General features: G+C 42.0%; 4 protein-coding genes across 4 annotated transcripts; 2 read left to right on the top strand and 2 right to left on the bottom strand.

Annotated features, from left to right (window-relative positions):
• Nucleotides 1-29,075: 29,075 nt before the first annotated feature.
• TMSB15B (thymosin beta 15B) lies at nt 29,076-31,757 on the bottom strand. Its single transcript, XM_044235231.1, has 3 exons — nt 31,701-31,757; nt 30,197-30,313; nt 29,076-29,229 (listed from the first exon to the last, which is right to left on the bottom strand). The coding sequence occupies exons 2-3, from the start codon at nt 30,294-30,296 to the stop codon at nt 29,192-29,194; spliced, it is 138 nt and encodes a 45-aa protein (XP_044091166.1). The 5' UTR covers nt 30,297-30,313; nt 31,701-31,757; the 3' UTR covers nt 29,076-29,191.
• A 2,860-nt stretch (nt 31,758-34,617) lies between these two features.
• On the top strand, nt 34,618-35,119 carry LOC122896736 (40S ribosomal protein S17-like). The gene has a single exon (XM_044234791.1). The coding sequence runs from the start codon at nt 34,646-34,648 to the stop codon at nt 35,051-35,053; it is 408 nt and encodes a 135-aa protein (XP_044090726.1). The 5' UTR covers nt 34,618-34,645; the 3' UTR covers nt 35,054-35,119.
• Nucleotides 35,120-56,211: 21,092 nt separating this feature from the next.
• Nucleotides 56,212-64,054, bottom strand: SLC25A53 (solute carrier family 25 member 53). The gene is made up of 2 exons (XM_044235606.1): nt 63,970-64,054; nt 56,212-57,166 (listed from the first exon to the last, which is right to left on the bottom strand). Exon 2 carries the CDS (start codon nt 57,133-57,135, stop codon nt 56,212-56,214), a length of 924 nt encoding a protein of 307 aa, XP_044091541.1. The 5' UTR covers nt 57,136-57,166; nt 63,970-64,054.
• A 1,815-nt stretch (nt 64,055-65,869) lies between these two features.
• On the top strand, nt 65,870-67,441 carry ZCCHC18 (zinc finger CCHC-type containing 18). The gene is given in 5 exon segments (XM_044235052.1): nt 65,870-65,900; nt 65,903-66,121; nt 66,124-66,358; nt 66,360-66,754; nt 66,757-67,441. Coding segments are annotated over 5 exon segments (1,206 nt in total). The 3' UTR covers nt 67,083-67,441.
• The last annotated feature ends 4,648 nt before the right edge of the window (nt 67,442-72,089 follow it).

Genomic DNA, 72,089 nt, shown 5'->3' with positions numbered 1-72,089 from the left:
ATTCATTATTGCAATGTAACACCCAGTGCTCGTCACAACACGTGGCCTCATTAATACCCATCACTGAGTACCCACATCCCCATAACCTCCTCCCCTGCAAAACCTTCAGATTGTTTCCCGGAGGCCACAGTCTCTCATGGTTCGTTGCCCCCTCTGAATCCCCCCACCTTCAGTTTTCCCTTCCTTCCTCTAATGTCCTCCGTGCTATTCCTTATGTTCCACATATGACTGAAACCGTTAAGGTCTAGTTTGTCCGATACAACTATTGCTACTCTGGCTTTAGTTTGACATCCACGCGCATGATAGGTGTTGCTCCATCCTCTCACTTTCTTTCCAACCGTTGGTGTCTTTAGGCCTAAAACGAGTCTCTTGTACGCAGCATATAGATGGGTCTTTTTTTTTTTTTTTTGATCCATTCTGTCACCCTATGTTTTTTGATTGGAGCATTTAGTCCATTCACATTCAAAGTAATTATCGATAGATATGTATTTATCACCATTTTATTACCTGTTCCGTGGTTGCTTCTGAAGATTTTCTCCGATCTTTTCTTGTCTTTCTCTCTTTCATGTTTTGCTGATTTTCTTTAATGACATATTTGGGTCCCATTCTCTTTATTCTTTGCCTATTTATTAGTGGTTTTTGATTTGTGGGTGCCATTAAGTCTGTGTATAACCTCTTCTGCACATAGCAGTGTATATTAAGTTGATGGTCACTTAAGATTGAACCCATTCTTGGCTCCTCTCCTCCTCATGTTTTAGGTACATGTTGTTACATTTTAGTGTTTATTTATTTTTATTTTCATTTTTCGTAGTGAGGGAGAGAGTGGGGTGGGGAAGAGGGAGGTGGAGCGAGAGAGTCTGAAGTGGGTTCCATGTTGGCCGTGGAGCCCAATGTGGGGCTGCATCCCACAACACCAAATCATGACCTGAGACGAAATCAAGAGTCAAACACTCAACCGACTGAGCCACCCAGGCACCCCCATGTTGTTTCATTTTAAATCCTTGTATTTTGTGAATTCCTTGACTGGCTTTTTACCAAAGTAGTCAATTTTTAGTGCTTTTGTGGGGTTTTTTTTCCTACCTTAATACCGTCGCTTTGGGTATCTCGACTTTCCACACAGAGTCCCCTTTACTACTTCCTGCAGGGCCGGTTTAGTGGTCACAAACTCCTTTAGTTTTCGTTGGTCTGAGAAAATCTCTATCTCTCCTTCAAGTCTGAATGGCAGCCTTGCTGGAGAGACTCTTCCTGGCAGCAGATTCTTGACTTTCAGCTCTCTGCATGTATCATGCCACTGCCCTCCAGCTTGCAAAGTTTCTCTTGGAAAGTCTCCCGCTAGCCTTACGGGGTTTGGCTTTCCCTTGTAAATTACTGTCTTCTTTTGTCTTTCTGCTTTGCAAATTTTCCTTTTCGCCCTATTTCGCTGATTTAATTAGAGTATGTCTTGGCGTGGTCTGTTGATTTTTGTGGCAGTTCTCTGTGCCACCTGGATCTGGATGATTGTTTCCGTCCCCAGTTTAGGGAAGTTTTCAGCTATTATTTCTCCAAATAAGCTTTCTGCCTCCTTTTCTCTCTTCTTCTTCTTCTTCTGGGACTCCAAAAATGTGAATGTTATTACATCTGATGAACTCACTGGGTTCCCTAAGTCTAATCTCGTTTTGGGCAATTCTTTCTTTTATCTCTATTGTTCAGCTTGATTCCTTTCCATTACTCTGTCTTCTAGGTCACCAGTTCATTCCTCTGCTTCTTCCATCCTGCTGTTCATTCCGTGAAACGTGTTTCTCATTTCGTTTACAGAGTCCTTTATCTCCGTTATGTTACCCCTTATCTCTGTGTTAAGGGTCTCACTCGTGTCTTCCACTCTTTTCTTAAGGTCAGTGAGTATCGTCACCGATCATTGCTTTAAATTCTCTAGCAGAGATGTTACTTGCATCTCTTTTGCTTAGATCTCTGGCCGTGGCCTGCTCCCGTTCTTTTGTGTGGGATAAAGTTCTCTGTCTCCTCATTTTGTCTGCTTCTCTGTGTCTGTTCCTGCATGTTACGGAAGCCAGCTACGTCTTCTGCTCTTGAAAGTCGTGACTTTGTGAAGAGGTAGTCCCAGAGTGCCCTGCAGTGCTGTGTCCCCTGTTGACCATGACTTGTCACTTCAGGAGAGTATCCTATGTGTGTCGCTTATGCCCTGCTCTTGTGTCTGAGTCGGTTTCCTTTCAGGGCAGTCATGTGCAGTGACTCTCTCTGCCTCTTGTGGGCTGTGCTTGTTCTCTGTGGTTTTACGGGGACCCAGGGAAGATAGCTCTGGGGACAGGGTGGGGGGCCGTGCCCACCAGGGAACTTGGGAGCAAAATTTACATTGGGCCACTGGTCCTCTGCCGTAAATACCAAAGTGCTGTGGTGGCTGGGCCTGTGTGTGGGGTTGGCCAGGGGCATGAAGCTGGATGTGGCTAGAGGAAATGGCTGGGTACAGCTGGGCCCCACCCACAACAGTGGATGTGGGTGCACGGCTGGGAGAGGCACTGCTGCTGGGCATGGTTCAGTGGCTGGGCAGGGAGGCAGCTGCACACCCAGTAGCTGGGTGGGGCATGCACAGCTATAACAAATTCTGCCTTGAAACCCCCACTCCCAGGGCTGAGGCCTACAGGCTTGGAGTGGACAAGTCCTCAGGAGAACTGGGGGGCATGGCACACTGCTAGTGGGTTAGGTAGCAAGTGTCTGTGCAGTGCACAGACGGCCTTATGTTTATGCTGCAGGGCACGGGAGGAAAATGGCACCTGAAGCTCCTTCCTGCTCAGAGAAGTCCCCCACCACCCTCCAAAATCAGTATGAACAGTTCTGTCTCCCGTTTGCCCCGGGCATCGTGTTAAGTGCCATTTTGATGTTGCTTCTCCACACGGGCTGCTCTCTCTTTAAGGGTGGCGACCCAGCTGTCAGTCTCCCTCCTGGCTTGCTCAGCTTGCTGAAACAGCTGACTTTCAGAGCTCCCGGCTGCGAGTCCCACTGGTTATACAAACTCATGGTATTCAGACCCTCTAGTTCCCACAGCCAAAAGGTATGGGTATTAGTCTCCTCCGTGTGAACTCTCTGGTTTGAGCGCCCATTTCTCTGCCCTCCCCACACATGTTCCTGCAGGCAGCCTCTCTCCACATTTCTGACCTTCCTAAGCTTTCAGATGCAGCTTCCTCCCTATAGTTAGCTGTGGGGTTCATTCTTCCAGTGGTTGGGTTGCTCTCTGGTTTATTGACTTGTTGTGGATGATAACTAATTGTAAATGTTGGACAGGGTGAGCTCGGTCTCCTCCTACTCTGCCACCTTCCCAAGCTCCTCTGGATTCCCATTCTTAAAACGACTTTTTAAGTAAAACGATATGTATGAGACCAATGTGTATGAATAACTGAAATACCACTGTAAGTCATGTGGACAGAAAGGGCATTTTGAACCGACAGCAATTAGCATGACGGAAATTAAGAGACTTTGTGAAACAGAATGTAATTTTTCTAAATGGTCCACAGGCCTTTCACTGAAAAAGCCTATGGTTCTGAAAAGAGCCTGTGGCTTCAAAAATTTAGTTCCCCATGTAAATGGCAATTTCTAGGGACCACCTACAGGGATTTACTGGCCCTTCATTTTATGGTAGCTTTCCTTGAGTATTCATTCAGCAGGCCCTCCATCCCTTTTCATATCCCTTTGGATTTATCTCTCTTCTGATGGCCTCAAGAAAAAGTTGGAGTGCTGTCCATTGACTACCATATGTCTCACCCTTTGGCTCATAGTGACACCTTTCACAGGCTTCTACATTCAAGTCACAGGTTATTTAGAGTTTATTTTAAATGTCCACATGGGATACATAGCAAACATGATGAAATAGTGGGTTTTAGTGCAACTCATAACAAATTTCAAAGCACCGAACCCCCCCAACACCCCTACCCCGTCAGTGTGTTCTCTCTTGACAGATATATAGGAAGCTAGAACTCAGTTAAATGCAAAGCACTCGCATAGTCACCAACTACCTTGAAATTCAGCATGTACCTATAGGAAAAGGAAACAAGAAAGGGAGGAAGAAAGAAGAAGGCAGGCAGGAAGGAAGAAAAGGAAAGGAAAAAGAAAAAGAAAAAGAAAAAAGGAAACCCATGCCTAGCCCACATACCAAGAAGAAAAAACACAATGGGTATTAAAGGGCATTACCATTATCTTACGTCCCGCTACCCATCCAATCACCTGACATCGAGGAAGGAGTCCACTTAGTGCTCTTAATTGCCAAAAAGCCTCCTCTTATTTTGATGCAAAGCAATAGGGGCATGTCCCACTGTGACATAGGCATGTTTGCCCTTCAACCACCCCGGTTCAAAGCAAGAGCTTCAATAGAAACCCACATCCAGAAGGGCAACCAAAACCAACACCTTCCCGCTCAAACGCCAGGCTGCGCCCCATGTCACAGGAAGGCAGTTATTGCCTCTGCTCTGTTCACCCCAACACCCTTTGGGCCCTGGATCCCGTCCTTCCAGTTGATCATTGGCTGCTGTTAGGGGAGGTTGGGGAGCACAGCATCTCTCATTGGAAGACCCCATCATCCATTCACAATTGCTGTTCTGGAAGACTTTTGTGTCAAAAGGGAAAGATGATACGCTACCAAGGCACAGAATCAGATACATTTGAATGAAGTAGAGTGGGCCTATCAGAAGGTTGGGAGCTTGAGTAGGGCACGACTCTAGATAGTTTGAGTTTTCTGCACAGCGTTTGTGTCCACCTTTATGTATTTATTTGAATTCGAGTGCTGGGATATGTTAAAGGAGTGTGAATGGGTTAAGTGTGATTGCTATAGCTGCCATTGTACTTTAATTGTTGCTACACCGCATGTTTTGAAAAAAAAAATCTCTGGATGATACTACTGTACACAGGTGGGAGAATGAGAATACGTGAGGTAAATAAAACTATTATGGAAGTAGTTTTGACCACAAAGATCCCTGTAGAGACTGACCTATGCATATACCTAATAGAAATGACCACTTAGGAAAGTGATAAAATGCAGTATGGTTAAGAAAAGTCATAACAAACTGCACTAAAGACACATATGAAGTTGAGATGATGACGTTTTTTTTGTTGTTGTTGTTAACCTTTCTTTCACAATAAGAATTTTAAAAAATTGGCCAAATGGCACAGGTCCAAACACTAGAGTGGAACGCACTTTGGAGAGCTATAGGTTTTTCCCGCCGAGTGAGGGGGCTTGCAAAAGAGCCCTTGGCTTGCGGTGTGGTCAGGCACTCCTGGGGCAGCTTATTGGCGTCTGGTGTACCTGACAGCAGCGTCGGTGGCCTCAGACACGGCAGGCTTGCCAACCTCCCTGGTGACGGCAGCAGGTGCTTGGCTATCTGGCTGGATCTCTCCAGAGGTGATGGTGGAATGCTCCCTGTAGTGGTATCAGGTGTTCCCCTTGGACACAACGCCTTGTCCAACAGATGCATAATCCTGTCTTTAGTTCTATCCTGTTAACTTTTTCCTTCCAGTTGCCATAATCACTATAATTATATTATGCCATCAATGTATCATTTACCTCTATTTGCCAGTTCATTCTATTATCATTCCTTCTTACATCCCACATCATTTTCTATCTTCCTAAATTACTTTTGTTACCATTTCCGTTCATATGGTGTCAGTTGGTATAAATACAATGAGTTGCCATTTTTCTTAAATGGCTTTCCTTCTAAGTTAAAGTCTTAAGGTATCCAGAAGTGAGATGGGGTAAGGTCCATATGGAGGGCATTAGATAGGTATTTAATCTTCTGAAATACTGAAAGCTGTCAATTAGGTACCTACTTCTTCTTGCATGAAATTCCTACAGAGGCAACAGTGAACAACGTTAACTCACGGCAGATATAGCTAGACAGGGTCTGTATCACTTTGGGTGGTTTTGATGCTTACCGGGGTGTATTGTCACACACCCCTGGGAGTTTCGGTTAAGGAAAAATCATGTGCATAGTTACTGTGCTGATTAAAATAATTGGACGGGCATAGTGAATATTCTTTCCCTTTTAGGAACTCCATGTTCTTTCCCACATGAGGTAATCTCTGACTTTGGAGAAAAACAGGGCTTTGGGGACCTCAGCTTCCCCGTTCCTTGACAGCATCGCCGATTAGATGGTGGTTCACGGGCAAAACCAGTCTGGGAGACCTCTCCATTCCACTATGGGGGCTCTGGCCATAGTGTCAAGCAAGCAAACAAGTAGAGCTTCATTGAAAAGGCAACCCACCGAAGGGAAGAAAATATTAGCAAATCATGTATCTGATATACGGTTACTATCCAAAATAGAAAATGAATTCCCAAAACTCAAAAACGGTGAAAAAAAGAAATCAAACAACTTGATTGAAGACCAGACAGAAGACCTGAATAGACATTTTCCCGCAGAAGACCTACAGATGCCCAACAGGTACGTGAAAAGGTCTTCCGGATCACTAAGCAGGGAAAGACAAATCAACACCACAAGGAGGTAAGACTTCACAACTGGCTATAATGAATGGCTGTAGTCAAAAAGACAAGGGATAATAAATGCTTGCAAGGATGGAGAGAAAAAGGAAGTCTCATGCGCTGTTGCTAATATAATGAATGGGACGTAAATTGGTACAACCACTTTGGAAAACAGCATGGAGGTTCCTCAAAAAATTGGAAGTACCCCATGATGCAACAATTCCACTTTGGGGTATTTATCTGTAGAAAGCGGGTATGATGAATGGGCACTACCATGGTCTTTGCAGCATTATTTACTATAGCCAAGAAATGGAAACATCCTAAGGATCCATTTCTGTTGGCAGGATAAGGCCTGGTTTTACATGCTTTGAAGCCACACCGACCTGGGTGCGAATGCCAGCTTTATCATTTACCAGTTGTGTGCCATCAGGGAAGTTCCCTGAGCCTGTGTTTCCTCATCTGTAAAAAGGGAATAATAGCGGTACCCACGTCATAGGGTTGTTGTGAGCATTAAATGAGATGATGGAAGTAAAATGCTTACCACAAGAGGCATAATGAGCACTCAGTAAATTTGGGGCCGATCACTTCTTCCCACATGGCCCAGGACGTCAGCCCATTCGCCCATCCCTGGCCTTCCTCTCCACAGTCTGCTTGATGTTCTTCAACCATGTACCTGTGAAGTGGTTATAGCAAGGGCTCTGTTGGCTGCTAAGCACCCTCACACACTCCTTTCTTCAGTGAGGTTTTAGCCTTGGCAGAAAAGCTGTACCGTGGCTTGCTTTTACACTCCTCGCCACACATGTTTCACTGACAACTGTGGTGGGTTGAGATCTCTCACATGTCTTTCAAGCAAGCCCAAGGCTATGCTGCCAACTCCGGCAGGCCCGTAAGCCGTTGCAACCTCACGTTCTTCAGCACATGTTTTAGTGGAGAGCCCACTCTGCTACTCTTCTCCTTTCTAAGGCAGCACTGTGTTGCAGCAAAACTAAATCATTCTGAAAGAGTTAATCAGTGTTTTCGTCAGCTCTGCTGCGTATGACGAATGATTCCCTGGCACTGCCCCTCCCCCTCCACCCACCAAACATCACTGGAACCCAAGTGCTGTTCTGACCACTGGGTTGTGAGCAGTCCGGGAACTCCACACTTGTGCATCTCTCTGAGTCCAGGAAGGAAACCAAATTCCCCTGTGGTTTTGTAGAAAGAGGGTTTGAACAGAACTTTGGAGGTGAAGGGTGGGCTATGGGTTAAAAGTGTTATATAATGTAATACCTCCCCAAGTGTGCCTCTGCCAGCACACGAGCTGGGTTTAAGTGGTACACAAGTTTTTTTTTTACAGTTACGCAGTTTAGTTAGTGTGAATTTAAAATATACAAATACCATGTCACCTGTGATGTCGCAGATTTATGGCTTAGGAAAATGTTTTTTTATTCAATAAACAACTGTGTAGGTGATGTGCACATATAGCAAGTAGCACGGAACTGTTAGAGGAAGGACTTTACAAGCCATCAAAGTCGGTGTAAGTTTAAGAGTCAGACAAACCTCATTCAAACCTGATCTACCACTTACTCTCTGTGGGACTTTAGGAAAGAAACCTAATCCCTCTGAGCCTCAGGGGGAAATGAGGAGAATAAGAGTACCAGCTTCACCGGATTGTTTTTCAAGCTTAAGCGAGGAGCCTTACAGTGTAGTGGTGTGAGGGCCCAGAACCTAGAGCCAGGTGGTCTAGTTTCCAATCCCAGCTCTACTGCTTACTAGCTCATTGACACTGAGCAACTTACTTCATCTTTCTGTGCCTTAGTCTCCTCCATCTGGAACATGGGACTGTTAGGAGGGTTAACTGTGTTACTACGTTTGAAGTTCTTAGAAATAGTTCTAGTATATACTTAGCATTATGTGCTTCTTAGACTAAAACTCCATGTATATAAAGCTCCTGACACCTGACACCCAGTAAGTCCTCATGAAATGTTACCCATCGGTGGTGTGTTGTATTCCCAATGCCTGGAACAAACAACTCTTCAGTCAAGAGTTTGATTAAGAATCAGCATTGAATTGCCCGGGGCCCCATGGAGAATTGACAGAGCTGAGCACCTCTCTGTCGTGAAAATAAAAAACACAGGCCCCATGGAGGCTGGGCCTTCTTAAAGGCCTGCCAGGAGGGGCTTGGAGAGAGGGGTCACGCTAGCTTCCTTTATCCTGTTAAAATAGGTGTGGGTCAGTGCAATTAAGAGAAAAGGACATTAAGTTTCAGAGAAATTAAGCAAGCAGCCTGATGCCACGCAGCCTATAAAGGACAGAGCTCAGGAGAATGCTTTCTTGATGGAGAGCTTACATCCCAAGTGGAGGAATAGAGAACTGGTCCACTGGGGTGGTGAAGGGGGTATGTTATGGAAATTCTTGCGGTGGAGGTATGGTGATGATGATGGTACTATAACAGCCATACCATTAACTGAGATTCAGCCACTATTACCGAGTACCTCTAGACATTGTCGTATCTCTACCAATCCTAAAAACAAAACACACACACACGCGCGCGTGTGCACACACACACACACACACAGAACTACTGTGATCCATAACACTCTCTTCCTACTCACAGACCAGTATCCCCTTTCCTTGAAAGAGTACCCTATTTCTATCTCCATTCCTCATCTACCACTCACTCCTCAACCCACCGCAGTCTGGCTTTTCTTTCCCAACCCATCACTGCCTCTTCTGGGACTCTAGAGCCTCTGCTCTCATCCATCTTCACATATTTATTCAGCAAATCTGAGTTCCTACCAGTGCCATACATGGTTCTCACTCCTGATATACGACAGCAAATGAGACAAGGTCTCTCTTCTCAGGAAGTTCCCATTCCTGGCGTGATTCAAAGATAATAAGTAAGGAAAAAAGGGAACAGGTTGTAAACAATATAATTCCATGGAGAATGAAATAAGTAAATATAATATGTATGTATATTACATTAATATGTAGATAACTATTACAATTTTTCTATTATAATAATATGTTTATTATATATGTATATTTATACATATATATATATATTTATATACATGATGAGGGAGAGAGAAATATTTGAGACTAGGTAGTTAGGAACACCTCAAAGCAAAGGTAACAAGCAAGGGAAAATAAAACCCCCAAATGACTGTCTTAACCAGTTCTAATAAGAATTGAGCATGAAGGGCCACCTGGGTGGCTCAGTGGGTTAAAGCCTCTCCCTTTGGCTCAGGTCATGATCCCAGGGTCCTGGGATTGAGCCCCACATCGGGCTCTCTGCTCAGCAGAAAGCCTGCTTTCCCCCAGCCCCCGTTCCCCGGCCTGCCTCTCTGCCTTCTTGTTCTCTCTGTCTTTCAAATAAATAAATAAATAAATACATCTTAAAAAAAATAAAAAAGAAGTGAACATGAAGATCGGTTAAAGAGTTTATAAAGTAATTTTTGTGTATTTTAAAATATATCAAGAATGCAACATGCGAAAACAATCCAAAAGCAAACAACTTTTGATATCAAGTGGAGCCTAATTCCGATACAGTTCATTTGGGCATAAATGAAAATTCTAGAGCATGCATGTAATGAGAGGGAGAAGGGAAGGAACATCCTTGTAGGTTGACCTTGATTTAACATCAGTTGACTGCCAATAAAAAGGGGTACTTCAGTCAAGCATACTCTTATTTCATAAACTCGAGGGATTTGGGAAAAGCAAAAATTGGATCTGCTGACTGAGTGCTCTCCAACGCACTTTAGTCCCATGAGGGAGAATATCACTAACAGCGGGGCACATGATGGACATACCCTCAGAATAGATCCCGTTATCAGGGTGAACCTATTTGAGCACCTTCTAAAGGTAGGCAGAGCACAAAGCTCCAGGCAACACACACATTGACATTTTTAATATTAGTCAGGGCATCTTGGAGCCCTTCTTGTGACAAGATGCAAAATCACTCAATCAGGGACTGTGACAACAACTCCTTCTTAAGAGAGAGGAATGAGTTGGAGAATGAAGTAGGGTGATTAGCGCAAGGCTTGCATTTCCACGAGGTTAAGAAATAGATGTGAATGCTGATGAAACTGGGAGTCATGAAAGAGCTCAGATGAACTTGCAGCTTTCAGATCACTTCTGATTGGGGAAGGTAGGCCTAAATGACATCAGCAAACAAACCACACAATACGTATCTCCAGGCTACAGACTTTTCTGAAGAGCCTCCAGTGAAGGGGTTCCCTTCCACAAATTTAAGGGAATTTTAATATTGAAAAACAAATCTATAATTTACTTAAATAAACCAAGAGAAAATAGTGTTCTCACTGGCTGCTGAAGCTACTTGGAAAGGGCATCTCTGATATCTAATAAGTTACCTGAAATGGCTTAGAAAACCAAAACTGTTATTCTGAGCACATGGATCTCAAACAAAATCTTAATACCATCTTTGCTGATGAAATGCTACTATCATTCATATTAGAGCCAGAAAGAGACCAGAAAGCTTCTTATCAACATTACAGTCGAAAAGTGTTTGCGAATATGTGGAAATTAAATTATAAAAAGATTTAAACACTACAAAAAGAGCCTATATAGGTTTAGTTGATCTGATTGACCTGCAAAAGAGTAAATATCTAGAACAGCTTTGTCTTGGAAAACATTACACTCTTAAAAATAAACAGCACCCCCCCCCCGAAATAAATAAATAAAATAAACAGGAACCTTCGCAGACTCTAAGCAAATGCAAACTGAAGTCAAGCATGGCTTTTATTTTTTTTCTTAAACTCACAGACACATTTGCAGTGTGTATTCCAGACATACAGTTGATACCAAGACTTTTATTGAGTGAATGAATGAGCCATATTTTCAATCTCTAAGTAGTAAGAATCGTGGGGTGTGGGGGACGAGACTAAGAAGATGACTAATTTAAGTGGGAGGTGGTAAGAAGTAACCTAATACAGTTTCCTTAATCACCTGGAAAATTATTTCAATTGTATGGCTTTTCTCCCCATTTTCTTACGGGCCTTGGTGGAGAGTGTGGATCTCCTGCTTTCAAGCACTGATCTTGCCCTTACAAGGTTTGTGACTCCGTGCCCTCTGGACCCGAGTTTCTTCTGTGATAAACTAGGTATAATAGCATTGTTGTAAACGCCGGATAACATAGTAACTGTAAAAGTCCTCTGTAAACAAAAAACTAGTGTACAGGGCTAGGGTGATAGTATCACAGATATGACAGTACTGCTTTCTCTGCTACTGAAATAAAAAACCTGATAAACAAAACAAAACAAAAGAAAAGAAACAAAAAGTAAACAAGGGGAACTGCCAAAGCTCTTATGTCAGTAATATCTGCCAATAATCACTGCACAAAGCATTAAGACAGAAGTTTTCATAAATTTATTGCAGAATGCATTTAAAAACTGGAGTAAGAACCCATGATATCATGTTAACAGCATAAATTTCAAGTGCACATGAAAAATATTTTTCTCTATAAAGGCATCGAGGAGATTGACCTTGCCTCAGATATTTAAAAATCTCTTTAATAACCCACCTAAGAGAGTCAGATGGATTCTTATATCAGCTTCTGCACTTTATTTGTTGCCATATCACCCATAAGGAAACTCTGGAAAATTCCCCACGTGCTCATGAGAGAATGAGAAAGAAAAGGGTAACATCACTATAACAAAAATACCCCCCCCCCCACTGAGGCAGCCCTGCAGAAATAACTAACAGAAATGAGTGCTGGGGAAACCCACGAAATGCCGCATGGTTAAGGAGAGCCCACAGCTGTCCAAGGAATAAAGTGCACTCCAATACAGATTAAAGTAGTGCTGATCCTGTTTTGGTCAAAGTAAAAATGCTGTAAATATCCACAGAATGCCGCATCAAGAACAAAAGCTATAGAGTTTATCCCACTTTTTAAAGCTACAGGTCTGTCCTGCCAAGTAAGGTGGCTCTGTTGGTGTCTTTAGGCCTAAAACGAGTCTCTTATAGGCAGCATATAGATGGGTCTTTTTTTTTTTTTGATCCATTCTGTCACCCTATGTCTTTTGATTGGAGCATTTAGTCCATTCACATTCAAAGTAATTGTCGATAGATGTGTATTTATCACCATTTTATTACCTGTTCCGTGGTTGCTTCTGAAGATTTTCTCCGATCTTTTCTTCTCTTTCTCTCTTTCATGCTTTGCTGATTTTCTTTAATTTGGGTCCCGTTCTCTTTATTCTTTGCCTATTTATTAGTGGTTTTTGATTTGTGGGTGCCATTAAGTCTGTGTATAACCTCTTCTGCACATAGCAGTGTATATTAAGTTGATGGTCACTTAAGATTGAACCCATTCTTGGCTCCTCTCCTCCTCATGTTTTAGGTACATGTTGTTACATTTTAGTGTTTATTTATTTTTATTTTCATTTTTCGTAGTGAGGGAGAGAGTGGGGTGGGGAAGCAGGAGGAGGAGCGAGAGAGTGTGAAGTGGGTTCCACGCTGGCCATGGAGCCCAACGTGGGGCTGCATCCCACAACGCCAAATCATGACCTGAGCCGAAATCTAGAGTCAGACACTCAACCAACTGAGCCACCCAGGCGCCCCACGTTGTTACATTTTAAATCCTTGTATTTTGTGAATTCCTTGACTGGCTTTTTACCAAAATAGTCAATTTTTAGTGCTTTTGTGGGGTTTTTTTTCCTACCTTAATACCGTCACTTTGGGTCTCTTGACTTTCCACACAGAGTCCCCTTTTCTGCTTCCTGCAGGGCCGGTTTAGTGGTCACAAACTCCTTTAGTTTTCGTTGGTCTGGGAAACTCTCTATCTCTCCTTCAAGTCTGAATGGCAGCCTTGCTGGAGAGACTCTCACTGGCAGCAGATCCTTGCCTTCAGCTCTCTGCATGTATCATGCCACTGCCCTCCAGCTTGCAAAGTTTCTCTTGGAAAGTCTCCCGCTAGCCTTACGGGGTTTGGCTTTCCCTTGTAAATTACTGTCTTCTTTTGTCTTTCTGCTTTGCAAATTTTCCTTTTCGCCCTATTTCGCTGATTTAATTAGAGTATGTCTTGGCGTGGTCTGTTGATTTTTGTGGCAGTTCTCTGTGCCACCTGGATCTGGATGTTTGTTTCCGTCTCCAGTTTAGGGAAGTTTTCAGCTATTATTTCTCCAAATAAGCTTTCTGCCTCCTTTTCTCTCTTCTTCTTCTTCTTCTTCTGGGACTCCTAAATGTGAATGTTATTACATCTGATGAACTCACTGGGTTCCCTAAGTCTATTCTCGTTTTGGGCAATTCTTTCTTTTATCTCTATTGTTCGGCTTGATTCCTTTCCATTACTCTGTCTTCTAGGTCACCAGTTCATTCCTCTGCTTCTTCCATCCTGCTGTTCAATCCGTGGAACGTGTTTCTCATTTCGTTTACAGAGTCCTTTATCTCCGTTATGTTACCCCTTATCTCTGTGTTAAGGGTCTCACTCGTGTCTTCCACTCTTTTCTTAAGGTCAGTGAGTATCGCCACCGATCATTGCTTTAAATTCTCTAGCAGAGATGTTACTTGCATCTCTTTTGCTTAGATCTCTGGCCGTGGCCTGCTCCCGTTCTTTTGTGTGGGATAAAGTTCTCTGTCTCCTCATTTTGTCTGCTTCTCTGTGTCTGTTCCTGCATGTTACGGAAGCCAGCTACGTCTTCTGCTCTTGAAAGTCGTGACTTTGTGAAGAGGTAGTCCCAGAGTGCCCTGCAGTGCTGTGTCCCCTGTTGACCATGACTTGTCACTTCAGGAGAGTATCCTATGTGTATCGCTTGTGCCCTGCTCTTGTGTCTGAGTCGGTTTCCTTTCAAGGCAGTCATCTGCACCGACTCTCTGCGTGTCGTGGGCTGTGCTTGTTCTCTGTGGTATTACCGGGACCCAGGGAGGCCAGCTCTGGGGACGGGTTGGGAGGGGGGTGCCCACCAGGGAACTTGGGAGCAAAATTTCGTTGGGCCACTGGTCCTCTGCCGGATTCCCCCAAGTGCTGTGGTGGCTGGGCCTGTGTGTGGGGTTGGCCAGGGGCATGAAGCTGGATGTGGCTAGAGGCAATGGCTGGGTACAGTTGGGCCCCACCCACAACAGTGGCTGTGGGTGCACGGCGGGGAGAGGCACCGCTGCTGGGCATGGTTCAGTGGCTGGGCAGGGAGGCAGCTGCACACCCGGTGGCTGGTTGGGGCATGCACAGCTATAACAAATTCTGCCTTGAAACCCCTGCCCCCAGGGCTGAGGCCAACAGGCTTGAGTGGACAAGTCCTCAGGAGAACTGGGGGGCATGGCACACTGCTAGCGGGTTAGGTAAGCAAGTGTCTGTGCAGTTCACAGACGGCCTTATGTTTATGCTGCAGGGCATGGGAGGAAAATGGCACCTGAAGCTCCTTCCTGCTCAGAGAAGTCCCCCACCACCCTCCAAAATCAGTATGAACAGTTCTGTCTCCCGTTTGCCCCGGGCATCGTGTAAACTGCCATTTTGATGTTGCTTCTCCACACGGGCTGCTCTCTCTTTAAGGGTGGCGACCCAGCTGTCAGTCTCCCTCCTGGCTTGCTCAGCCTGCTGAGACAGCTGACTTTCAGAGCTCCAGGCTCCGAGTCCCACTGGTTATACAAACTCAAGGTATTCAGACCCTCTAGTTCCCACAGCCAAACGGTATGAGTATTAGTCTCCGATTGAGTGCCCTGGTGTGAGTGCTCATTTCTCTGCCCTCCCCACACATGTTCCTGCATGCAGCCTCTCTCCACATTTCTGACCTTCCTAAGCTTTCAGATGCAGCTTCCTCCCTATATTTAGCTGAGGTATTCGTTCTTCCAGTCATTGGGTTGCTCTCTGGTTTATTAACTTGTTTAATAAATAAACAATGATAACTAATTGTAAACGTGGGACAGGGTGAGCTCAGTCTTCTCCTACTCCGCCATCTTCCCAAGCTCCTCTGGATTCCCATACTTAAAACGACTTTTTAAGTAAAACGATATGTATGAGACCAATGTGCATGAATAACTGAAAAACCTCTGTAAGTCATGTGGACAGAAAGGGCATTTTTAACCGGCAGCAATTAGCATGACGGAAATTAAGAGACTCTGTGAAACAGAATGCAATTTTTCTAAATGGTCCACAGGCCTTTCTCTGAAAAAGCAAATGGTTCTAAAAAGACCTGTGGCTTCAAAAATTTAGTTCCCCATGTAAATGGAAATTTCTGGGGACCACCCACAGGGATTTAATGGCCCTTCATTTTATGGTAGCTTTCCTTGAGTATTCATTCAGCAGGCCCTCCATCCCTTTTCATATCCCTTTGGATTTATCTCTCTTCTGATGGACTCAAGAAAAGGTTGGAGTGCTGTCCATTGGCTAGCTTTTGTCTCACCCTTTGGCTCATAGTGACACCTTTCACAGGCTTCTACATTCAAGTCACAGGTTATTTAGAGTTTATTTTAAATGTCCACATGGGATACATAGCAAACATGATGAAAAAGTGGGTTTTAGTGCAACACATAACAAATATCAAAACACTGAACCCCCCCAAAACCCCTACCCCGTCAGTGTGTTCTCTCTTGACAGATATATAGGAAGCTAGAACTCAGTTAAATGCAAAGCACTCGCATAGTCACCAACTACCTTGAAATTCAGCATGTACCTATAGGAAAAGGAAACAAGAAAGGAAGGAAGAAAGAAGAAGGCAGGCAGGAAGGAAGGAAGAAAAGGAAAGGAAAAAGAAAAAGAAAAAGAAAAAAGCAAACCCAAGCCTAGCCCATGTACCAAGAAGAAAAAACACAACGGGTATTAAAGGGCATTACCATTATCTTAAGTCCCACTACCCATCCAATCACCTGATGTAGAGGAAGGAGTCCACTTAGGGCTCTTAATCGCCAAACAGCCTCCTCTTATTTTGATGCAAAGCAATAGGGACATGTCCCACTGTGACATAGGCATGTTTGCCCTTCAACCACCCTGATTCAAAGCAAGAGCTTCAATAGAAACCCACATCCAGAAAGGCAACCAACACCAACACCTTCCCCCTCAAACTCCAGGCTGTGCCCCATGTCAAAGGAAGGATGTTATTGCTTCAGCTCTGGTCACCCCACCACCCTTTTGGCTCTGGATCCCGTGCTTGCCAGTTGCTCATTGTGCTCCCCAGCCTCTCTCATTGGAGGCCCCCATCATCCATGCACAATTGCTGTTTTGGAAGACTTTTGTGTCAAAAGTGAAAGATGATAGGCTACCAAGGCACAGAATCAGATACATTTGAATGAAGTAGAGTGGGCCTACCGAAGGTCAGGAGCTTGAGTAGGGCATGAGTCTAGATAGTTTGAGTTTTGTACACAGCGTTTGGGTCCACCTTTATGTATTTGGATTTATTTGAATTTGGATGATGGGATATGCTAAAGGAGTGTGAATGGGTTAAGTGTGATTGCTATAGCTGCTATTGCACTTTAATTGTTGCTACACCACAAGTTTTGAAAAAAAAAATCTCTGATGATACTACTGTACACAGGTGGGAGAATGAGAATACGTGAGGTAAATAAAAGTATTATGGAAGTAGTTTTGACCACAAAGATCCCTGAAGAGACTGACCTAGGCGAATACCTAATAGAAATGACCACTTAGGAAAGTGATAAAATGCATTATGGTTAAGAAAAATCATAAGAAACTGCACTAAAGACATATATGAAGTTGAGCTGATGATTTGTTTTGTTTTTTAACCTTTCTTTCACAATAAGAATTTTTAAAAATTGGCCGAATGGCACAGATCCAAACACTAGAGTGGATCGCACTTTGGAGAGCTATAGGTCTTTTCCCGCCAAGTGAGGGGGCTTGCAAAAGAGTCCTTGGCTTGCGGTGTGGTCAGGCACTCCTGGGGCAGCTTATTGGCGTCTGGTGTACCTGACAGCAGTGTCGGGGCCTCAGACATGGCAGGCTTGCCAACCTCCCTGGTGGCAGCAGCAGGTGTTCGGCTATCTGGATCTTTCCCGAGGTGATGGTGGAATGCTTCCTGTAATGGTATCAGGTGTTCCCCTTGGACACAACGCCTTGTCCAACAGATGCATAATCCTGTCTTTAGTTCTATCCTGTTAACTTTTTCTTCCAGTTGCCATAATCACTATAATTATATTATGCCATCAATGTATCATTTACCTCTATTTGCCAGTTCATTCTATTATCATTCCTTCTTACATCCCACATCATTTTCTATCTTCCTAAATTACTTTTGTTACCATTTCCTTTCATATGGTGTCAGTTGGTATAAATACTCTGAGTTGCCATTTTTCTTAAATGGCTTTCCTTCTGAGTTAAAGTCTTAAGGTATCCAGAATTGAGATGGGGTAAGGTCCATATGGAGGGCATTAGATAGGTGTTTAATCTTCTGAAATCCTGAAAGCTGTCAATTAGGTACCTACTTCTTCTTTTTTTTTTTTTAAAGATTTTATTTATTTGTTTGACAGACAGAGATCACAAGCAGGCAGAGAGGCAGGCAGAGAGAGAGGGGAGGAAGTAGGCTCCCTGCGGAGCAGAGAGCCCAATGTGGGGCTCCATCCCAGGACCCTGGGATCATGACCTGAGCCGAAGGCAGAGGCTTTAACTCACTGAGCCACCCAGACGCCCCAGTACCTACTTCTTCTTGCATGAAATACCTACAGAGGCAACGGTGAACAACGTTAACTCACGGCAGATATAGCTAGACAGGGTCCGTATCGCTTTGGGTGGCTTTGATGTTTACCGGGGTGTATTGTCACACACCCCTGGGAGTTTTGGTTAAGGAAAAATCATGTGCATAGTTACTGTGCTGATTAAAATAATTGGATGGGCATAGTGAATATTCTTTCACTTTTAGGAACTCCGTGTTCTTTCCCACATGGGGTAATCTCAGACTTTGTAGAAAACAGGGCTTTGGGGACCTCAGCTTCCCCATTCCTTGACAGCATCGCCGATTAGATGGTGGTTCATGGGCAAAACCAGTCTGGGAGACCACTCCATTCAACTATGGGGGCTCTGGCCATTGTGTCAAGCAAGCAAACAAGTAGAGCTTCATTGAAAAGGCAACCCACCGAAGGGAAGAAAATATTAGCAAATAATGTATCTGATAAAGTGTTACTATCCAAAATAGATAATGAATTCCCAAAACTCAAAAGCGGAAAAAAAGAGAAATCAAACAGCTTGACTGAAGACCGGGCAAAAGATCTGAATAGACATTTTCCCACAGAAGACCTACAGATGCCCAACAGGTACATGAAAAGCTCTTCTGGATCACTAAGCAGGAAAAGACAAATCAACACCACAAGGAGGTAAGACTTCACACCTGGCTCTAATGAATGGCTGTAATCAAAAAGACAAGGGGTAATAAATGCTTGCGAGGATGGAGAGAAAAAGGAAGTCTCATGCGCTGTTGTTAATGTAATGTATGGAACGTAAATTGGTGCAACAACTTTGGAAAACAGCATGGAGGTTCCTCAAAAAATTGGAAGTACCCCATGACGCAACAATTCCACTTTGGGGTATTTATCTGTAGAAAGCGGGTATGATGAATGGACACTACCATGTTCTTTGCAGCATTATTTACTATAGCCAAGAAATGGAAACATCCTAAGGATCCATTTCTGTCGGCAGGTTATGGCCTGGTTTTACATGCTTTGAAGCCACACCGACCTGGGTGCGAATCCCAGCTTTATTCTTTACCAGTTGTGTGCCATCAGGGAAGTTCCCTGAGCCTGTGTTTCCTCATCAGCAAAAAGGTAATGATACCTCAAAGGGTTGTTGTGAGCATTAAATGAGATGATGGAAGTAAAATGCTTAGCACAAGAGACATAATGAGCACTCAATAAATTTGGGGCTGCATCACTTCTTCCCACATGGCCCAGGACGTCAGCCCATTCGCCCATCCCTGGCCTTCCTCTCCACAGTCTGCTTGATATTCTTCAACCACGTACCTGTGAAGTGGTTATAGCAAGGGCTCCGTTGGCTGCTAAGCACCCTCACACATTCCTTTCTTCAGTGAGGTTTTAGCCTTGGCAGAAAAGCTGTACCATGGCTTGCTTTTACACTCCTCGCCATACATGTTTTACTGACAACTGTGGTGGGTTGAGATCTCTCACATGTCTTTCAAGCACCGCCCAAGGCTATCCTGCCAACTCCGGCAGGCCCGTAAGCCGTTGCAACCTCACGTTCTTCAGCACATGTTTTAGTGGAGAGCCCACTCTGCTACTCTTCTCCTTTCTAAGGCAGCACTGTGTTGCAGCAAAACTAAAACATTCTGGAAGAGTTAATCAGTGTTTTCGTCAGCTCTGCTGCGTATGACGAATGATTCCCTGACACTGCCCCTCAACCTCCACCCACCAAACATCACTGGAACCCAAGTGCTGTTCTGACCACTGGGTTGTGAGCTGTCCGGGAACTCCACTCAATGTGCATCTCTCTGAGTCCAGGAAGGAAACCAAATTCCCCTGTGGTTTTTTAGGAAAGAGGGTTTGAACAGAGCTTTGGAGGTGAAGGGTGGGCTGTGGGTTAAAAGTGTTATATAATGTAATACCTCCCCAAGTGTGCCTCTGCCAGCACACGAGCTGGGTTTCAGTGGTACCAAATCTTTTTTTTTTTTTTATTTACGCAGTTTAGTTAGTGTGAATTTAAAATATACAAATACCATGTCACCTGTGACGTTGCAGATTTATGGCTTAGGAAAATGTTTTTTTTATTCAATAAACAACTGGTAGGTGATGGGCACATATAGCAAGTAGCACGGAACTGTTAGAGAAAGGACTTTACAAGCCATCAAAGTCGGTGTAAGTTTAAGAGTCAGACAAACCTCATTCAAACCTGATCTACCACTTACTCTCTGTGGGACTTTAGGAAAGAAACCTAATCCCTCTGAGCCTCAGGGGGAAATGAGGAGAATAAGAGTACCAGCTTCACCGGATTGTTTTTCAAGCTTAAGCGAGGAGGCTTACAGTGTAGTGGTGTGAGGGCCCACAACCTAGAGCCAGGTGGTCTAGTTTCCAATCCCAGCTCTGCTGCTTACTAGCTCATTGACACTGAGCAACTTACTTCATCTTTCTGTGCCTTAGTCTCCTCCATCTGGAACATGGGACTGTTAGGAGTGTTAACTGAGTTACTACGTTTGAAGTGCTTAGAAATAGTTCTAGTATATACTTAGCATTATGTGCTTCTTAGACTAAAACTCCATGTATATAAAGCTCCTGACACCTGACACCCAGTAAGTCCTCATGAAATGTTACCCATCGGTGGTGCATTGTATTCCCAATGCCTGTAACAAACAACTCTACAGTCAAGAGTTTGATTAAGAAGCAGCATTGAATTGCCAGGGACCCATGGAGAATTGACAGAACCGAGCACCTCTCTGCCTTAAAAACACAGGCCCCATGGAGCCTGGGCCTCCTGCCAGGAGTGGGGTTGGAGAGAGCGGTCACGCTAGCTTCCTTTATCCTGTTAAAATAGGTGTGGGTCAGTGCAATTAAGAGAAAAGGACATTAAGTTTCAGAGAAATTAAGCAAGCAGCCTGATGCCATGCAGCCTATAAATGACGGAGCTCAGGAGAATGCTTTCTTGATGGAGAGCTTACATCCCAAGTGGAGGAATAGAGAACTGGTCCACTGGGGTGGTGAAGGGGGTATGTTATGGAAATTCTTGCGGTGGAGGTATGGTGATGATGATGGTACTATAACAGCCATACCATTAACTGAGATTCAGCCACTATTACTGAGTACCTCTAGACATTGTCATATCTCTCCCAGTCCTAAAAACAAAACACACACACACGCGCGCGCGCACACACACACACACACACACACACACAGAACTACTGTGATCCATAACACTCTCTTCCTACTCACAGACCAGTATCCCCTTTCCTTGAAAGAGTACCCTATTTCTATCTCCATTCCTCATCTACCGCTCACTCCTCAACCCACCGCAGTCTGGCTTTTCTTTCCCAACCCATCACTGCCTCTTCTGGGACTCTAGAACCTCTGCTCTCATCCATCTTCACATATTTATTCAGCAAATACTGAGTCCCTACCAGTGCCATACATGGTTCTTACTCCTGATATACGACAGCAAATGAGACAAGGTCTCTCTTCTCAGGAAGTTCCCATTCCTGGTGTGATTCAAAGATAATAAGTAAGGAAAAAAGGGAACAGGTTGTGAACAAATAATTCCACAGAGAATGAAGTAAGTAAATATGTCTGATATATATGTATATCACATATAATATGTATATAACAATCCTAATTTTTTTATATATATATACACACACAGACACACACACACACACACACACATGATGAGGGAGAGAGCAATACTTTAGATTAGGTGGTCAGGAAGACCTCAATGCAGAAGTATCAACTGACGGAAAATAAAACCCAAAAATAACTGTATTAAACAGTTCTAATAAGAATAATATGAAGATAAGTTAAAGAGTTTATAAAGTAGTTTTTAATGATTTTATTTATTAATTGGACAGAGGGAGATCACAAGTAGAGCAGCAGGCGGAGGGCGGGAAGCAGGCTCCCCACTGAGCAGAGCCCTATTCCGGGCTTGATCCCAGGACCCTGGGATCATGACCTGAGCTGATGGCAGAGGCTTAACCCACTGAGACACCCAGGTGCCCCTGTAAAGTAATTTTTGTGTTAATTTTAAAATATGACGAGAATGTAAAGTGAGAAAAAAATCTAAAAGCAAACAACTTTTGAAATGAAGTGGAGCCTGTATTCCTTCAACTTCAGGACATTTGGCACAAATGAAAATTCTAGAGCATGCATAATGAGAGGGAGAAAGAAAGGAAGGTAGGGTGACCTTGATTTAACATCAGTAGACTGCCAATAAAAGGAACTTCAATCGAGCATACTCGTATTTCATAAACTCACAGGATTTTGAAAAAACAAAAAAGGATCTCCAGGTACACACTTCTTTCAAGTGCTTCCAATGAAGGGGTTCGCTTCCACAAATTTAAGGAAATTTTAATATTGAAAAATCTATAATTTACTTAAATAAACCAAGAAAATAGTGTTCTCAATGGCCCCTAAAGCTACTGAAAGGACATGTTTGATATCTAATAAGTTACCTGAGATGGCTTAGAAAACCAAAATTGGGGGCACCTGTGTGGCTCAGTGGGTTGGGCCTCTGCCTTTGACTCAGGTCATGATATCAGGGTCCTGGGATCAAGCCCTGTATTGTGCTCTCTGCTCGGAGGGGAGCCTGCTTTCTCCTCTCTCTCTGCCTGCCTCTGCCTACAGGTACTATCTTATTTGGTTTTTAGGACAATGGTATTATAACTAATTTATTACAGAAGAAATTCAGGTCCAGAGAGCACAGAGTCACATTAAATTAGCCATATTCCTAATCTTGTCCCACCAAACCCCAACATTCCTACTACCTAAACATTGAAAATATGGCTCATTCATTCACTCAACAAAATTCTTGGTATCTACTGTATGTCGATTCCATCGACACTATAAATATGTCTATGAGTAAGAAACTATGCCTGACTTCAGGTTGCATTTGCTTAGAGTCTACTAAGGTTTATGTTTATTTTTTAGTTTTTAGATTTAAAAAAAAATTATGTTCACTTAGCCAACATATAGTACACCATTAGCTTTTAATATAGTGTTCAATGATTTATTAGTTGTGTCATGCTTATTTTTCAGAGTGCAAATTTTCCCAAGATAAAGCTGTTCTAAATATTTACTCATTTGCAGAGCAATCAGATCAACTCAACTTATTTAGGCTCTTTTCTTAGTGTTTAAATATTTTTAAAATTTAATTTCCAAATATGCACAAATACTTTTTGACTGTAGTGCTTAAAAATCTTTCTTGTTACTTTCTGACTTTAATAAGAATGATAGTAGCATTTCATCACCAAAGGTGGTGTTAAGATTTTGTTTGAGATCTATGTGTTCAGAATAACAATTTTGGTCTTCTTTCCTTTTTAAAAAATATTTTATTTATTTATTTGACACACCGAGAGAAATAGAGATAATAAGAGAGAGCACGAGCAGGGATGAAAGGGAGAAACAGGCTTCCCACTGAGCAAGTAGTCCTATATGGGACCGAATCCCAGGACCTTGGGATCATTACCTGAAGGCAAGGCGGATGCTCAACTGACTGAGCCACCTACATGCCCCCTTTATTTTTCTTTTTAGGTTTTATTTATTTATTTGACAGGGAGAGAGAGAGAGAGAGAGAAGCAGGGGGAGTGGCAGAGGGAGAAAAAATACTTTAAATATCTGCAGAATTCCCCAAGAACAAAAACTACAGAGTTTGTCCCACTTTTTAGAGCTACAGGTCCTTTTGTGCTAAGTGAGGTGCCTCTGAAAAGAGTCTTTGGTTTGCAAGGTGGTAAGGCGGTCCTCAGGCAGCTCATTGGCGGGAGGTGTACCCGATGATGGCCTTGCTGGCCTCAGACATGGTGAACTTGCCAATCTCCCTGGGCAGCAGCAGGCATGCAGCTATCTGAATCTCCCTGGAGGTGATGGTGGTGTGCTTGTTGGAGTGGGCCAGGCTAGAGGCCTTGTCGGCAACGCACTCGAAGATGTCGTTGAATGAATCCATGATGCTCACAGCCTTCTATGGGAGGCTCAGGCCCTTGTGAACCTGCTTCAGAACCCTGGGGAAGTACGTGGTGAAACTGTTGTGGGAGCAGCAGCGGTGGTGGTGGTGGCCACCGCGCCTTGGCTGCTCCTGCTTCGGGCTCTTCAGGTCCGCTGCCGTGGGCTCCTCAGGTGCCCAGGTTTCGTCAGAGGAGATCTCACAGCCAGGCTGAGCGATGTGGACTTTGCCTTCCCAACACCTCAGAAGGAAGGAGAATGGCGGCTACTGAGGGGTGCTGGCCCATTTATAGTCGCTGCATTTCCTGACGTCATGGGCAACCTCCATATCTGATTGGACAAAATGCAATGCAGGAAATCAGAGCTCTATGCCAGGCCTTTGTCATCTGTGATTGTATACCCTCGAGCCTGACAATCACATCGGAGAATCAAAGAGAGAAATCCAGTGCCCTCTAAATTTCTTGGGACGTCAGGTAGAAAATCTTTGCAAGATGCCACAAAGAGCAGAAGGTCCTCTGAGAATAGCAACTGACAGATGCACATAATAAGAACTTAAAAAAATACATCACTCAGGGTTACCTGGTTAGCCCAGTTTGTTCAGTGTCTGACTCTTGATTTCTACTCGGGTCATGATCTCAGGGTGGTGAAATCTAACCCCTTGTGGAGCTCCCCATCAGCAGGGTGTCTGCTTGAGATTTTTTCTCTCTCTCTCCTTCTGCTGCTCCCTCCTGCATGTGCTCTCTTCTTTTCTTAAATAAATAAATCTTTTAAAACATATATCACTCAAATCACCTATATTGTGGAATGTCAACTTTAATCCCTTGAGAGAGTCGAAACTTCCCAACCAAAGTTATACCACCAGCACTATGACTTGCCAAAAATTGGCCATTTCACCTCTAATTCATAATCTGCTTGGTGGCCACTATGGCTTGAGCAGAAACCCTATGACATAGTTATCAGAGTGGGAACAATCAAGGGACCCTTCTTACTAACCAGTGTCTTTAGTTCTGATAAGAACTCTCCATGGTTTGGGAAAGAAATGGAAAAACCACCATCTCCAAAACCAGAACATATACAGAAATGATTACAGGGACAGTTTCAAATCCTTAAACAGGTACCACATTTAAAATTTTCTTATCAATATTTGGATCCTAAAAATTCTTAAATGTTAATATTGATTAATATATATATAAGAGCTTTTGTATGAAAAATATGTATTAACCTAATTCTCTAAGAAACCTCCTTAAGGAGAGAAGTTATCAATATAATGGAAAATATTTTAAAATTAAAAACCCAACCCTTTGGGAATTTTTGGTGACACAGAAAAACACATTTCTACATGTATGAATGCAAAACAGTTTAAAATTTGAACCAAGAGAATTATAAAACCAAACCAGTTATAGAAATTGAATCAGAGAATTAAAGAAATAAAGGTCATCAATGAGCTATGGTCCCAAATGGTCTGGCTTATAAGGGTGTTTCTTGTCAAACCTTCAAGGATCAGGTAATTCTACTGCTAATAAAATAGTTCCAGATAATGAAGAAAAAACCCTCCTTCTTATTTCAAGAAAATATAATATGATGGCAATGCCTATTGAAGAACGTATGCTAAACAAATTTCTGAGATGTCCCACTTCTACTTCAAATATTATCAATAAGTAATAAATAAATAAATTAATAATAATTGTTATTTATGATAATTTAATAGTTTATTAAATTAATAAATAAATTTATTATTAATAAATTTGGTGTCACATTGCAGAAAAGACTTTTTAAATAAGAGAAACAGTTTTATTGCTGTAAATAGTAAATTATAAGCATCAAACTGGAGGAAGCATTATTCATAAAACAAAATACCCCATACGTATATTTTTCAACACTACCCCCACTGTAGAGTCAATTTAAATAAATAACCGAGCATCCAAACACAGTACAGAAATAGCTAAATCAGGAAGCTCATAAAATAGTGTTTTTTTCAAGTTTCCTAGAACTGAAGTAACTAGTTTAACTCAGATTTATCCAATTCTATTGTTTCCTGGTCTACACTTTTTTTTTAAGAAATTCTTTTGTTTTTTAAAATGCAAAGATTCAGAACCTGCAGTTACACCTCATGGGATGATAGGAACACCCAATCAGAGTAGCCCAAGCCCACCTTCCACTGGTTCAGCCAATGAAAGACCTGCGGACCCTAAACCACAGCCATTGACTCTAAGTGGGAGCAGGTGTTAAGTATGAGTATGGACCAGTAAATGTTCCTGGGTGTTCACCCTTAGAGACTGAGGAAAAAATAGGTGTGTTATATATTTTTCCTCCCTTGTTTGTTCAGGGCCCTAAATCTCAATCCCTACTATTAGTGGGCTTATTAAGGGAAAACTGTGGCTCTTTTTAGGCAAGTGACTCTATTAAGTAGAAGGGTTGCCCCACAATATATATTTAAGAAATGCTGAGGGGCCCTTGGGTGGCTCAGTCGGGTAAGTGTCCCACTCTTGATCTCAGTTCAGATCTTGATCTCGGGATTCTGAGTTTAGGCACTGCTTTGGGCTCCACAATGTGCATGGAGCCTACTTAAACAAAGAAAAGAAAAGAAATGCTGAATAAAACTACTCTAGGTGAGCAATTGTTTTTCCCATCCCATGTCTGTATTAGTACTCAGCAGCTAAATCTTTCACCTGCCACCATGTACCTCTCATCTCAGCCTAACACTTACACTGCTCAGGATAGAATCAATGTTAATGAAACTATTATTAACAAATGCAACTGAACAATGCGTTCTTATCCAATCCCAGGTCACCGACAATGTTCATTCTTTCTGTCGGGCCCTTTGAAATAATCCTAGTCTTGTGCAAATGCAGCCTAAATTATATGCAAATGCATAGGTTGCTGAATCTATCATGGATGTACAGTATGTTTCTCAAATTTGCAAATAGCAATGTTGAAAGGAGAGCAAGTGCATTGGGTAACAAAATCAGGATGCAAAGTGTTCTGATCATGAGCAAACTTGAGCACATCAGCAACCATGATGTTCCCCATTCATGTAAGCTAGATTCAAAGGATAAGGAAAATGTCATCAGGAGAAGCCTTAGAGGTACAGAGGCAGGCATACAACAGCTGACTTCAAATATTTGAGAACGAACAACTACATTTTTTGGGTCTCCAGCACAAAGTCCTAGGATTATTGGATAGAAGCTATAGGAAGGCAGGTTTGGGCACAGTATAAGCAGCCTGTCAGAGCAAGGTGAGTGACTCTGCCAGATAATTACTTCAAGCAAGAGGTAAGGTATTGATGACTACTGTGGTTACTTCAAACTCTCAGATCTTCTGGCTATGCTAAGCCTTGTGACTGTGTTACTTAACTGACATTTAATCAGAGTTAACCCAACTACTGTTTCACTTACTGAAGTTTATGTTATTGAAAACAGCATCCACTTCCCGGAAACCCAGTGATTATTTAAGAATGTTAGTCCTTAGAAGGAATGGTAAGAGAATACTTGAGGTTGCAAATATGTACAGATAGCATAATTGCTTTTTGTAGGAAAATATATGAATATTAATAGACCAGTCTGGATTGTCATACAATCAAATGTTGATACTTCTAATTGGTGGGATTATAGGTGATTGGTTCTTAAAATTTTTAAGTGATGAAAGAATTTTTTAAGGATAGGGATCAGAGCTTGCCGATTTATATGTATTCCTTATTGTATTAGTCAGTTTGAGTTGTCATAACATAATACTATAGACTGGGTGGCTTAAACAATAGAAATTTATTTTCTCATAGTTCTAGAGGATAGAAGTCCCAGAACAACGTCCTGCAGGATCAGTTTCTGCTGAGAACTCTCATCCTGTCTTGCAGATGGCCACCCCCTTTGTGTCCTCACATGGCAGGGAGAGAGATCTCTGGTGATTCTTCCTCTTCTTTTAAGGCCACTGTTCTAGCAGACTAGGGCCCCACCCTTAGGACCTCAATTAACCTTAATTACCTCCTAAATACCCTATCCCCAGATTCAGTCACATTGGTGGTTAGCTCTTCAACATATGATATTTTTTGGAGGTAGGGGAGAACTATTCAGTCCATAACACTTATGCTCACCATGAATACCAAATACTTGGCTCATTAAGATAGTGAATTTTGGGGGCACCTGGGTGGCTTAGTCGTTAAGCATCTACCTTTGGCTCAGGTCATGATCTCAGTGTCCTGGGATGGAGCCCCATATGGGGCTTTCTGATCAGCAGGGAGCCTGCATCTCTCTTTCCAACTCCCCCGTGCTTGTTTTTCCTCTCTCACTACCTCTCTCTATCATAAATTTTAAAATATAGTGAACTTTGTTCAGGACAAGGAGATGAGATGTTCAATGCTGTGGGTCATCAGCAGGTATTAGATATCTGAGTTTCTGCTAAATAGTAAGATGTGCTTGCTGTGCTTAGCAGAGTGTGTGCTAGCATATGCCTCCAATACCCTTCTGCATCTGTCACCAGCCTTGGACATCTCCTTCCACTAAATTTAAAAGCATATTTGAGAAAGCAACAGAGCCCAGCTAGAATTCCAGCTCTTATTCACTTTAGATCATCACTTCAGATGTTTTCATTTCTTCATTTCTGAGATAAGGGGGCCAGTCATGACCTCTTCTAACTCTAAGGAAAAAGCACCTAGCATCACTTAGTCAGGACCCACTGCACCTAGACAGTGGAGAGCCTATTCCATGTGAATAATCTGCCAAAATGTCTTTCCTACAGCCATTTTGTTTCGCTGGAAAGAGTACCCTTGGTACATTCATTCCTTAGAAGACCACTAGGAACAAACCACAGGAGCCTTAACATATTGATTTTATTTGTTATTTTATTGCAACATTAGAAATTAAAATAAATTATAAAAGCTGCAAACCCATGCTCCTTCATGAAGATTATGGAGCAATGGAGACACCCACTGTAGAAGGTGAAAAGTAGCTTATCCTCTAGTGGGTAGAAGGACTTCACACACAAAGGTCATCAATGGTGAGATTATGGACATTTGCCAGCTGGAGTTTATGTACCAATGGAAGTTTAAAAATGAATATAAGGGAACATTGGCTACTCTTGACATCTTAGCCAGGGAGTATGAGTGTGAAGTATCAGAAGGTGCCTAAAACCTCTACAAGCTCATAGGTTTACAAACAAAAAACAAGCCCAAAACCGTGACACTCAAGCATTGCTGAAAACTGCTCTTGGGAGGAGATTCCCATCTTACGAAGTTTGAACACACTCTTTCTCCTGCTGGATAGCTGGGGGAAAAAACATTTTAAAAAATCATTAAGAAGTTATTTTCCTAAGATTAAGCTCAGTTTCTTCCCCAAAAGCACTTTTGCAAGTCACTAAAGTTTGCCATACCTGCTTACAGGTGTGTGTGTGTGTGTGTGTGTGTGTGTATACTACCTGAATATTCATTAGAATCTACATCAACTACATGGTTTTTTCCCATTTAAGAGGTAAATCTATGATACTGCCATTTTTTCCATATATTATTTTAAGAATGAAGAGAAACGGAAGCATTTTCTTCTGATTTATCTATCCCTATACAATTAGGGATTTTTTTATTAACTTTGGAACTTTCAAATAATGCTGACATGAAAAAATGTACCCCTTGATTTGGAGTTTCTCCAATTTTTACTAACTTTGGAACTTACAAATAATGCTGACATGAAAAAATGTACCCCTTGGTTTGGAGTTTCTCCAGCAGACTGTAAATCAAGAGGGCAAAACTGATCCCTTGATCCCTGGGAGACCAGAGTATACCCAAGAGCTAAAGTGGCTGTTTCACCTCATCTTGTCATCAGGTAGAGAAGGCCAAAACCACAAAATTTACATAGTTCTTTAGGGAGAAGATCACAGACCCAAATTGTTAGGTGTATAAAAGTGGCAAGTAACCAAAAATTGGACAAAACTAAGATGTTTATAATACTGAGTCCAATATCCCAAGATTGGTTTTAATGTGGCTTTTAGTAATTTTTTCAACAACCAAAAAAAACACTTTTTAAAAAATTCTCCCATTATTACTAGGGCTTATTTTGTGAGAACCATTCATATAAGCCAGGTAAGAAGCAAATACTTGATATTTTTAGATAATGCATTAAATACATTGGTATTTTAATTATTGCTTACTTTGTGGCAAAATTTACAAGAGGAGTTTATTTACTGAATCTATCAACTTTCACCATTGTTTGTCTCAACAAGAAAGCTCCTAAGACTTACTTTCCTTTGAGGGAAGAGTATTTTTTTCTTTAGTATTAGTTTTCTTCAATTTTGATCTGTCGAACTTCTCCACTTCAGACAAATCTGGCTTATCACTCATCTTGACTAACAGAAAGGCTGAAAAAAAAAAAAAACATTTAACAAATCTCTCTGGTAGAACTGTTGTCAGACTAAAGAGTAACAGCCAAAAATTCTCACATTTAGTATTAATGTGTATTTTACTTGCTGATTTTCTACAGGAAACAAGCAGCAGATCTTAGAAATGTTTTTATTAGAATACTTTTTGTTCCATGTCATTACCCTATTTCTGCTAAGTAGTAAATGCCACCGAATCAGGATGTACCAGAAACCAGATGCTCTAATAACTGGAGTGACTATGTCTCACTCTTAAAATCAGAGCAAAGGTAAAATGAAAGTGATAGAAACACATGGGCAGATAGAGACAGAAGAAAAAATAAGGACTGGGTTTAACCAGCTGATGAATTTCACACAGGAGATAGCACTTTTTGAGCATCTTCACTTTCTAGTCAATTACTGTTGGGGGGGCATTTCTCCTGAGGGATATGAGCAGCACACTAAAATGCATGGTTAAAAAGTTGTACTAGTTTCTTTCCATTTTATCTGCCAAAGATGGTTGATTAAATAGCCACAATAAGAGAGGGAAGGGATTTAATCTGATCATAACTAATTACATGTCTCATACCAGCTCCTTATGGCACTGGTTTGCAAATGCTGTAAGAAGACACAGCTAATAAGGATCAGATCAGCAGAACGGGATAAACAAACAGCTGATTTTTTATTTCGCAATATTTTCTCTGCAAAGGGCAAAGTTAGGAGATGAGGTGCCCTGTGAGCATTCTGGATTTGTCAAGAAGGGACAATAGGTGACCCCAGAGACGGGAGAACAGTGCTCTCAGGCGCGTGCCTGGCCCCACCCTTGTAGGGGTTAAAAGAGGTCTAGTGCCCAGAGTAGAATGGAGAGACCCCCAAGCAGCCAGAAATCCTGATTATGCCTCCCTTCCATCGAGGTCAAGCTATGACCCTCCTCTGATGAGGGATCAGAAGCCAATTTCCAAGGTAGGGATACAGGGACTAACAAATATCATAAAAGGCTGGGCACATGGGTATGTTTGTCTGGAGCAGTTTGCTTACATTTTAAAATAACCATCATCTTTGCTGGGCGCACAGCCCACCTTTTGGCCACAGGAAGGGAGAGCGGGAAGTGCCAGCTCCAGAGGGCCCAAACCCGGCAGCAACCAAACTCCTCGTCCACTCAGCCTCGGGCGTGCAGCCACCGCGGACAGGCCACTCTGAGGGGGGTCATTCTAAGGACCCACCCGGGGAGGATTCGGCAACGCACACAAGGCAGCGCCGCAGACAAAGGCGCGGACTCTCTAGGAGGTGCAGTTAGAAACCGCCAGTCCCAACCTCGCCCCACCAGTTCCTGAGATACCGACCCACTCCCCCATAGTCTTTTGGCTCCGCGGGGACGGCACGTCCTCACCTGATGGCTTGAAGACGGTTGAAAGGACGACGGCTGGACCAATGCCGTTCCACACACTGGACGAGGTTAAACCTTCCCACGTGGCACCCTGCAGTTATAAATCGCGAAGCAGACCCCGCCCCGGACCCCGCCCCAACCACCTCTGATTGGCTGAAAGATCCCAGGCCTTTTTTTTCTCTGTCCCCGCTCACCCGCCAACCCCGGGGCTTTCGTCTTGTAGGCTGGAGTCCACTGTCTCCCCTCTTCTCAGGACCTCTCCCCTACTTCAGTGTCTTGATGACGTCATACCGGAGCAACCTCCCCAGACACTGCCCAAGCCTTCTCTGATTCGCCGAGGGATGGTCTGCCTGCCTCCCCCTTCTCTCCCACTATTTTCTTGCTAAGGATCCACTTCCCTCCTTCCCAAGTTCACTCACTCTTCCAGTATAATTGGAGCCTGAATATAAACAAAGACTTCTTTCTTGCCCAGTTATCTTCCAACATCTGGAACTGGCTTTTTATAGCCACAGCACCTAAGTACACCATGATAACCAAACAACAGTGGCATCTGTTCTAATCCTTGGCCAGGTCAAGGAGGAGGGGAGCTGCTTGAGAGAGTGGGCAGTTCAGAGTCATTCACCCCCACTGCAGAACATTTCTGCAATAGTGGTACTGTCCTATGTAAAAGTCACACTTTCAATTTTCTCAGACACTGAACATGGTAGTTGTCGGTAGGGTAATCATGGGAGGATCTACTGGAGGATCATCTTAATCTCCCCAATCCCTAGCACTTTGCTTGGCCCACAGGAGACTACCTAAGTACCTGTAATCTATATATGGAGGTAATAACATCCATGATAGAGGAGAAATTTTGGACAGCAGCACCACCCAGTGTCCATGTTGGGCGAGGAAAGTGAGGATCCAGTAGTTACTTGAAAAGACCAAAAGTTCCAGGTCACTTTCTGGATATTCACCCAGAACCTTCAAACATTAAGGTAAAATGAAGATAGGATGATGTCTTTAGCTTGTATCCCATATTTGCCATATGGCTCGTGTATTGTGGTAAAGATACTCTACATACATCAGCACCCAGTCTCTTCACAAGGATTTCTCAGACCCTCCCCACCTTTCTCTATTTATTCCCTTTTCTATGCTCTTGTAGCATTTTGTGTTAATTCGAGAATTTTGTTTGTCGGAGAAACTTTTAAAGAGAAAGCCGCTCTCATTCAACACACAATATTTATTAAATACTTATAGTGGCCCAGGCATTAAATATAATAAACACCAGTGTTTCCACAACTCAGATTTGAATATTAACATTTGATTATATTTACTCTTTTTTATAGAATAAAAACAGTAAGGAAAAATTTAGGTTCCCTTAACCCTCACCCCATGTCCATTCACCTTCCACTTCCCCAGGGGTAGTCCTATCCTGAATGTGTACTGTAGTTCCTAGACCATATTTTTGTATCATCATAGATTTATATGATCTCTGTTCCTAGGAATAATATGGAACACTGTATGGACCAGTGTTTTAGGTATAAGAGAGAACTTCCACATCACTTGGGGTAAACAGGAAGTCCCAGACACACACACACCCTCCTGTAGCCCAGACTTCAAAATTTATCTTGAATCTAACTGCGTTGAATCCACCAGAACTCATCTAATAATGGTGTTTAACCCCATTTGTGCTAGTCACCAAAAGAACTCCAAGATCCCCACAACACCCCTCAACTGCTGCATATTAACCCCATAAGGCTGTGACCTCATTTCTCCATTAGTTCACTTCTCACACCCCTCTCCTACTCCTAAAACACAATGCACCCACAGTAATTCCTCTATATCCCCAACCTCTTCTCTGAATGTGCCCATCATTGTTTTCCCCTGACAGAAATCAGTCTTTTTCCTGGGGACTCTGTCCCCTGAAGCCCACACAAGAGGAGAAGATGACTTTTCTCTCCCATCATCATTGTACTGCAGATCCTGAAGGTCAAGCCTTCCTTGGTCTTCCTAGCTTGTCATTGCTGCCGTTAGACCATTCCTCTCCCACATCTCTGAAAACCTCTAGTTTTTGACAGCCTGTCACCAACTAGCCTTCATTTTTGTTGTCATTTACCAAACTTCATCCCCACCCTGCAATTTCTCAAAGGTTTTAGCTCCTGGAGCACAGTCACTCCCAATGGTAGTAGTCCTGTCTTAATTCCCAGTGAGCTCAAGAAAGATCATTCTGATACACTAACCCCTTTAGTCCCTTGAACATTTCTCCTTTGTGACATTGTATATGGCCCCACCTCATACACTCACTCACATGGCTATACGCTAGGCCTTGCACAGCAATTTTAGCAACCCCTCTGTAATCTCAATTTCAAACATCCTTTTCTATGACTATCGCCTACTCTTTTTCTAGCTCATTCCCTTTGGTATAGAGACCCCACTATCCTTCAACCTCACCAGAATCTCCAGTCCATTGGTCCTACTATATTTTCACCATCTCTTACTCCCTTATTGTCTTTTCTCCCATCTTCCCTAGATCAAATGCCATGCCCAGTCCTTATAGTCCCTCATTTACATAGCTAAACCTAGCTGGAGGAAAATACACAGCCACATGACTACAAAAGTCATGACCACAAAAGTCAATCAGGCCCTTACTGCTACCAAGCAATCACTCTATAAATATCCTGTCCCTTACTTCCAACACCACCTCAGCATCCCAACTCTTTATATGCTTATTATTTCACTAGAAAATTTAAACCATAATTCCACAGACTCCTATCACCATATTGCTTCACTCGCCAACACCTGCATCTGTATATATGGCCCTCCTGTTGATACCATATATGATTGTTTTGGGCTGAATTATATCCCCCCAAATCCATATGTTGAAATTCTAAACTCCAGTATCTCAGAATGTGACTTTACCTTTTTAAAGAAGTAATTAAGGTGCCTCTTTTACTATACCCGCCAACATGGGCCGCGTCCTCACCAAAACCGTGAAGAAGGCGGCCCGGGTCATCATCGAGAAGTACTACACGCGCCTGGGCAACGACTTCCACACCAACAAGCGCGTGTGCGAGGAGATCGCCATCATCCCCAGCAAGAAGCTCCACAACAAGATCGCAGGCTACGTCACGCACCTGATGAAGCGCATTCAGAGGGGCCCGGTGAGGGGCATCTCCATCAAGCTGCAGGAGGAGGAGCGAGAACGGAGGGACAACTACGTGCCCGAGGTCTCGGCCCTGGATCAGGAGATCATTGAAGTGGATCCTGACACTAAGGAAATGTTGAAACTCTTGGACTTCGGCAGCCTGTCCAACCTGCAGGTCACTCAGCCTACAGTCGGGATGAATTTCAAAACACCACGTGGAGCCGTTTGAATCTTTCTGCTGTGCTGTAATATCATCAATAAACCTTGGACAAAAAAAAAAAAAAAAGAAGTAATTAAGGTGAAATGAGCCCACATTGGTAGACCTTAATCCAGTATGACTGGTATCTCTCTAAGAGATTAGGGCACAGATAACGCACACTGAAAACACAGGGACAAGTCCTGATAGCCAAGGAGAGAGGTCGCACCAGAAACCAAACTGCAGATATCTTGATCTCAGACCTCTAGCCTCTGTAATTGTGAAAAAATTAATTCTTTTTGTTTAGGGGCACCTGGGTGGCATGGTTGATTGAGCGGCTGACTCTTGGTTTTGGCTCAGTTCATGATCTCAGTGTCCTTGGATCAAGCCCCACATCAGGCTTCATGCCCAGCACAGAGTCTGCTTGAGATTCTTTCTCGCTCTCATCCTGCCTCTCCTCCCTGCTCTCTCTCCCTCTCTCTAAAATAAATAAATGCAATCTTTAAGAAGTTAATATATATTGTTTAAACCACTCAGTCTGTGGTCCTTTGTTTTGCCAGCCCTAGCAAACTAATATAATATTTCCAGATACTCCTCTAAAGCCAGACCCTCTCTTTTCCCACTAGATTTCTTTCTCTCATACCAATTCAACAATACCACTATCATCTTACTCCCTTTTATCTCCAACATCACCAATGTTATGCTCTATATTAGGTCATTTCTATCAGGATACAATCATGCTATTATATCTTATTTTATCTTATTATATTTGTTTATTATATAAATATATTTATATTATATATAAATATAATATAAAGTATATATATTATATTTATCTTATTATATTTTATCTTCACATATATACTTTTTATATATGCATTATTTTACATATACGTTCTCTTGACTCTACTCCCCCACCTGCTATCACCCCATTTCTTTTCTCCCTTTTGATGCAAATCTTTTTTCAGATATACATGATATATATTTCCAAATTCAATATTTGAAGGCATCATTTGAACTAATGTTCCTGGTCTAAGACTGAATTCCTCATTCTACCTACATCAACCTGGTATCAAGAGCAAGCCCAAGATGACCATCCTTTCCTAGACCACTACCCTCTCTGCCTACTTTCCACCTCACTCACTCTGTCCCAGCTATTGCGTCTCTACTGTTCCTCCAACAAGCCACTTTCACTGTTGCCTAGGGCCTTTTTAATATCTGTTCCATCTGTCAGGAATATTCTTCCCCCAGATATCCACTTGGACTACTCCATCATTCCTTTGTAATTTTATCTACTTACTGTTACAATTCTCATTTAAACACATTCCAATAAGGGGTCCACCACCCCCACTCTACTGAAATTTATCTTGTAGAGGTTGTGAATAATGTCTACATTGTTCAACCCAATGTTCAGTTCTTAGTCCTTGTCTTACTTGCCTTATCAGCAGCATTTAGCACAGCAGATGAGAACTTCCTCCTTGGTTCAAGGTCTTCACTTGGTTTCCAGGACCCCACACTTTCCTATTCTCTAATCTCACTGGCTGTTCCTTCTCAGTCTCCTTTACTGGCTTCCTCTCTCCTCCAAGACCTCTTAAAATGGGAGTGCCTGCAGGCCAAGTCCCAAATTCTCTTCTCTTTTTTCCTTATTTATTAATTCATTTATTTTTATTGAGCTATAGTTGACATTTTCAAATGTATTAGTTTTAGGTGTACAATATAATGATTTGATATATGTATATACTATGGAGTGATTACCACAATAAGTTTAGTTAACATCCATCACAACACATAGTTACACATTTTTTTCCTTTTGTTGAGAACTTTCACGATTTATTCTCTTAGCAACTTTCAAATACATATACAATATTATTAACTGTAGCCACTGTGGTGTTCACTACATCCCCAGAACTTAATTATCTTATTTTTAATTTAAATTCAATTAATTAACATATAATGTATTATTTGTTTCAGAGGTGCAGGTCTGTGATTCATCAGTCTTATATAATACCCAGTGCTCATTACAACACATACTTTCCCCAATGTCCTTCACCCAGTTATCCCATCCTCCCACCCCATTCCCCTACAGCAACCCTCAGTTCGTTTCCTAAGATTAAGAGTCTCTTATGGTTTGTCTCCCTCTCTGGTTTTGTCTTGTTTCATTTTTTTCCTCTCTTCCCCAATGATTCTTTACCTTGTTTCTTAAATTCCACATATCAGTGAGATTATATGATAATTGTCTTTCTCTGATTGCCTTATTTCACTTAGCATAATACCCTCTAGCTCCATCCACATTGTTGCAAGTGGCAAGATTTCCTTTTTTTGATGGTTCTCTATTCCTATTCTTTCCATCCTACTCACACTCCCGTGGTAGTCTCTTCCAGTCCAGTTCTTCCAGAACCATTTCTATGCTGACAACTTCCAAATTCATGTCTGCAGACCAGGTCTATATCCCAAACTACAGTCTAATATATTCAACTACCTACTTAGCACCACCACTCAGATGTCTAATAGAAATCTCAAACTCAAAATGACCCTGACAGGGGTACCTGGGTGGCTTGGTCAGTTAGGCATCCCACTCTTGATCTCAGCTCAGGTCTTGATCTCAGGGTGGTGACTTCAAGCCCAGCATGGAGCCTATATTTAAAAAAATGTTCAGACTGAACTCCTAATCTTTTTCTCCTATAGCCTTCTCTATCAGAATTGATTGGAAACCCATCACACCATCTGCTCAGGCCAAAAATCTTGACATCATTTCCGTTCCTCTCTTTCTCTCCCACTACACATCCAATTCATGAGGAAGTCGTTTTGGTTGTACTTCAGAATGAATCCAAAACTCAGCCATTTCTCATTATCCCCATTGCTACATATAATGTCTAATCCACCATCATATATCATCTGAATAACAGCAACAGCCTTCTAAAAGCTCTCTTTGCTTTCATACTTGATCCCCCATGGTGCATCTTAGCCCAAAAATGAAGGTGATAATTTTAAAATATAGATCACATTGCGGTTCTTCTGTGCTGAAAATTCTGCAAAGATACCCAATTCCACTCAGAGGGAGAGCAGAAGTCATTACGAAAGCCATACAGTTTTTGATTCTTTACTATATCTCTGACCTTTCCATCTGCTCACTTCATCACTCACTCTGTTAGATCTGTGGTCACCTTCCACTTCCCCAGGGGTAGTCCTTTGCAATGTACCTCTGGAATGAGGGCTCTTTTCTAAGATATCCATTTTGGGTAAATTTTCCCACCTCCTTCAAAGCTAAAATCTCACCATTTCAATGAGGTCTACCTGAACTATTCTATTTAATACTGCAACCTGTCCATCCTAGTTCTATCTGCCTTACCCTGCTCTGCTTTCATCACTAACGCATTGCACAACTTATTATTATGTTACTATGTTCATTGTTTTATTTTAGTCTTCCCCCATTGAAATGTAAAGTCCATGAAGACAAAGATCTCTATTTTGTTCACTGATCCCAAGTAACTAGAATTGTGCACAAGATGATTTCTTAAATTATTTTTCTAGTGTTCTTTTCCCCCTTTCCTGCCATGCTCCAAAAGACTGCTCACACCCTGAGATGATTAAAATATTTACTCATTTTCTTCTAGTTCTTTTGGTTCTTATTATTTACATTTAAATATTTGATCCTTCTGGGGTACCTGGCTGACTCGGTTGGATGAGCATGTAATTCTCGATCTTGGGATCATTAGTTTGAGCTCCAAGTTAAGTGTAGAGGTACTTGAATAAAATTTTTTAATTTAAAAAATATTTGATCATTCTGGAATTTATACTACAAGTTGTTATATAAAAATCAGCTTGGGGGTCCTGCATGGCTTAGTTGGTTAAGCATCCAGCTCTTGATTTCAGCTCAGGTCATGATCTCAGGGTTATGAGATTGAGCCCTGTGACAGGCTCCATACTTAGCAAGGAGTCTGCTTGATTCTCTCTCTCCCTCTGTCCCGCCCCCCACACTCTCCCTCCTACTTTCTCTAAAATAAATAAATAAATCTTTTTTAAAAAATCAGCTAATTTTTTTCCTCAGCTGGTTATCCCATTATCTTATAGCATTTATTTAATAATTTGCTCTGTTTTCTAATGATTTTTGCATCACAACAAATTGTATCACAGTAGATATAGCCTTCTACAAAGTGCTGTTTTCACCTGACATTATGATTGTTTAGATTTACTCTTGTTTACACTGTAAGACATATACAACAATTTTAAGTGATATATAATATTCCATTTTATGAATATCTTATAGTTTATATATTGCCATTCTTGTGGACACTTAAGTTGTTTCCTTTTTTTCTATTACAAACAATGCTGCAATTGATATTATTGCTATAGCTTCCTGTTGTTCTATAGACATGTTTTCTGGAAGTGAAATTGCTAAATGACAGAGTATGTGCATATTCAACCTGACTAGATTGTCAAATAGCTTGCTTTAGTAATTGAACAAATTTACATGCATATCTGGGATGTAGAATAATTTCCATTTTCCCCTCATTTTTGCAAATAGCATTTACAGATTTCTTTTTACTAGTCTAATGGGTGAAAATGAGCATCTTCCTGGTGTTTGAATGCATTTCCCAGATTATTTCATGATGCTAGCATGTTTAAAAAAAAAACCCTTCCAGAATCATAGTATTTTATTTTAAAGAGATTTCACCCATTTGAGAGAGAGAGTGCGCACGATGAGCCAGGGGGAGGGGCAGATGGAGAAGCAGACTTCATGCTGAGCAGGGAACCAGATGCAGAACTCCATTCCAAGACCTGAGCTGAAGGCAGATGCTCAACCCACTGAGCCACCCAGGCGCCTCCGTTAGCATGTTTTCATACAATTTTGGGGCATACATATTTCCTCAAATGAATTGCCTTCTGATATACTTTTCCCATTTTTCTTTTGTCTGTCTTTGAGTATTGCTACATATTCTATAGCTTAATTGTTAGTCTACAATATATCTTGCAAAAATTTTTTCTGCATTCATATTTTGTTGGTTTGCAACAAGTGTATGTAACTGGAATAAGCCTTCTTGAGGAAAAAATGACTTTTGGTACACATGCAACTCAACTGGTGGGAACCATGTACGAGAAAGTATACTATTAAGACAGGTTTTCAAAATATTTTATGTATGTATAATATGCATACAGAAAAAATGGACACATCTTAATTATACATCTTCATGAATGATCACAAAATGAAGACACCCATATAACCAGCCCCCAGATCAAGACAAAGAACATGACTAGCCCCTGAGGAGCCTCTCTTGTGCTCCCTTTCAGTGACTATGCCCAAGGATGTTAACCACTCTCCTGACACTTTTATCCCTTTTGTACTTTTAGTAAATGAAATCATTCTGCATATACTTCTGTGTGTCTGGCTTCTTTTGCTCAGCATTTGTTTTGTGAGATTTATCTATGTTGTCATGTGTATTTGTAGTTAGTTTGTTCTCCTTTATGTATCACATTTCAATATAACACTATTTATTAATTCTAATGTTGATGGACATTTAGGTTTTTTCTAGTTTGGGGTTATTACAAATAGTGCTGTTATAAGCATACTTACCCATGTCTTTTAATGAACATACATATGCATTTTTCTTTGGCATATATCTCAAAGTAAAGATTCTGGTCAAAGGACATGCATATGTTCAGCTTTAGTAGATACAGCCAACTAATTTTCCAAAAAGTGTGTACAAATTATTGCTTGTCTTTTGACTTTAACTTTGTCTTTTATTATACAATCTTTATGAAACCCATTGTATAAATCTTTTTCTTTAAAAGTTGTGCCTTGTTCAGGAAATTCTTCTCTGCTATTAGGACCTTGTGATTTTTGTCTATATTTTTAATGTACTTTAAGTTTTGTCTTGTGTACTTTAGGTCTTTTATAGATCTAGACTTTGTTTTGTATAAAGCATGTATCTAAATTTTTTCCATAAGGGAGATCAATTGTCAATCATATTTATTAAATTATCCATCCTTTCTTCACCTCTTTGCAATGTCACATCTTTCATATACCAATTTCCCGTATCTCATTTTTCCAATTTTGCAATCAATTTGTCAATTTCTACCAAAAAATAAGCACTTTAATTGTTTGTTTGGAATATTATTATATTTATGGATTAATTTGAGAAGAATTGCTAATTTATTGACATGAGGTCTTCTCATGCATGAATGCAGTATTGTTGAGAAAGACAATCCACCATGGGCCCTGAGCATCCCTACATGTTCTTGCTGAATATACAAAAAATGAAAGTCCCTGAAAATTCTTTATCTGAGTTGTTTGAGGTGAACAACCCTGAGGGATGAAGAAACATCTCCCCACAGACAAAGAGTGAGCTTGGATCTGCTTCCTACAAAAGTGAACTCATTGTTCCTCTCCAGTAATGCAGTCCATTATATGTACAGTAATCCACCATGGGTCCTTTACAAGTACCTCGTGGGACTTGGAGGATATTGGGAGCAGGCACAAATTAATATGAAGCTCTGATTGCTCCTTTTGCTGTAAATAATAAAAATCTTCATCTCTCACCTAAGATTCTCATGTCTTTTACCAAAATTCATGAAACTATGGCAGGTTAATGTGTTAGCTTGTAGACAGGGTAAAATCCCAGACCTTGTGCAGTCCTTAACAAACATTTGTCCACTTTCAGGTATTTTTAAAGTTTTCCTTTGGTGTAATTTTATAATTTCATGCATAATGACTTGTCCATCTTTGTTAGCTATCTCCTTAGCTGCCTTATGGATTTGGGGACTACTGTGAATGAGCCTTTTTTTTTCAATTGAATTTTTAAATTGGTTTTGAATTCTACAAACTTGTTACATGTCACTAGTGTATCTACTCCAATGGAATAATGTATTATTTACCTCAGTAAACTGTTGACTTTTCTTAAGAGCAAAAACCATGCCTTATTCGTGTCTATATTCTTCCACTGAAACATTTAATTCAATTAACATTTATTTAACATCTACCATGTATCAGTTGCTAAATAAAGAATGAGAGGTATCTAATCATAAATTAAATAGGATGCCTGCTCTCAAGGAATTTACAAAATGTGAAGACAGACAAATCCTCAAAATAACACCATTAAGAAAGTAATATTATATGAGATGCCTGAATGGCTCAGTCATTAAGCCTTTGTATCCTGCACACAGAGAAGTGGTTACTGACATTTGTTATTGCCAGTAAAAAAGTCACCAAGCAGGATGCGGGGATGGCTCAGTTGGTAAGCATCTGCCTTCGGCTTGGGTCATGATCCTAGAGTCCTGGGATTGAATCCCGCATCAGGCTCCTTGCTCTGCGGGGAGCCTGCTTCTCCCTCTGCCTACCTCTCCCACTGCCTGTTCTCTCTCTTTGTCTCTTTCTGACAAATAAATAAAAAGTCTTCAAAAAATTTTTAAAAAGAAAGTAATATTATGTATTACAGCAGAGATCTAAACAAAGTACTATGGAAGTAGGGGCAATTCATTGTGACTTGGAGGATTCTGGAAGTCCTCATACAATAAGTAGTGTTTGAGTTGGGTCTCAAAAGGTAATTAAGATCTAGACTAGTGCAGATGGAAAACAGGGAAGGGAGATGACTTCTCCTCCCATGCTCAGCATTCAAGGCCTTACACAATTCAGCCCCAAGCTACCCTTCTAAACTCAGCTATTAAGTTCTTCAAAAATTAAAAATTAGCCTCTCATTTATTAACCATCTTCCAGATTCGTAATGTTTGAGTTCCCACCACATTGCTTTGCACTATAGCACAATGATTTAAAGCAAAAGATCTAGAACCAGGCAAATTGGATTCTGGCCCAGGTTCTACAACTTACTGGCTATGAGATTTGGGTCAAATGAAAACTAGTTATGGTGCTTATCTCATAAGGAAAAAAAAAGATAAAGAGATAATTCTTTTAAAGTTTTGATATAGAACCTGGCATAGAGTATGCACTCAATAAATATTAGCTATTGCGAATGTTACCTCTATTTTATCCATCTCTCTGGAATTAATCAAGTCAATTAAAGCACATTTATTATAAGGGTACCTGGGTGATTCAGTCAGTTAAGTGGTTGCCTTTGGCTCAGATCATGATCCCAGGGTCCTGGGATTGAGCCCCACATCAAGTTCCTTGTTCGTCAGGAGCTTCTCCCTTCCACTACCCCTGTTTGTGCTTGCTCTCCCCCCAACCCCGTGTCAAATAAATATATAAAATTTTATTTAAAAAACCCACATTTATTGTATATCCACTATGTGTAATAGGTTATATTAGGTATCATGAAGAACACAAAAATGAATAAGACCCTACACATGTCCCCCCAGTGACCTGTCAAGTAGAAGATATAAAATAGGTTCAGAAAAAAATCATGAGGCAAGCCAAATGAAAAGTCTTGAATACTCACTCTAGCTTTCCATAGCATGAAGTTGGACCACATGATCACCAAGACTATTTCCAAGCCTAACATTATGATTCTGTCACTTCTATGATTGCAAGTGATACAGCATGGCCACTAACTACTGGGGAAAAGTGAAAAAGAGGTTAAACAAAATTCTACCTGGGAGAGCTGAGGGTACGTACTTGCATAGAGGAAATGACGTTGAATTGTGTCATGATATATGGGTATCATTTGGTGAGGGAAGAAATGGGGGCAGTGGAATTCCAGGTAGAGGGGATATAAGAACAAAAGGAAGTATAGGGCACACTCAGGGAATACCCAGTTTTGTGTAGTTAGAACATCAGGATTTATAATGTTTAAGTAGAGGAAAATTAAGGTGGAAACTTGTGTCAGATTATGGAGAACCTGGAATGTCATGTTAAGTGGTATGGTTTTTATTTTATAAGCCGTTCACATTGGAAGGTTATAAGGAGTCTTGTTAAAAGTAGTTGTGGCAGTTGTTTAGGTATAAAATAATGAAGGGTTAATTAATAATGAACTGTGGGCTTAACAGTAGGAAAAAAAGGTAGGATCTTTTGACATTTTTTATTACTACTTTGTGTATCTTGTTTAATAATTTTTAATCAAACATTTCTTGAGGGCAGGGACCATTCATTCATTCCACGAAGAGGTATTGAGCACCTAATATGTGCCAGACACTCTTCTGAGGACTAAAAATACAGTGGTGAATGAAAGGGTCAAGATCCCCATGTCTGACTTATTTCACATAACATAATACCTTCTAGGTCCATCCATCTTGATGCAAATGGCAAAATTTTCATTTTCAAATGGCTAAGTATTTCCATTGTATATATATGCCACATCTTTATCCATTCACCCATAAACAGAAACTTAGATTGTTTCCATAGCTATTATAATAGTTGCTGTAAACATATATTGGGACTCTTGGTGTTGAAAGTATTGAAAAATGATGATAATGCTGGAAGTAGGAAGGTGAGGAACAGGTTGGTAGAGGAAATAACAAGTTTCAGCTTTGAGTATTAACTTTGGGATGCCAATAAGATATCTTTGGAAATGTCAAGTAGGCAGTTGTAAATAGACATCTTGAGCTTTTTTGTGCTCCATCCCACAGTTCTTCTCAATTGCCATAGTAATTTGTTTAAGGTGTACTGTTTGTTTTTTGAAAACTTAATAAAATATTGGCAACTTTACAGATAATGCTATGTTATATTAATTGATATATAATAAATTAAGAATGTTGATATAAGGGATCAACACATATAAGCTGTTTAAATAACACAAGGTATATATTCTCTTTTAAAACAAAACAGAAGAGCATTACCTGTAAGAGACTCATTATAATCCCATTCCTGATAATTCTCTTGTTAGCGATTTTTAAAAAATTCAGTAACTAATAAAAGTCCAACAAAAGATATGCTAGACACTATGAAAAATATAAAACTTTGAGAAACATTAAAATTAGAATCTTAACCATAATTTTTGCTTACATTAAAACTCAATAGTTAATTTTAATAAAATTAAAATCTCAACAGTTTTTTTTAAAAGATTTTATTTATTTATTTGACAGAGAGAGATCACAAGTAGGCAGAGAGGCAGGCAGAGAGAGAGAGAGAGGAGGAAGCAGGCTCCCTGTTGAGCAGAGAGCCCGATGTGGGACTTGATCCCAGGACCCTGAGATCATGACCTGAGCCAAAGGCAGCAGCTTAACCCACTGAGCCACCCAGGCGCCCTAAAATCTCAACAGTTTTATAAAAAATAAAATCTCAGCATCTATTTTTGTAGATATTGATGAGAGCAGTTAAGAAACTCTTGAAAAGGGCACCTGTGTGGCTCAGTGGGTTAAGACTCTGCCTTCAGCTCAGGTCATTATCTCAGATTCCTGGGATCAAGGCCTGCATCAGGCTCTCTGCTCAGCAGGGAGCCTGCTTCTCCCTCTCTCTCTCTGCCTGCCTCTTTGTCTACTTGTGATCTCTCTCTCTGTGTGTCAAGTAAATAAAACCTTAAAAAAAAAAACTCAAAGAACATAAAGTAGGAAGACTTTCCCTATCAGATATCAAGACTTATTACAAAGCTACAGTAATTAAAACAATGTAATATTGGCACAAGATTAGAAAAATAGATCAATGGAGTAGAATAGAGAGGCCACAAATAATCACAAGAATATATGAACGCTTAATATTTGACGGAGTTGGCATTGTGAATTAGAGAGGAAATGAGAGATTTTTCAACAAATGTTAATTGGAGCAACTGAGTATTAATTAGGAAAAATAAAATTGGGTCTCTATTCTTACACACCACACAAAAATAATTCCATATATATTAAAAAACCTAAGTACAGGGGCGCCTGGGTGGCTCAGTTGGTTAAGCATCTGCCTTCAGCTCAGGTCGTGATCCCAGAGACCTGGGATCAGGCTCTGCATTAGGCTCCCGACTCAAGGGAAAATTTTCTTCTCCCTTTACCCCTGTTCCTGCTCATGTTCTCTCTCTCAAATAAATAAATAAAATCTTTAAAAAGAAAGCCTAAGTGAAAAAGACAAAAATTTAGAAATTTGAAATGTTAAAATAGAGAAAACATTTTCATCTTCATTTTCATATTCATATCAGTATATCTTCTGTTTGGGGATAGAGAAGGATTTATTTGAAATGACACAAAAAAGCACTATGAGAAAAATGGTTGATAACTGACTATATTATAATTAAGAACCCCTGCTTATTGAAAGAAACCATCAAGAAAATGATCAAAACATAAGAGACAAAGTGGGGAAAGATATATGCAACACATATGAAGGACAAAGGACTAAATTTAAGATCTATAAATAACTCCTACAAATTAATTTGAAAAAACTATACTACCCAATAGGAAAAAAATGGCAAATTTCTTGAACAAATGATTCACAAAATAATGAAAACTAATGCCTAATAAGCTTTCAAAAAGATGCTCAACATCATTAATAATCAGGAGACTCAAATTAGGAGGCCATTTTACTTACTACACTGGTGAAAATTAAAGTCTTATCAATGTTGGTCAGCAGGGGGAGCAATAGGAAATGTTAAATATGGCTGGTAGGGGTATAAATTTGTACATGCCATTAGGAAAAGCGAGGCACAATCTACTAATGTGGAAGGTGCGCATACCCTATAAGCCAGCGATTCCACTCTTAGGTAAATATCCTAGACAGGTTTGTGTTTATGTATGCTACCAAGAATATTCATGGTAGCACTGTTTTCCAACAGTCAAAAAGTAGAAAAAATCAGAATGTCCCCAAAGTTATCATGGATAAATTGTGGTATGTTCACACAATGGTACATACAACAATAAAAGTGAAGTAACCAAATGACAAGTTATCACTACACACCTATTAGAATGACCAAAATTCAAAACCCTGATAATGCCAAATGTTGATGTGGATGTGGAACAGCGGGAACTCCCATACAATACTGGTAAGAATGCAAAATGGTACAGCCACTTTGGAAGACAGTTTGACAATTTCTTATAATATTCAACATACACTTACGTACAATCCAGCAATTGTTCTCCTTGGTATTTATCCAAAGGAGATGAAACCTTATGTCCACCCAAAAACCTGCATGTAGATGTTTATAACAGTTTTATTCATAGTTACAAAAACTTAGAAGCAGCCCAGGTGTCCTTTAGTGATGAATAGATAAATAAACTGTGATACATCCAGACAATAGGATATTATTCAACATTAAAAAGAAATGAGCTATCGAGCCACAAAAACACATGGAGGAAAGTTAAATGAATATTACTAAGTGAAAGAAGTATATCTAGAGAGTCCCTTAGATGATGGAGTAGGAGGAGGATCCTAGGCTTCTCTTGTCCTGTGAACTCAACTAGATAACTACCAATTATCCTGAATACCCCAGAAATTGGCCTGAAGACTGATAGAACAAACTCCACAATTGAATGGAGAGAAAAGACCACATCAAAAAGGTAGGAAGTGCTGAGATATTGTTTAGGGGAGAAACAGATTGGATCATGACTGTTGCAGAGGGGAGGGAGCTGTGGTTGTGGAGAAGGGCTAGAGAAGAGAACACAGGGAAACACAAAAGGAGAATGTCTTCCCAAAGCCATTGGCTTGGAAAATGAGAGGGGCTGAATTTCCTGAGTTCTTGCAAACAGCTGGGCTTACAGTCTGGAGTTTTAAAGGTTAGTGGTTTTGGCTGGGATAGAACTAGGAGGGCATTCCCTTGCTCCTGGAGAGAAGGCAGTCAAACAACCCCGGGGTAGACGGTGTGGAAACAGTTATCTGGCTGGGGTTCTCAGTGGGGGAGATTACTTGCTCATCTCAGAGAGCATCTCTAGGAGGATTCACAGAGATACCTTTCCGGGAACAGGGGAGCTGGCCAGTGCCATTTCCCTCCCCAGGCCTACAGCATAAACACAGACCCACCTGTTGGAGGAAGTGTAGCATGGACTGGCTGCCTAACTTGCTTGCACCAAGCCCCACAACCCTATGCTCTGGCAGGACTACCCTTCTCTCTCTTTATAAAAATGATAATTATTTTTTATTATGTTATGTTACTCACCATACATTAGTTTTTGATGTAGTGTTTATGTAAGATTCATTGTTTATGTATAATACCCAGTGCTTATTGCAATTCATGCCCTCCTTAATGCCCATCACTGGGCCAACACATCCTCCCCAAACCTAAAACCCCTCTAAAACACAGTTTGTTTCCCAGTCTTCTCTCATGGTTCTTCCCCGCTCTGATTTTTTCCCTTCCTTCTCCTAATGTCCTCCATGCTATTCTTTATGGTACATAAGGAATATCATATGGTATATATGATAATTGACTTTCTCTGCTTGACTTATTTCACTCAGCATAATCTCCTCCAGTCCCATTCATGTTGATGCAAAAGTTGGGTATTCATCTTTTATGATGATTAATATTCCAGTGCATATGTGGACCACACCTTCTTTATCCATTTGTCTGTTGAAGGGCATCTTGGCTCTTTCCATAGTTTGGCTCTTGTGGACATTGCTGCTATGAACATTGAGGTGCATATGCATATGGCCCTTCTTTTTACTACATCTGTATCTTTGGGATTGCCCTTTTCAATCAAGCTTGCCTCAGTCACAGTGCAAGGCCTCAGTTCTGGTGGATTCAGTGTCAGGTCTCATTTCACAAGTAGACAAGAGCACACCTAGTTAAAATTTGCCACATTCAGGCCAGGGACCAGACACCATTCAAAATGTGCAAGAAGATCCTCTTCAGACAACAGGCATGAAAGATATAGCAGCCAAAACATAACAGCAGAGTACACACAGTACACACCAGAGATACTCTCAGGTCCTGGGCACTACAAGACTTCTTCTTCATAAGGTCACTACTTTCAGGACCAGGAGACATAACTGGCTTTTCTAACACAGAGAAGAAGGCAGAGGCTTAGACAAAATACCAAGGCGAAGGAATTTATCCTAAATGAATGAACAAGAGAAGTCCATGGCCAGAGATCTAAGTGAAACAGATATAAGTAACATTCCTGATGGAAAACTTAAAACAATAATCATAAAGATACTCACTGGGCTTTTGAAAAGAAGGCATCACTGTGACCCTTACCACAGAGATAAGAGTTAAAAAAATCAATTAAAGATGAAGGATGCAGTAAAGATTGGAAACGGGCTTGATGCAATGTACAGCAGGCTGGAAGAAGCATAGGACTGAATTAGTGACCTAGAAGACAAAATAATGGAAAATAATCAAGCTGAACAAAAGAGAGAATTATGCAATATGAGAATAGACTTTGGTAACTCAGTGACTCCATCAAATGCAATAACATTTGTATTATAGGAGTCCCAGAAGAATTAGAAAGAGCAAAGGGAGAAGATAACTTATTTCAATAAATAATAGCAGAAAACTTCCCTAATGTGGGAAAGGAAGCAGACTTCCAGATCCAGAAGGTAGAAAAGCAACAAAAGCAGGCCAATGCCAAGACATGTTGCAATTAAATTTGCAAAATAATAATGATAAGGAAAAAATATCAAAAGCAGCAAAACAAAAGAAATCCTTAGCTTACAAGGGAAAATCCATAAGGCTAGCTGGCAATTTCTCAACAGAAAGTTGGCAAGCCAGAAGGGAGTGGCATGATATATTCAAAGTGCTGAATGAGAGAAGTCTGCAACGAAGAAGATTCTATCCAGCAAGGTTATCATTCAGAATAGAAGGAAAAATAAAGAGTTTCCCAGACAACAGAAACAAAAGGAGTTTGTGACCACTAAACTAGCCCTGCAATATTAAAGGGAACATTTTGAGTGGAAAGGAGAGACCAAAACTGAAAAAGACTAGAAAAGATTAGAGTCTCCAGAAACAATGACAAAACAAGTAATAAAATGGCATAAATATGTATCTACCAATAATTATTCTGAATGCAAATGGACTAAAGGCACCAATCAAAAGACATAGAATGGATAAAAAAGAACAAGAACCATCTGTATGCTGCCTACAGTAAGAGACAAATTTTAGACCTAAAGGCAGCTGCAGATTGAAAGTGAGGGAGTGGAGAAACAACACGCAAATGGCTGCCAAAAGAAAGTGAGAGTAGCAATACTTATTACATCAGACAAAGTAGACTTTTTTGTTCTTACATTGTTTTTATCCTGTTTTGGTATCAGGGTACTATTGGCCTCATGGAATGATTTTGTATGTGTTCCTTTTATTTCATTATTTTTAAAATTTTGACGAAGATCATTATTTTGATTTGATTTGATTTGATTTGATTATTTTGATAAAGATTAATCATTTTTTTAACGTTTGGTAGAGGGGTGCCTGGCTGGCTCAGTCAGTTGGGCATCTTTTTGGCACAGGTCATGATCCCAGGGTCCTTGGGTCGAGCCCCACATCAGTCTCTCTAGAGATCCTGCTTCTCCCTCTCCCTCTGCTGTTCCCCTTCTTGTGCTTGCTCACTCTCTCTGTCAAATAAACAAATAAAATCTTTTTTAAAAATTTAAACGTTTGGTAAAATTCACCAATGAAACCATGTGGTCTTGGGCTTTTTTGTACTGGGAGGTTTTTGATTCCTAATTCATCTTTCATTCTTGTTATTGGTCTAAGAAGATTTCCTATTTTTTGGATTCAAGATTCATGAGTCAATCTTGGTATCTTGTGATTTTTTAGGAGTTTTTCATTTTTTTCTAAGTTATCTAAAATTGTTAGTATATAATTGCTTATAGTAATCTGTTATCACACTGCGTATTTATGTGGTTGTCTCTTGTTTTGTTTTTCATTTTTCATTTTGGCTTTTGAGCCTTCTCTCATTTTTCTTACTAAATGTAGTTAAAACACTGCCAATTTTGCTTGTTTTCTTGGAAAAACTTATCATTAAATTCAATGTTATATTATTGCTTATTCTGGTCTCTATTTTATTTATCTCTGATTTTTCTTTGTTATTTCCTCTACTAAATTTCTGCTAAGTTCATTCTTTTTATATTTCCTTGTGGTGTAATTTTAAGTTGTTTATTTGAATTTTTTCTCAATATGCATTTATAGCATTAATTTTATTCTAACATCTCCTTTTGCAGCATCCCATAAGTTTTGGAACATTGTGTTTTCTTTTTCTTTTGTTGTGAGACATATTTTGATTTGCCATTTGATTTTTATGTGGCCCATTGCTTGTGTGGTAATGTGTTAATATTTACATATTAAATATGTACTTCTTTTAAAAAAAGAAGTCAGTTTAAAATGGCTACATATGACATGATTTCAACCATGTGACATTCTGGAGAAGGCAAAGCTATGGAGACAATAAAACAATCAGTGGTTACCAGAAATGGGTTGAAGTGGGAGCTGAATAGGTAAATCACAGAAGGTTTTAGGGACATTGACACTACTCTGTATGATACTATAATGGTGGGTATATGTCATTATATATTTGTCCAAACCCAGTTTGGGTTCACAGTAAGTGTGAACCCTAAAGTAAACTATGGACTTTGGTTGATAATGATGTATCAATGTAGTTCATCAATGGTGAAAAATATACCACACTTGTGTGGGATGTTGATAATAGGGGAGGCTATGAATGTGTGGGAGCAAGGAGTATAATAGAACGCTCTGTACCTTCCTCTCAAATTTGTTGCGAATCTAAATCTGCTCTAAGAAAAAAAAGACTTTTTAAAGTAAATTTGTCACATTTTTTAAAAAAGAAATGACATTTACAGCTACCTGGAACAACATGGATGAATCTTATAAATAATGTGGAATGAAAGAAGATAGTCAAAATTCCAAATATATAAATTACATAAAGTTCAAATATCTGTGAAACAAAACTGCATTTAGAAAATCTTATATAGAAGAAAAAAAACCTATAAAGGAAAGCAGTGGTATCACAATAGTCAAGGTTACCTCTAGGATGGGGAGAGGAATGTCATCATTGGTAGGGGACTGAAGGCAGGGACAATGAAGGGGTGGGGGTTATCAAGATGTTCTATTTCTTCTCTTGGGCGGTCATTACACGGATGATTATAAATATTCTTTTAACTGGAAGTTCTCTTCTGAATGCTTTTCTTAAGGAAATGGAAAGCAAGGTCACCAGCTGGGGTTGAGGATAGGTGAGGAAATGTTGAAGATTTGAGGACAAGAAAGGTGGTACAAAAGAAACAGAGAAGTTGGAGAATATCGGTAAATAGAATATTTTTTATTTATTTGTTTATTAAAACTTTTCACTTTTTTCCTGATTTATTATGGTGCTTTTTCTCTCAAATGGAACATTATTTTATTCACTTGAATATACTATACTCTATGTAGTTGTTCCAAAAAATGTAAACTATAATACTGTTTAATGTTTAAAAATAAATTTTAAGAGCAAAATTAAGTCTTAATAAACCATGTAACAATAATAGTAATACATTAATAATTTCACCCTGATCTTTAGAAAAGCTGACGTAGTTTATATTTAAGACAAAAATACACAGGGTTCATAAGGGGATTTTTATTCTTTTTCTTTCAACTTTTCATACTAAGTAACTTTAGCATTAAATTCTACATTTTGTAAGTTTAAATAGACATAGATATTTATTACCTCCTTATTTTATTGATCTCAAGCCCCAAAATAATTTTTTAAATGACAGGGAATGTAGCTACATTAACATCACAAAACAAAACATTGATATTTAAAATTACTAGAAAACTATTACACTCTTAAACTTTACTTGGAAGACTTAAATGGAAAAAGGTGATAAGTCTATGTAATTTTGCCTAGGTTCTTACACAAAGCAATTTGAAAAATCAGTTTAAATTGATAAGGGCAACTATAGTAAATTTATATAATTACCACCAATGTAAATTTAAAATAGTTCACAAATTTTCATTTTCTAATATTCTATAGATTTTCTTTAACTTAACATGGGGTTATACCCTGATCAACCCATCATAAGCTGAAAATATCTTATGTCAAAAATGCATGTAATACACCTAACCTACCAAACATCATAGTTTAGCTCAACTTGAATGTGCACACTTACATTAGCTTATATCTGGGCAAAATCATCTAACATAAAGCCCATTTTATAAATATCTCATGTAATTTGTTAAATACTATACTGAAAGTGAAAAATGGAATAGTTGTGTGGGTACAGCATGGTTGTAAGTGTATTGATTTTTTTACCCTCCTGATTGTGTGGGCTCAGCTGTGTGACTGGCAGCCTCAGCTCTTTGCTGCTGCCCAGCTCATTAGAGTACCTACCACCTATCACTAGCCACAGAAATGATCAACATTCAAAAATCAAAGTGCAGTTTCTACTGATTACCTATTGCTTTCACAGCATCATAAAGTAAAAAAAATCACAAGTTGTCTGAAAATAAATAAATCAATTTAATTAAAAAAATCACAAGTTGAGCCACTGTTAATTTGGGGAACATCTATACAGTAACTGTAGCATTGTCATAGAGATAAAACACAGTCTTTGAAAAGTAATTTGAATCTACAAACATTGACTCTAGAAATAGTAAGATTGTAATTCCTGAGTAGTTCAGGGATGAATATTGTGTGTGTGCATGTAGCTAGGGAATGAGTGCTCAATAAAGTAAATGGGCTAAAATATTAATAGTAGGTGAATTTGGGTAGTATATATAGGTGTTCTTTATATTTGACTTAAGTTGGCAACTTCTCTATGATGTTACCAAGATACTGACCTCACACTCAGAATCATATAAATCTTGTTATTTCTAATATTATTCAGAGGAAAATTGCATTGCTTGTTTTTAGCAGATGTGCTTTTTAAAATAAAAACAGTCAAATTCATTTTGGACTATAAAAAAACTTTCCTATAAACTTGAAATTATTTCTAAATAAGAATTTAAAATGGAGAAAGAGACATGGGCTGACACAGTGGCATAAGTGGAAATCCACAGCATACTCAGAAATAAATGAATGCATCTGTTGGATTAAAAGATGGGGGAGTATGGTAGTTTTATCTCCTTTTCAGCATAAAAGCCACAACTATAGGGGTACCTGGGTGGCTCAGGGATTAAGCGTCTGCCAGACGTCTGCCTTTGGCTCAGGTCCTGATTCCATGGTCCTGGGATTGACCAGCATCTGGCTCCCTGCTCAGCGGAGAGTCTGCTTCTCCCTCTCTTTCTGCCCCTCCCCCACTCGTGCTTGTGCTCTATCACTCTCCAATAAAGATAGTTTAAAAACCCACAGCTATAAGCTATGAATTTTTGTAGATATTTTCTTCCTTATGAGTTTGCCTTGAAAAAGAACTATTCTATTTTTCCTTTCCTTGTGCAGACCATGTATTCCCTATCCTTGCATCCAGAGTACCATCCTACCCCACCCAAGTCTGCACAAGGACCAGATGTGGGAACTCATCTGCAGCTGTTCTGGACCAGCTATTTCCTAGTGACCTTGCTGGCAAATGCATTCTGATCTCATATTGCCTACTGCTGTGTCTTTAATTTTTATGATATTAAGTGAGGAATTCTCATGGCCAGAATCTATAATTATATTATTTTAAATGACAAATTCACTTAGGTGAGAAGGTTCAAGTGGAGGTCATTATCACAATCATCTACAAGGAAAGCTGCAACATATGTCATCTTGGAAATCTTCAAAGTTCCAGTGTTGAAATGAATGGGACAGTTATGTAATATGTTTCTGTTTGTGAAATTTTAGTTCCTATGTTGTTGCTCATAGCAAACATGCCATCAATAACACAAAACCTCAAATGTCCCAGTTGAAAGTCATTTATTATTATTATTAATTATTATCATTAGCAGCATCATTATCATTAGCATAAAACTAAATCCTCTAATAAAAGAAAACAAAACCACACCCCCAAAGGCATGTGTCTTGCTGACGGCAAGTCAATAACATTATTTTCACGTACAAGGGACAGCACCCTGAGGATAAAGATCATATCACAGATTGATAATCAATTCAATAATTCAGCCAACATTATTGAGCACCTAGGCACAACAGGAGATTTTAAAATGCATACAAGAATCCCTGCTTTCAAGGAGTTTTACAGTCTAGTAGGAGGTATTGAAGAACACCAACAAGAACACAGGATCACAGGAACTCAGGGACATAATGGAATCAGTGTCACGTATGCAGTGTTCTTAGAAAGGGAGGGGGGTCACCAGAGACTAACGTCGCATTCAGTTGTGGGAAATCAGAAGAGTCTCCATAGAGAAGGTGGCATCTGAGCTAGGCTTTGAGGAACTGGAAGGATATTTGACAAACTGGCATGTGAGGAAGGGGCACTGTAAGTGGAGAAATTGTGTGGGCCAAAGCACGGCCATGGGAAAGTTCATGGCATGTCTGGAGAGAGGACAATAGTCCAGTTTAGCGCTTTGTATGGGATCTATGTCAGTGGCAGTGGTGTGATAAAATGCTGCAAGTTATATGGGGGCCATATGTCGAATGGCTCCAAATGACAGGTGAAGATTCCTGATCTTTTTGTCTCAGTGACTATTTATCCACAGCAATAAAATATGCAATTATTTGTGAAGAGATATGGTCATTTCACTTCCAGATTTCCTAGAGAAAGTCAAGTGGTTTCTAGGCAATGTTTTTGCCTTGCTATCAAAAATATCCTGCCAGATAACACCAAGCCTTCTAGAGTAAATTTTTCTCATGCAACCAAATCTCTTCCTTCAAAGTCTATTCTTCCCACCCATCTAGTGACAATACTTCTTTCCACTCCTAGATCCAGCTCCATCAGTTCCTGTGACAGCTGATCAGTTGAGGCAAGTCTAATTCAGGGTTTCCAGCTCCAGCTGCCAGCTGACTGAAACTAGAGCCCCCAGCCCTGAGAAGTGAGAGTGGTGGCAGTAGGGACAGTGAACAATATGGAAATGTAGCCAGCCATCTGAGGAGTTCTGTGGAATCCACATCCTAAGCCTCAAGCTTAGTTCTTTGAAACTGGAGTCCCTGGTCCTCCACTAAGTTTGGTCCAAAGGACTAGAGGGATTCCAGAACTTCTAGTGCCTAACTAAGGTCACCTTACAACGTTACTCCTTACTGTCAAGGAATTCCTTAAAGAAATGACATTTCATCAAGGTTACAAGGTTTTTAAGGGCCTCCTGGGTCCAAGGCTGTTGAAACTGTGGACAGGATGGTGTGACTTTCTCTTTCTGACCAAGGAACCCTGTTGGGCTTTGTTTGTGCTGAGAGGATGGTAGTTGGGAACTTCTCCCATGCATTGGCAGTTCAAAGACACTAAAGAATGATTGTAGTAGGTAACCAAGCCAAAGAAGTAAGCTATTTAGACCGACCTGGGAAGGCTTAGGATAACAAAGTTGCCATAGCCACACTTCTTGCAGCTAGTCAGTCTTTAGCTCTTTCCTGGAATGAGACCTCCTCTGCAGGAAGTCATGGATAGCCGTGGTGAGGCCCCATGTCACACTGGACCTTAGGATGACAAGGGAGCCTCCACGGTAGATCAGAAACACCTTTCGGCCCCGAGTGTCCCACACGTCCTGGGCAGAGGCCCACAGGCTTGGCATGCTCTGCCAGCCAACATGGGACTGCATATTGGCCACTAGCACAATCAGAGGATACAGGACTAGGCAGGTTATTGTTCCATTGACGCTCCCAGACACTAAGGCAGGAACCCAGTGGGGCAGGCCTTGCTCTGCCAAGCCGTCCTGAATGGGGTCCTTGAAGGAAAAATACAGAGCACTCCCCAGGCTGTTCCTCAGAAGGACAGGCCAGAAACCACGATAGTAGCCCAGTGACAGCCGCCCCCATAGCCCATAAGAGTTGAACTCCTTGAGAATGCTGATGGTGCTGGGGAAGCGGGCTTGCTTGCGACCATCCTGGAGCACATTTTGCACCCTTTCAAAGGGGCTCAATGCCACAGCCTCCACCACACCCGACATGAGCCCTGCAGCCCAGCGGTGTCTCAGGGAGTGGGGCCCAACGGGAGAGAGAGAACACAGCAGGCTATCATAAGTCCCAAACAACAGAGTTCCTTGCAATGTCTTAGAGAGAAGAGGTGGGTATATTCCCCGGTAGAAGTACTGAGGGCCTTCATGCCAAAGCTGTCGCACAGCCTCTGATGCTGCCACGGCATGGATCTGTTGCCGGAACACAACCTTATAGATGGGGAAAGTCAGAAAAGTAGACACAAAGTTGGAAACGGCCCCAAGGGCATAGGCCTGGGAGTGCCAGCTTTTCTTTCCTGGGGACTCCACTCGTGTCCTGTGCTGCAGCTCCTTTCCAGGACCGTGGTTTGGCTCCTCCATGCTGAAGAAGACTGGGTACAGATGGAAGATACTGGCAAGAGTGGAAAAAGAGAGGTTAGACTGACCCATTAAATTTGTTGGGGGGGCATTTTTACTGCTTAGTGAGAAACAAAGCCCCAAGAAGCATGGACCTAAGGAAAAAAGCAATGCTTTGGGTCAGTTTCAGAGAAATAGGCACACTCTTAAGAAGTAAACAAGCTTGGGCGCCCGGGTGGCCCAGTCGGTGAAGTGTCTGCCTTTGGCTCAGGCTATGATCTCAGGGTCCCAGAATCGAGCCCCATGGCAGGCTCTCTGGTCAGCAGGGAGCCTGCTTCTCCCTCTGCCCCTCCTCCCACTCATTCTCTCAATCTCTTTCAAATAAATAAAATCTTAAAAAATAAAAAAGAGTTTATTTAAAAAAGAAGTCATCAACCTCAAATTAAAACAAAGGCAGTTTTCTTTTTCTTTCTTTTATTTTTTTCTGAAATGAGTCATCCCTACCGTGTTTTACCAACAAATCAAATATTCTAATATTCAAAAAAGGTTTGTGATTGAAGAAAGTAAAACCAGGACAAGAGGGCTCCAAAACCTATTACACTCAACTTTCACCACATGAAGTTTTGCATTTGATAAACTGCTAGAACAAGTTGATATTCTCTTTCCAAAGAGCGGCACTATCTCAGAGAGGCAGAAAAGCATTCAGAAGCTGTAGTCCAATACTTTCTCTAAAAGCTGGTAGTGAATGTGGGGATTGAGGAATCTCCCTCACCTCTCTGTCTGCAGAATCCTGCCAGTGTCCTGGCTGTATCATGGCAATGCTCTGTCCACCCTCCCTTTGCAGTTGAAGAACTGAAAGAGTAGCTGTTCTTAGGTCAGCCCCAAACTGTTCCACACCTAGCTATTTCCAAGCCTATCCTTATAGTTCTGTAGCTATATAAAAGAGCCGGAATTTTTCAAACTTGACAACATGTGACATTGTTGGCCGGACAATTTTTTGTTGTAGCTGCTGGTCCTGTGTATCGTAGAATGTTTAGCAGCATCCTGGCCAACACTCACTGAATGCCTGTAGCACCAGTTGAGATCAGCCCAGCTACTAAAATCAAAATCATCTCCAGACATTGCCATATGTCCCCTGGGAAGCAAAATCATCCTTGGTTCAGAAGCCCTGTATTAGAGGTAAGACACAGTTCAAGGGTGCCAAACTACTGATCCCACCCCAGAAAAGGTTGGGAGCTAGCAGATGGTTGGGTAGGTAAGAGGTAACTGGGGATTCAGGACACATGAAGGCAACTCGGGATCAAGAAGAAATGAATGCTGAGTGTAGATCTGAGAACCTGAGGGAGTTTGTCAGGAAGGAGATAGGGCTGAGAAGACAGAGTGTGCCACAGGAGACAGTGTATGGAGGAGAGGCAGCATAGAGCTGTAGAGGGAAAGGGGAGGAGAAGACAGGCAGAGGAGAGGGCACCTTGACAGGGCAGGGGGCTCACATCGGGACTGATAGGAATGGCAGACTCTGGAGCTTTCACCCAGAACCCTGGGCTGTGTGGTCCTGAGGGGAGGGAGGTGTTTGGGGCTTTAATTATGCCAGCAGTTGATGACCCCTCCACAGGGACAGAGGGGTGCAGCCTCGGGCCTCCAGGGAGGGGTACAAGCCAGGTAATGTGAGTAGCCCACTGAAGCCTTCCCTGGGCTGCCACACCCAGAACCTGCCAAGAAGTGCTTCTCCTTCCAGAATTATTCCCATCGACTCCTCCCTGGCTCCTTGCTCCTGCTCCATCCTTGACCCCATAATCTGACCTCATGGCCTCCCCCACAAGCCACACACTCTCTCTCAATGGAGAGAGGTGGAGGTTCAGCCTCCTGTGCTCTACCAGCATCCTTCCCCTAACCTTAGCACCCCATGTTTGCCTTAAGTTTCACCTCCTTAACCTGGGAGGGTCCTTCTGCCTTCTGCCTCAGACCCTTTAGCAGAGAACTGGACAGAGCAAACACTTATGAGGTCCACTCTTGCATCCCTCTGGAGGCACTTCTGGGTCCCAGCTGGCCACCTCCATCTCTCTAGAGCTAAAAGAGACCCCCACACACACCCCCAGGCCACAGGTAGCTCTACTCAGGTCCCCAAAGCCACAGGCACTCCCAACATTCCCCAGATCTACTACCAAGGAACTTCTTCCTCCAAATCTGACCTGCACCTAAAGATGGGTAGTGAAGGAAATGTTTGTCCCCTCTTCTACCTCAAAGTGCAGTAATGGTCCACATTTCCACATTTTCCTGAGTAACCTATAAACATGTGTTGACAGACTGCATAAGACATGTGGACTTGGCGGAAACACTGGGCAAGAATTTGGCAGAGTAGCATTCTAAGTGCCAGTTCTGTTATCAACTTCCTTATGACCTTTAGAAATTCATTGACATCTTGGAGGATCATCCATCTTGGGTATAAAATGATCTGAGGGGGTGTAATGCTCTCTAGGCATCCTCATATATTGCATGTCACTGGGGGCTTACCTGGGGGAATTTGGACTAACTTTTGATAGAAGAATCTTGCTTTTCCATCTCCAATTCCTCCTGCCATTTTTGCCAATCATTTTCAGGAATTAAAGGTGAACAGTAATTTGGAAACGCCTTAGCTTAAATATCTATTCATCATTTTTAAAATGCAATTCTTCCTATTTTGTGGGGGAGGAGGAGAATCTACTTTTTTCCCATGTATTCTCGTGTTATGATGCCAGGCTTGTGGGGGGGCAGAGATCCAATACTGAATTCTGTCTCTATCCCTTAGTTGTGTGATCTTAGGCAAGACATTTTACTCATTCTCTGTGTCTTTAGTTATGAAATAGCCACAACAGACCTACCTCCAAAGCTTGTTGCAAAGATTAATAAAGTGAGATAAAGTGGTTAAACATCCATGCCATGGTGGCCTCAATATAAAGCATTAAAAAAAAAAGATGCTTCCTGACTTCACCATCTGTCTCCATAGAGCACATGTTCCTACAGGACACTCTCAGATCAGTCAGAAGCAGATGAAGAGGTATGGTGGAACAAATCCTGTGTTCACATGGGAGACAGGGAAGACTTTTCTTCTGCAAATTCAAGGATGTTCTTTAAACAACTCTGGACGGTCTGGCCCCTTGACATGAATTCTGAAGTACAGACCACAGAATGCATCAGGAGTCAGTGTTGAGCCGTCACTCCCTAGAATCCATGTTGTGGCTCCTATGTCTATAGCCTAGCAAAGTGAACCCAGGGGGGTTCAGACTGCCCTGGCCCACCTAGTCCAGATGGACAGCTGTGTGACCACCCCAGGATCCAGCCCCATGTTTATCTGTTCATTCATGGCCTCCCTCCACCAGTCTTTGATCAACTCACAAACCCTTACTGATCAGCTACTAAATCACTTGTGTGTAAATTACTGTGAAGCTACAAATGAACAGGACTTGGTACCTGCATTCAAGGGTTTGGGGATCTAGTGGAACAGACAGTCAACAATGAGCTAAACTATACTGGAAGGCAAAATAAAGGGCACACTAATCAAGGTCAGAGCAGAAAGACAGGAGCAATTTATGTTATCTTGGACAGGGAGCAGCCAAGAAATTACTCCCAGAAGGGGCATCTGACTTGATCCTTAACCAGAGCAGGCTTTCATTAGGAGTGAGGGCTGCCATTCTAGGCTGAGGAAGAGGTCTAAGGCACAAGAGACCTAAAAGCATAAGTGGTATACAGCTTTGGGTGTAGGCCTTGGAAAGGAAATACAGCTGTGGCTGGTGGAGAATAAGAGCCGTATTTTCTTCCCCCACTGCAATGTGGTAAAGCATAAAGACTCAGGTTCTGGAGTCAGACAGCCCTGGGTATGGATTTCCCTGTGCCACCTGCTAGCTATATAACCTCGGCCAAGCCTCTTCACTTCTCTAAGCCTCAGTATCCTTATCTGTCATGAAGCTTGCATGAGATGAAGTATATAAAATTCTTAGCACAGTACTCAGTATATAAATTGCTCCTTAAATTATATTAGTAGTTTCATTTAAAAAAGAGATCCCAGAAAGAAAGATTAGATTGCAACCACACTTTTTTCTAAAGGTTGAATTCAGTTCAACATACTGGGTTGAGTCTTTTGCAGAGTTCATTTTAATTTGCTTGTTTGGGAGACAGCAGAGCAAATTTGTTCATGGGCTTTGGAGTTTGACAGCCCTAAGAGGGCTGGAGTCCCCTGTCTCCACGTCTAAGTTGTGTGGCCTCATATAAGTAACTTAACTTCCAGGAAACTCAGGTTCCCTACCTGCAAAATGGAATAACAATGCCTATCTAACAGAGCTGCTGAGAAGCTTAAATGAGATAACAGACGGAAAGTTCCTGGCACAGGGGAGGCAGGCAGCCAAGGAAAACTATTACAGTTCAGCTGAAAAGCTTTATCTCCCTCACATTCAGGCTTTTAAGGTTTCTTTGTTGAAATTGGAAAATGTGGTCTCATTAGAGCCATGAATTGGAACACACTCCCACACATGAAGCCAGAGATAAGGGATGCTCTGTATCCAAGTGGAGCCAGCTTAGCAAATCCTCCTCTCAGCCTTGCCCAAAGAGATCCTCGCTTTGTTTGAAGGGCCCAATCCAGGCACCTTTACACAATCCATTTCCTTTCACTTTTTTTGGGGGGGGGGGAGTGGTCAGAACTCTAGGATCTATTCTTTGTCCTATTTGATCCCATCTCCACCAGCTGCAGATCACCTCAGTTGGCAGAGAATCTAATTTAAACACTGGACAAGAATCTGCTGAGACTCAGGGTCAGATGTCATGGCATTGGGGAGCAGAAGCAAAATTCTGAAGGAAACCCAAGAGCTACTGCCGGCATCACCCTGACCATGTGAGGAGAGCCTTCTCTCTGCCTCCTACACCCTCCAGCCTCCACCACCTATCCCACACTGTCCCATCCATAAAAGAAAGGCCACAATCCTCAGATAAAAGTTCTCATCTCCAAATATGAAGTGTTTACTTCAAGGAACCCCAGGTGTCAGGTTTGTCAAACGAGAAGGCAGAAAAGAGCATCAGGAGAAGTACCTTGGCAGGTTGAAAATGAACCCAACAGCAGTTCAATTGTTCATTTGCTTGCAAGCATCAGGAGTCCAGAACAGGCCCTGCAGGGGACCTTTTAACCACAATTTACATCAGAAAAGTAAGACCTGCTCTCCAAGAACCAGAAGTCATAGAATATTGAGATGGTTTCCCAGCCACTGGCATCACAGCCCATTCAAGCTGGCAGCCCTGCAGGACAGCCCTGCATGCCGTTTCCATGGAGTTGCTCCTGCTCTGGGGCCAGTGATGCCAAATCCAGCAAAGGAGAGGTCCCCTCAAGAGCTCACAGAAGGGCAACCTAGCAACCTGTCCTCAAGCCAGGAAATGAAAGAGCTGTATCAGCAGTAGAGAGCTGGGGATAGGGAGTTAGGTCAAACTGTTTCATTTCTCATACTTCTTCCTGAAGTGCAAGTTGACAGAGGAAGATGTTACCAAGAAAGATGGCAGGGGAATGATTCTTAAACCACTCCTGGGCCACAGACTTCCTTGAAAATCTCCAAAACTAAGAACTCAGAAAATTACGCAGAGTTCAAATTCTTTGTAAACGATTTCAGAAAGGACCCTAGGTAGGAACCTCTGCTCAGTGGAGTAACGTGTCATGACCGATGTGCCGTGTGGCCAGATATACTGGCAGCAGGCCATTTGCTTATTACCCTCAGCATGATGTGGTGTTTCCAGCAGTGATTCATAAACTTCTCTACACCTCAGAATTAACTACAGCACTGGTTACATATATAAATCACACTCCCCACCCCTAGTCCTAATAAATCTGAATCCCCCCAGAGGTAGCGCTCAGCCTTTCTAACAAGCTTTCCAAAATGATTTTGAGGCAGCCAGTCTTGTACCCATACTCTGGTTAATAGCATGGGTTCTAGTGTCAGAGAGATTTGATCCATATTTTGGCTTCACCTTGTACTTTCAGGCAAGTAATTTCACCTCTGAGTCTTGTTTCCTTCGAGCTCATATGCTGTAGAATTTTGTTTTTTAATAAACTGGCAGCTTACTGTAGTATAAAAATGGTGTAAAATGGGAAAGAAAAGTGCATTAGTCTCCTCTTCTGTACAATGGTTCCTGCAAAAGTTGCCCAAGGCTCTTTTCCCTACTCCCTGCTGCCTCCCCCAACCACTCTCACTCAACACTCCCATCATGCCAAGACTGCTGGTGGGTTTGAGACCACCAACATAAAAATACTCAGCAGGCAGTTCAGCTGGGCAAATAGTTAACATTAGAATAATAGGCTTGGATGCAAAATCGGATGCTGAAACTTATTTGCTGTGTGATGCTGGGCAAGACGCCGAACCTCTCTGTTTCCTCATCAGTACAATGGAGATTAATAGTCCTTGCTCACTAATTCTATATGGTTACAAATGGCCCCTCCCATCTCCACTTTGGCTTTTCTCTACTAACCCTCAATCTGAGAGTAAAAAGGCGTGTTTACAAGGGGAGGCCTTTGAAATCGGATGTGTTGGGTGTGATCTCTTAGCTCTGCCTTTCCTCACCCCACTGCCTGAGTGGTGAAGTGCCCTCTCTGTTAAACCCGCACACCGCTACCTCCTTCGCGGGGCTGCTGAGAAGAATATATGAGGCGTCCGGGCAAGCGCATTCGCCTGCAGAAAGTGCTCAGTAAATGCTTTCTCCCCTTCCCCCTATACAAACGTGAGGGGCTTTTATTGTTCACTTGATTTCTGTCCCACCTCGTGTTTAAGGCATCCGGTCTCAAAGCGCGGAAGGGGGAGAGTCGAGATGGAAGGGGTGAGGGAGAAAGAGAAGAGGAAACAGCAAACTCACGGGTAAAATGCAAATCGGCCCGGTTGGTGCGTCTGAGCTGCACTTGACACCGCGCTGGCTCCCGCGCCCGTGTGCCGCAGCCCCAGTCGGCCTGCTCCCCCCTTTTGCTAGCAATGGCCTCGGGGCCCAAGGCTGAGGGGGAGGTCGCCCCCGCGCCCCGCTGATTGGCCGCGGCGCCCCGCTCATCAAGCTCTTTTGTGTCAATGGGCAGTGGCAAACCGAAGCGGCGGCTGCTGGGAGGGCCCAGCCGGTGGGCGGGGGCGGCCGCGGCTGCCGTGGGAACCGTGCAGCCTTGACTTGGCTACCCCCTGACTGGGCGGCTGTACGGTGCAGCTCCATCCGGCAGCTCCGGTTTGCTCAGCTGCGGAGAAGGCGTCATCCTTTTCCTCTAGAGGGCTGCGGGGACTGGAAGGCGGCATCCGCAGCTGTCCACACCGGAGCATCCACGGTCCACCAGCACAGCACAGATTAAAAAAAAAAAAAAAAAAAAAATTAAAAAGCCGGGGTAAAGAGTTGCGGGGCGCGATTACCGGGCGCGCAGAGAGGAAGGGGAAGCTCCACCGGTACTGGGCGGCTCCCCACTTGGGGAATCGAGAACTGCGAGGCCGGGGAAGGAGCACTCCCACGGCCCCGCTGCGCAGAGGGAGGAGGTAGGGTTTTCCTGGGTGCTGCCAAATGGGAAGGATTTGCCTGATTTGAAAGGGGGGGGGCGTTTTTAGGACGGGGTCGTAAGGGACAAGGAGGAGATGATCCCAAGCTGTCTGCCTTGAATCCCCTTTGCATTTCTCCATCTTCCTGGGGAGGATTATGTGGGGGTTCGTGTCCAACTCTTACTCCCTTTCTCCGTGGGAGGCCATCAAAGCTAAATCGGAACTTGAATTCTGTGCAGCTGATTGCAGAGCTGGTAGACCAACAATTTCCCAGGGGACATGTAATGGAAGGGGTCACTTTGACTTGTATTCAGAAGGTGGGAGAGGGAATTTTCTGTCTGAAGTTGGGAGATGGAATTTTCCTGTCTAGCTACCGCGGAGCTGGGGGTGCAGGTAGGGAAAGGGAGTGGGATGAGGGGTGAGGCTGCTTCTGACCCTTCCCTTCTCTGCCCTATCCTACAGGACCGACAAAACCTTGACTCCCTGAGGACTGGTATCTGCAAACCCCACTGGACGGAGATCAGGGCTGGGATCTGCAACCCCAGTGGACAGAGATCAACCTACCCCGAAGGCGAGCTTTTTCATGGAAGGCACCTGCTGCAGACGCTGGAAGTGAATTAAAGGGGTGCACTTGTTTCCGAGCTTATGTTTTATAATCCGAGAAGTAAGGGGAGAAACTTTTGAAAAGGGTGTGTGGTTGAGATCTGAAACATGAGTTTAACAGATATCTTTAATTTTTTTAATATATGAGTATAGTTGACACACAGTGACAAGGGTATCTTATTACCTCTTATTATCACAAATCTATGAGATTTAGACCATTGCAGTCTTATTTTGAGAGCCCAACAACAGCTCCACACACACTATTTCACCTAGAATTCAAAGCAACTGTTGCCCTCCCTCCTGGAAGACTGGCCAGAAGCGATGGATGTAACTCTGAAAGGAACCCTGCTAGCAGGAGGACCCCTGGTAGCTCGAGAAAAGTTGTAATTGCCAGTCTCCTGCAGGCTATTTTTAGGTCAGTGGACAAATATAAAAGGTACTGCAGGGTGTTCATTAAAGTAAAACAACTGCAGACCCCTTCCCTGCAATCTACTGCCTTATTGACCTCCCCCCTTTTTTCTTTACAGTCCCTATTGAGATACAAGGAAGGCAGAGCCAGCCCGGGAACATTGCTTCCTCCTGCAGATTAGGCTTTTCTAAAAAGTCTGATCATCTTGTTATATTCAGATAGACGACCGTCATCCATCATGGCTAGTGTCATTGCACCAGTGGGTAACAGCTGTGGCAAAACACACCCTTGCCACTTTGGACCCTTTCAATTTTGAGGTCCCTGGGGAGGAGTCTTGGTCCTTTAAAGGTCCACATGGCAGAAAGAAATGTGAAGTTGTTCTTCGGGAGAGTGGTGCCAGCCCAAGGGGAAGAAACCTTTGAAAACTGGCTGATCCAAGTCAATGGGGTCCTGCCTGATTGGAATATGTCTGAGGAGGAAAAGCTCAAACGCTGTTGAAAACACTTAGGGGTCCAGCCCGGGAGGTAATGCATTTGCTCCAGGCCACCAACCCCAATCTAAGTGTGGCTGATTTCGTGTGGGCGATGAAACTGGTGTTTGGGGAGTCTGAAAGCAGTGTCACCACTCATGGTAAATTTTTTAACACTCTGCACACATAAGGGGAGAAAGCCTTCCTTTATGTGATCTGTTTGGAAGTGCAGCTCCAGAATGCTATTCAGGCAGGGATCAGCTCAGAAAGATGCCAACCAGACTCGCCTGCAGCAGCTCCTTTTAGGAGCTGAGTTAAATAGGGACCTGCACTTTAGGCTAAAACATATTCTCAGGATATATGCAAATGATCAGGATCATCTTCCTAGTTTCTTGGAGTTAATCAAGATGATAAGGGAGGAAGAGGATTAGAATGACACATTTGTGAAACCAAAGCGACCCAAGAGGTCTGAGGTAATCTTGGAGAGGGCAGCAAGCCCTGTAGTATTTCAGGGTCCCCAGCCAATAGCAATCAGCAGCACTGACCGCAACGTAATAGAGGTAGATGATACCCTTGATGACTCAGATGAGGATGTTATCCTGGTGGAGTCTCAGGACCCTCTACTTACATCCCTGGAAGCCCCACCCCTCAGAGGAGGGCCAGACCTCTTGATCCAATACTGGTCATTGATTGCACCAACAGTTCCCGGGCTCAATCTCCTTACACCAGTGGGGGTTCTGGGTATAAGAATAATGGTCCTGGGGATGTGTGTAGAGCCAGGAAGTGAAAATACGCAATCTTCTGTTCATATTGTGGTGAGGAGGGCTACTCAACGGAAACCTGTAACAGTGAAAGCAACAAGGCCCAGGTGATTGAGAATCTCGTCATCACCCTGCTGGAGCTGACACATACAGAGAAGGAGAAGTCAAAAGAGGTTCCTGGCAAACACAATGACCTCTTTGGGCCTTTAGTAAGGTATTAGAATGAGCCCTACGTGAACCGTCAACTGTATTCATGTGGGAAAAACAGCGGGGTGGGGAGAAGTAAACTTCTGTCTGCATTAATTAATCCACAAAATGGTTTTATTTGGGGCAGAAAAGGTCTTAGATGCCATCAAAATGGAGGGGATGGCCTCAACCCTGTCCCTGCTCCCTCCTCTGTCTGCCTAAGGATCTATTCTGTGTGTGTGTCCATTTCCTTGATGACTATTCTTTTAATGAAAGGAGTATATTCTGTTAAACCTTCACAAAATGAAGGAAAATACAAATTACTGGAAACTCTCCATCCTTTTATAAACATTGTCAGCCCTTTGAAGAGTGTCCTTCTGGATACTTCTCTGTAATTGTGTACCCAGATAGATATATGTATAGATAAGTGATCAAATATAAGTGCTCTTCTAAACTGTATATTTTTCACCAAACAATATATGTTGTGGAGTTCTGTGTCAATGAATATATATAAACATCAAGTTCAATGTCTCTGTGTATGATGTTACTTTTAGGAATATAGAGGAAAAATAAATAAGAATCAAATGTAGAAGCTTTAGTGGGGAAGGTCATATGGTGAAATAGAGTTTTTAACCAACCTCCTTTACAGATGAAGAAAAGGGAAGCTGAAATGGCCTGAATTTCTCCCCAAAAGGCCTTTATCACAACTGACCTGTCTCTTAGGTCAGGGTCAAATCTGCACCCAGTAGTTAATATTGCAATGCTTTCTTCTCTAATGTATCCTGAGAAATGTGTTGATGGACAGGGGTGGGGGCAAAAAAGGGAAATGGGTATTTCAGGAGTTCCATTCCTGTTCACTTTGGGAAGGAGTAGAGTAGATTTGTTAGACTGTGGCTCTTGCTTCTGGACAACAGCTGGTGGCATCAATAAGACTGTCCTCTGGGCTGACCTACCCTTTGCTTTCTTCCTCAGTACTGAGAAAGCAGCTACTCATGAGAATTTAGTACCAGGAAGCTCAGCACCTCCCAAGCCTCCCCCTGGTTACAGGCTAGAGGACACCAAGAAGCCTTAGGAGTCAAAGCTAACCTTGTCCTGCTCCAACAAATGGGAATATCCAAGGAACGATGAAAAGTCATCTGGGTGCCAGAGTGTATGAAAAAACATGGGAATCAGAAAGCCCACATGCTCATTTAGAACTGAGGACCTTAATAGGAAAAAAGAGATCACAGAAGAACTTTCCTGGATACCTGATCCTGCCCATCTCACGACCCCAGATTGGAAGGTGATAAAAAATGACCCTCTGTCCTTAGGGATCCCCTGTTCATCGTAGGTATATTGGTTCCTATCCTTGTGAGCAGGACAAGATTGATGGTGGCTGATTTTATTTAAGGCAGGGAGTGGAATGAATGCAGACCTGAGGGAGTTTGTCAGGAAGGAGATAGGGCTGAGAAGACAGAGTGTGCCACAGGAGGAGACAGTGTGTGGAGGAGAGGCAGCATAGAGCTGTAGAGGGAAGGGGGGGGAGCAGACAGGCAGAGGAGAGGGCACCTTGACAGGGCAGGGGGCTCACATTGGGACTGATAGGAATGGCAGACTCTGGAGCTTTCACCCAGAACCCTGGGCTGTGTGGTCCTGAGGGGAGGGAGGTGTTTGGGGCTTTAATTATGCCAGCAGTTGATGACCCCTCCACAGGGACAGAGGGGTGCAGCCTCGGGCCTCCAGGGAGGGGTACAAGCCAGGTAATGTGAGTAGCCCACTGAAGCCTTCCCTGGGCTGCCACACCCAGAACCTGCCAAGAAGTGCTTCTCCTTCCAGAATTATTCCCATCGACTCCTCCCTGGCTCCTTGCTCCTGCTCCATCCTTGACCCCATAATCTGACCTCATGGCCTCCCCCACAAGCCACACACTCTCTCTCAATGGAGAGAGGTGGAGGTTCAGCCTCCTGTGCTCTACCAGCATCCTTCCCCTAACCTTAGCACCCCATGTTTGCCTTAGGTTTCACCTCCTTAACCTGGGAGGGTCCTTCTGCCTTCTGCCTCAGACCCTTTAGCAGAGAACTGGACAGGGCAAAGGCTCATGAGTGATGAAGGATAGTTAGAAGAAAGGCAGGCAGGGACTAGAGGCTTCTGCCCTAAGAGGAAACCACACTTTCAAAGATTTTTACACCACCCTAGAAGGAGCCCTCCACCCTTTCCCATGTGACAGGTAGATGACAAAAACCTGATTGTATGGCAGGTGCATGGAGGGTTAGTCAGATTAAAACAGCTCACCACCAAGCCCAAAATATCCCGTAGACTCAGAAACTCCAGTGGCAGCCTTCTCAGGTCCACTCCCTCTTCGGGAGCTTTGTACTATGGTTCAATAAACTTTACTATCACTCAATAAACTTTACTATCGCTCAATGAACTTTGCTCTGCTGCCCACCACTCTTCATATGGCCTACATTTTCCCTCTTCAGAAGAGGCATGGCCAAGAACCATGGGCACCAAAGGAAAATAAATTCTGTAACAACAAGGTCCACTTCTTGCATCCCTCTGTGGGTACTTCTGGGCCCCTGGCAGCTACCTCCTTCTTTCCAGAGCCAAAAGAGACTCTACCCCCACCCCCAGGCCACAGGAAGCTCCACTCAGCCCCCAAAGCCACAAAGGCCACCAACATTCCCTGACTCTTGGTCTATAAGCCCTTTATTCCTCCCTTTCTCTAAATCTTCCCTTGCAGGGGATCTGCCCATTCATCTATCCTAGATTCAAGAATGGCCTTTTCTCAGCTTTACTCTATAAATGCTTGTTGAAATAATTTATCCAAATAAACAAATAAACAGTTTATGCTGTCATAATTTCTTTCTGGGACCAGGTAGGGGAAAAAGAAAAATGAATATGATACCTACCACTGTCCTCCTTTTCACTGGTATCAGCTTGGGGGTTCAATATAGACCACAGCTTTGCAAACGTGTTCTATGATTCATCTTCATTTCTTCCCACCCCCACCCTCCTCTTCATCCTGTACACTTAAAACTGTCTGAATTTTTTTTTCACCCAAATGATGTAAACCTGATACTTTATTTCACTTTGTGTAACATTGGCTTTTCCAGTATTCAGGACATACGTATTTTCCCTCTGGGATCTGGACATTCAGATCAAACTAAGGGAGTTAACCAAGAGAAGGCTTTTAGAGAATTTGGGGTCCGATAGCCTTCATTTGAGAATTTTTTTTTCCTTTCCCCTTCACTCTCATTAATTGCTAAGAGATGGAATGAGTCTCTTTTCAGGAGAGACTAGCCTGACCTTCCTCTGCATTATTCCCCTCCTTCTAGGTACTATTTTCCCTTGGTCTTTGACACCCATCTCATAGTTTCCCCCTCCCAGATCTTTTCAATGCCTGCTTCTCAGTTTCCATTGAATCTTCTTCTTTCTCTTCCTGATCTTTCCTAAACAGCAATAGAAATTAAAACTACCACAACTACAATTTATTCAAAGCTTATTATGTGCCAAATACTCTCATGCCAAGCACATTAAATGCAGTAGCCCTTTAATATCAGTAACCCCAAAAGATAGCTCTTACTGTTACTATTTCTAATTTACTATTTTAAAATTATTTTTAAAGATTTTATTTATTTATTTAAGAAAGACAGAGTGAGTAAGAGAGAGCACAAGCCAGGGAGGGGGACATTGGGAGAGGGAGAAGCTGACTGCCCACTAAGCAGGGGCCCCCTATATGGGGCTCAATCCCAGGACTCTGGGATCATGACCAGAGTGGAAAGCAGATGCTTAACTGACTGAACCATCCAGGAACCCCTCTAATTTACTAGATGACATTAATTCAATTAGTATTTTTAAAATTTTTTAATTATATTTATTTATTTGAGAGAGAGTGAAAGAGAAGGCACAAGGTGTTGGGGGTGGGGCGCAAAGGGAGAGGGAAGCAGACTCCACCAAGTCAGGAGCCCAAATCAGGGCTTGATCCCGGGACCGTGGGATCATGACCTGAGCCAAAGGCAGAGGCTTAACTGACCGAGCCACCCAGGCACCCCTAATTCAATTACTAGTAACTGCCACCTATTTCAGATGAGGAAACAGGCTGGAAAATTAGGAAACTACCTAGGGTCATGCCAGATAATTAGTGGTAGAGCCAGGGATGAGACTCCTGGCTGACTCCAAAGCCAGTGCTCCTTCCTAAAGTTAGTTCTCATACACAGCATCCTCTGACATAGGTGCTATTACTATCTGCACATGACACCTGAGAAGACCAAGGTTTACACATATGAATTGCTTAGCCAAACATCGTAAGAGCAAGTCACACACAAGGATGGAACACACAAGGATGTCACACACAAGGATGGAAACTTCTTAAGAAAAAAAAGATTTTGGGGCGCCTGGGTGGCTCAGTGGGTTAAGCTTCTGCCTTCAGCTCTAGTCATGATCTCCGGGTTTTGGAGTTGAGCCCCGTCTTGGGCTCTCTGCTCAGCGGGGAGCCTGCTTCCCCCCTCTCTTTCTCTCTGCCTGCCTCTCTGCCTACTTGTGATCTCTCTCTCTCTCTCTCTGTCAAATAAATAAATAAATAAAATCTTTTTTAAAAAAGATCTTTTTTTAAAAAAGATTTTATTTTTTTACTTGACAGAAAAAGAGCAGGAGAGAACAAGCATGGGGAGTGGTAGAAGCAGGCTCTCTACCAAGCAGAGAGCCTGACCCGGAACTCCATCCCAGGACCCTGGGATCATGACCTGAGTCAGCCAGGTGCCCCAAGGATGGAATCTTCTAAGGAACTTTGGTTTGACAGAAAGGAGGCTTTTTCTACCTTTTTCTTTCCTGCTGAGTTGCAGCCAGACCTCCTGCTGCCTGACAACTACCCCCTCCCCTGTCTTCAGTTGCATTATTACATTCTATTCAAGCACTGTGTTGTTTCCTGCCTATGCTTCAGGTACAAATAGTTGTGAATTTAACATATGCAAGAGGAGAAAGCAGCAGCAATCCGTGGGGGAGGGATTAATTGTACAATTAGTGGTGCTAGGGAGACTTCACTACCACATTAGAAAAAAGGATCA

Source organism: Neovison vison, chromosome X (genome assembly GCF_020171115.1).
Source record: "Neovison vison isolate M4711 chromosome X, ASM_NN_V1, whole genome shotgun sequence".
Taxonomy (NCBI): Eukaryota; Metazoa; Chordata; class Mammalia; order Carnivora; family Mustelidae; genus Neogale; species Neogale vison.
Note: the sequence above shows the minus strand (reverse complement) of the source record. Positions and strands in the feature narration are given on the sequence as shown.

Excerpts from the sequence above, each read along its gene's own strand:
- TMSB15B (XM_044235231.1), bottom strand. The coding sequence starts at position 30,296 with ATGAGTGATAAGCCAGATTTGTCTGAAGTGGAGAAGTTCGACAGATCA. Across the intron at positions 29,230-30,196 it reads TACTCTTCCCTCAAAGGAAA|CTATCCAGCAGGAGAAAGAG; the intron begins GTAAGTCTTAGG and ends TTTTTCCCCCAG.
- LOC122896736 (XM_044234791.1), top strand. The coding sequence starts at position 34,646 with ATGGGCCGCGTCCTCACCAAAACCGTGAAGAAGGCGGCCCGGGTCATC.
- SLC25A53 (XM_044235606.1), bottom strand. The coding sequence starts at position 57,135 with ATGGAGGAGCCAAACCACGGTCCTGGAAAGGAGCTGCAGCACAGGACA.